At 39.2% G+C, this 72,089-nt stretch overlaps 3 protein-coding genes and 1 long non-coding RNA gene across 4 annotated transcripts in view; all 4 read right to left on the minus strand.

Annotated features, from left to right (window-relative positions):
* Positions 1-1,559: 1,559 nt before the first annotated feature.
* On the minus strand, positions 1,560-2,436 carry LOC115923333. The gene is made up of 2 exons (XR_004063862.1): positions 1,936-2,436; positions 1,560-1,768 (listed from the first exon to the last, which is right to left on the minus strand). It is a non-coding gene; the product is annotated as an uncharacterized LOC115923333 (long non-coding RNA).
* A 2,908-nt stretch (positions 2,437-5,344) lies between these two features.
* On the minus strand, positions 5,345-8,419 carry LOC115923108. Its single transcript, XM_030983337.1, has 2 exons — positions 8,176-8,419; positions 5,345-6,318 (listed from the first exon to the last, which is right to left on the minus strand). The coding sequence occupies exon 2, from the start codon at positions 6,297-6,299 to the stop codon at positions 5,817-5,819; it is 483 nt and encodes a 160-aa protein (XP_030839197.1). The 5' UTR covers positions 6,300-6,318; positions 8,176-8,419; the 3' UTR covers positions 5,345-5,816.
* A 33,213-nt stretch (positions 8,420-41,632) lies between these two features.
* On the minus strand, positions 41,633-51,119 carry LOC100887933 (pancreatic lipase-related protein 2). The gene is made up of 5 exons (XM_030983338.1): positions 50,853-51,119; positions 46,445-46,734; positions 45,458-45,689; positions 42,964-43,106; positions 41,633-42,370 (listed from the first exon to the last, which is right to left on the minus strand). Exons 1-5 carry the CDS (start codon positions 50,905-50,907, stop codon positions 42,071-42,073), a joined length of 1,020 nt encoding a protein of 339 aa, XP_030839198.1. The 5' UTR covers positions 50,908-51,119; the 3' UTR covers positions 41,633-42,070.
* Positions 51,120-67,509: 16,390 nt separating this feature from the next.
* Positions 67,510-72,089, minus strand: part of LOC575404 (pancreatic triacylglycerol lipase) — a 6,392-nt gene continuing 1,812 nt past the window's right edge. Inside the window, exons 3-5 of the mRNA XM_775807.5 lie at positions 70,823-71,054; positions 68,668-68,810; positions 67,510-68,009 (exon numbers count right to left, since the gene is read on the minus strand). Coding sequence (XP_780900.1) covers positions 67,710-68,009; positions 68,668-68,810; positions 70,823-71,054 — 675 coding nt within the window. The 3' untranslated portion in view covers positions 67,510-67,709. The remainder of the gene's footprint in view (positions 68,010-68,667; positions 68,811-70,822; positions 71,055-72,089) is intronic.

Genomic DNA, 72,089 nt, shown 5'->3' on the forward strand with positions numbered 1-72,089 from the left:
ATTACATTTGTGGGTAAAGTCATTATTACATTTGTGGGTGATTATTACATTTGTGGGTATTATTACATTTGTGGGTAAAGTTATTACATTTGTGGGCGTTATTACATTTGTGGGTGTAACAGGGCCATTTATGGGTGATTTATTACATTTGTGGTGTATTACATTTGTGTGATATTATTACATTTGTGGGTGTGTTATTACATTTGTGGGTAAAGTGTTATTACATTTGTGGGCGTTATTACATTTGTGGGTGTAACACCCCCCCCCCCCGGCCGTACTAAGACCTCAAATAGCCCGGCATTTTTAGGGTTAACTAATCCTACTAGTGCAATTTGTTTACGCCCTGCCATGTGCAATATCTCTTTGTTGGTTTTCATTCGTTTCCAGGATATTTTCATCATTCATCTGTAGATCCACATTTCAAAAGATGTTATTCTATTTTCCATGGCCTTGTTTATCGTCCATATTTCTGCTCCATACAATAGAACAGACCATACATAACAGTTTACTAGTCTCAACCTAAGCGCAAATTTCACCTTTCTATTTGTGAATAATCCTTTCATTGCCAGAAATGTATTCCTAGCAATTTCTATTCTTCTTTTTATTTCTGCTTCGCATCTGTCATCATCTGTGATATTTTGTCCTAAGTAGATGTAATTACTGACTTGCTCAATGATATGTCCATCAAGTTTCAAACATATTCTAGGCTTATTCTCTGTTTTACTAAAAATTATTGACTTAGTTTTCTTGACATTCATGCTTAGACCAAGCTCTTCACTTTTGACTTTTACAATATCCAATACATGTTTTAAATCTGCTTCATTCTCTGCGCAAAGTATAGTGTCATCAGCATAACGAAAATTATTAATATTTACACCCCCAATACTAACACCTTTCATATCTGAAATTTCCCTGAATACCAACCCTGTGCATGTTTCCTTTGCTCTTCATAAATACCAACAAAATGATAGTACACACTCAGGTGGTGTGTTTTCCCTTTGCGGGCTGAAAATATAATTTTGTGTGAATCCCATCACAAACAAGAGGTACTGAAAAATCCCCTGAAAAGATTAGAACTGGCAATTGCCTTTTTGATATGTGGAATTATATCGACCGTTAGGAATTTTCGCAACAGTTTTGAAAATTATGAAAGAAAAATAATCTGGTTTTAGACCCTTGTACCGTATGGTCGTACGTTTCGTGCTGCGCAAATATTCAATCAGCTTAATTTTGGCCATTAAAAGAAGTTGGTTAATGAGGTGTACAGAAAATGCTCATGTATCCTTCATATATACAGCTCATTTTATGTATGTTATTACCAAAGAAAAACAGAAGTCAGTCAGTCACTCAATAGTGTCTGAAAGTCAAGTCTAGAAACTAAAACGGGTTTCCTCGCATTATTTGAATACTAGGACACTGCTAACGTATACATTTCACATATAGGACGCACGTGACATATTCATAATTCCTGCAAAGTTCTACATAATTTGTTTTTGGCCACAAAAGGGACACATTATCTTTAAGAGCAACAAAATGACTTTTCTATCTTGTACTAAATCTCTCAATTTTTTTTCTTCGACTCAAGTCTTTATTCATTTTGTCTCAAAGCATAAAACAGTATAAGCAAATGAACAAAACTGATGGATCAATACATTTGACAAAGAAAGGTACAATGAAAAACAAGATTCTAGTATTTAGATAAATTGGATATACATCTATTTGCGCATAGATTGTTAACTTAATGTCATTTTCAGGGTATATTTCTCATCTTCTGAACAAAACGTACATAAATCAGAATGGGATATACCAACAGCCTTTGAATACTTATTGACACTTATTGTGAGTTATTTTAAACTGAAAATACCTTATTTTTGTCGAAAAAATAACATTTACAAGGAATGATGTAAATTTGATTCCAATTTAATAACAACTGACTTTGAAAGAATACCTTTCCATTTCTTTTGGGAAATTGGAACACACAATTTATGAAATAGTTTACCTACTTTAGTAACTTTGCTCATGCTGCAATAATTCCTTCTTTGTGTTTTTCTTAGATGGGTCTTAGCAAATATGCTTCCATTTCAAAGATATGACCGCTATAATTTAATAAAATTATAGAAAATTACAACGAAGATTGAATTTATCGACAAACTCAAAATATGTGAGAAAAATTACCATCCGCCTGCAGTAATGATGAATGATGACTAGTTTTTTTTTCGCGATTATTTTTTCTTCTTCAGGGAATAGGGGCAAAAATTGTCCCCTCGCCCGCTAAAAACCAATAAATAATTTTTAGATTTTACACAGATAAAGCAGATATTGTGATAAAATCTAGTCTGTTTAAAACAGAATGGAGTATTGCGTAAATGCGACCATGGACGATGTAGAAATCAACTAATAACGACCCGCCACCCCCAAACGTGTTATATGCCTGTACAATTACACTGTCGCTCATAAAGGTGGAATATTTTAGTTTTACTCCAATTTATGGAATTAATTTAAAAATTATTTAAAAATAATAGATCTAGATAATAGTATACATTCTCAGATTTTATTGAATAATAATTTGCCAATGTGTGTTTTGCGGGACTGCTAAAGCATGTGTATGCTACTATGCTTATTAACTAGGGGACTTACGCCCTCAAGTCATACATGACAGTAATGAGGATTAATGCCCCACAAAAGGGCACTAATATAGCACATCGACACGGTTTTGATCCTGGGGCCTCACAGTTACGAGGCCATTGTTTTGTCACTGAACCATGACTGTACGCAGCGGGGGCTAGGGTAGGGGGCGGTTTCCATAAATAAAAAAACACACGGAAAATGCAATAAATTTTCAATAATTTATTGCATTCTACCCCGGTCCCCAACATTAAAAAAATCCTCTGGATGGCCATGCATTATGGCTCAAGGCATGGGCACACAGAAAAAAAAATTATGTTGGGGACCGGGGTAACATGCAATAAATTATTGAAAATTTATTGCATTATCTGTGTTTGTTTTATTTATGGAAACTGCCCCCTACCCTAGCCCCCGCTGCGTACAGTCACGGTTCAGTGATAAAGCAATGGCCTCGTAACTGTGAGGCCCCAGGATCAAAACCGTGTCGATGTGCTATATTAGTGCCCTTTTGTGGAGCATTAATCCTCATTACTGTCATTTATGACTTAAGGGCATAGGTCCCCTAGTTGATAAGCATAGTAGCATACACATGCTTTAGCAGTCACGCAAAACACAAATTGGCAAATTATTATTCAATAAAATCTGAGAATGTATACTATTATCTAGATCTATTATTTTTAAATCATTTTCAAAATATTTCCATGAATTGGGATTTTAAAAAAATATTCCACCTTTATGAGCGACAGTGTATGTTGGGGTCGTTTGCACCTCCCAAACCACTAAGGTTTTAAGGGCCTATATTATATAGTCATTCCATAAATGACAAGCTGATATTAAGATATTGTTGTTCTCATACAGGCTGGTCAACCTGTACCTGAACAGGATACCGCAATGTACATCCATTACAAGGAAAGGTTCGAGATGTAGCAGAGATTCCCGATTCGCGGGCGACGCCCCAAAGTGCACCCAGCATCGTAAGTTTATAATTTGTTTATTATATCTTTCTCCACTTGTGGAATTGAAAGACTTTATAATAATAATAATAATAATAATAACATGGATATTTATATAGCGCCGGTATCCGCCAGGCTCTGACGCTCATGGCGCTGTACATACATGTATTACTATCACAAAAATATAACATTCTTAACTAAAATAAAGTAAACTAAAACAACACAAATTATTACGCTACACTGACATGATTAAATAGCACTGTTTAGAAAGAGATGGGTTTTTATCCGCATGATACATTTTTTCTTCTTTGGGTTTCCTCACATTAAAAATATCCTGCAATCATGGATACAAGAAGAATAAAATATTGGATGGCTTTAGAGTCAATACAAGGAAATATTGGACGAAATATTTCTGAATATTGAGTTCGATATTTCATGTATTGGCCCAAATAAGCCATTCAATAGTATGACTATTATTTCAAAATAAAAAATATAACAATTTGGAGCCATTTTTCATTACGGCTTCGCATGGTCTATTATGCAAAGTTAACACACCTTGAAAGCCGCTGAAATATAGTGTTTGATCCATCTTGGCCTGCTGCTTACTCCATACCATGTTCATTTTTTTATCAAAATTTAAATGAAATTAGTGTTAGGCTATTGGCGACATTAAATTCAATATTATGGGAAATATCTCCATGTATCTTTTACATGAGATAGCTGGAGAAAATTTCATTCCATGATTTGTCAACGTCAAAATATAAGGAACAGGGTTCTGTTTATGTGCGTATCATAAGTGTATATCTATGCTGTCCCTGTATTAACCCTTACTGTACTGGGGCCTAGGAGCCCCCCCCCCCCCCCATGGAATTTTAAATTGTCGTTTCTACGCAACTACGCACCGAGGTCCTACTCATTATGTGGAAACCATTTTCGTCGAAATCAGATATACTTGTAAGGTGTCACATTATTAGTATGCGCATGTCATCAAAGAGTGCTATAATTGCATATTCATGTACAAGCAAAAATGTGAACACATGTTTAGATTTCTTCAAACAAGTGTGAGATATAAATTGATATCAACTTGCTTTGATATGTTCCCGAGCAAATACATTAGAAATAAAACAATAGATATAATAAGAAATATAAAACATTAAAATACATAAGAAAATAAAATGATGAAATAATTATGCGTATTCATAATTTATGCAAATTAACCTTTGCATTTCCAAATATAAAAATGACGAAATGTCATGAATTTGAAATGAAGGAAACGTTTATTCAATGCATTTCAAGATTCTTCGAAAGTCTTGAGACAAATATGTACATTTTTTTCTGTAAAATGTATGACATTAGCATTTGCATAATCAATTAGGGTTTAATGACAACAACTTGCATATTAGGAAAAACGAATTATACCATCTTGTTTCTTACGTGAATATCTTCAAACATGCAAATTTTCGTGTTCATCGGACATTCGACGGCCGAGATCATAGAAAGGGAGGGAGCCCTAGCCCCCCCCCCTCCCCAGTCAGATGTTTAAAAAAGCCCAGTGCAGTAAGGGTTAAAAGGGTAACCCAATTTTATCAAAAAATAAACGCAAATAATGTTTTCATTTAATGCATACATTATTGAAAAGATAATTTTTCTCTTCTAGCGTACGGCATCAAAATAATGATTACTAAATCATGCATGGCTGTATTAAGACAGTAGGAGCTCAGGCAGAAAAAAACATTAATTATCAAAAACAAGTCGAGAGCTGCTACATTTGGTTCATAATGATTTTGAAAAAGACAGAGAATGAGTTATGATCATTAATGATTAAAAGAATACATCAAATAAAAGTTCATTCTTGGCTTTCATAATGATGACACCGTAACGCATGACTTTGCAGAAACAAGTTGCTATTGGTAAGGCATATCATTAACATGAATTCAACTACCATATTTAATTCCTTAAACGAAATTTCGACGCCCCGCGTGATTTAATATTGAACAAAAAATAACTGATAATGATTAATAATCCCAATTCATTTCGTTTCTTCGCACTCTTTTCCATCGCGGTCTTCAATGTCCGGATCGTTTTTAGATTACGTATGCGGGAAAATATATCTAAAAAGTTGTAAGGGATCCGGGCCTTGTTTGACTGAATTCACATAAATCCTGTGCTTTCATTTATTCGGACTGGACTTTTTTTCCAGATAACATGACCCTGTTTTTAGAAGAAGAGGAAGCTGAATTAGCGGCGCTTGAGGCGCTGGCGGCGCTGGATGCTGATCAGGCCGTAGAAGAGGTGCTTGAGGCTGAGGCAGAGGAGGTGCTGGAGGTTGAGGCCGTAGAGGAGGTGCTGGGGGCTGAGGAGTTCGAGGAGATCGAGTTCGAGGAGATCGAGGTTCACCGGATGGATGGAGAAGAAGAAGGAGAGTGGGGGCACCCCAACGATGACTGGAGACTTCATTGGACGGCTAGCGAGGCGACTGAGGATGAGGAGGAGGAGGAGGTGAATGTGGAGGTGTTTGAGATGATCGAGGTTATGCAGAGGGATGAGGAAGGAGAATGGGGACAGCAAGACGATGACTGGAGACTTCATTGGACGGCTAGCGAGGCGACTGAGGAGGAGGAGGAGGAGGAGGTGAATGTGGAGGTGTTTGAGATGGTCGAGGTTATGCAGAGGGATGAGGAAGGAGAATGGGGACAGCAAGACGATGACTGGAGACTTCATTGGACGGCTAGCGAGGCGACTGAGGATGAGGAGGAGGAGGAGAGGGTAGAGTAAGGGTAGAGGGAGGGGTGGCGGTGGGGGAACAGGGGTAGAGTATAGGGTAGAGGGAGGGGTGGGGGTGGGGGAACAGAGGTAGAGTAAGGGTAGAGGGAGGAGTGGCGGTGGGGGAACAGGGGTAGAGTATGGTGTAGAGGGAGGTGGTGGTGGGGGAACAGGGGTAGAGTATGGGGTAGAGGGAGGGGTGGCGGTGGGGGAACAGGGGTAGTTATACATTTATTTTACCCATGTGAGCAATATGTTTTGTTTTATTTTTTCTTTACTTTTGTTATTTTGTATTCATGTTATCCACAGTATTATTGCTGGCATTGCAATCATGCTTCATTATTACTATTATTACTTTTGTTCCTATGATTTATTCATGAGAGACAATAGACACACTAATGACAAAGTTTTATCCCACTCAGTTGAGCTTTAAAAGTAAACCACAGTGTTTGACTGATCGCGACGCCGTGGTGTAGTGGTTCAGTCGCTCAACTTCAATGAGAAATTTGAATCCTAGCCTGGCTCTACAGTCCTTTGACAAGATGTTCAAATCTCTGGTATAGTCATGTCAAGTCATGGTGTAGTGGTTCAATCAATGAATTACCCAGTCTGGCATGAATACCGTTTGGCAAATTATTTAATCTGCATATTGCCATTCTTCATCCGGTGTAGGTTGACATTGTCTTGTTCTGCTAGAGTGCTAAATAATTATGGTTTACTCAATTTAATAATAGTTTTATAGAACACATGCTCAGGCATAATATTGTTTCTACGTCCAACTAATTTAGAACACTGTGGTTTACTTTTAAAATGGGGGTAACTACTATATCTAGATATTCAGGAGCACAAAGTGTGAAAACCCGATGTTTACAGATCTTCCCCTAAAATACTACAACAAGTCGCTCTCTCTCCAGTTTATTACGGAATTTATGGCTAAAACAATAATATACCGTGGCAGCGCCTGAAGAAGTATTTGGGACATCCAGATACCCAAAAGCATTAAACGATTTTAAAATTTAAAAAAGAAAATATATTATACTTTCATTTTCCTCCAACATGGAGGAAATTTTCTCCATCGGATGCTCTTAGCTATTTTGCCCCAAACCCTCAGAAAAACTTTTCCACAAAATGCTGAAACGTATTTTAACAGAATAACCTGAAAGCCCTAACCTTTTTATTATTTAGAAATTAGCAAAATAATGTAGTTTTCGAGGACTCGAGGAGAAGACATCTTACGACAAAATATTCTAAATAGAAAAAGAAAGAAAAAATAGCATAAGAAAAGAAATTACAGATAGCATTGGCCCTTTCGGGCAGTTCATTTTAAAAAGGAAATCTACAGCCTGCCCCCAGTGCAAAATGTACGTCAGTTTTTAATCAACAAAAATAGTTTTGCCTTGCCCCTTCCCCCAAATCCTTGAAGACCATAATAAAAATCACATTTTCATGGTCGCAGCTACCATTGTATGGCCGTAAGCGCTATTTAATTTTTTTCCAAAATTTAAAATTTATCAGAATTTTCCGGGAGCACCGGTAAGTTTTGATATTCAATTTTTCTCGAATGCAGAAGTTTTCTTGAGGCTAATTTTTTAGTGCTTATAATACATCCACAGGAGCATCCAAAATATCAAAATTGTAAAGAATCACTATCCAGCAAATTTTCAAAATTTCCCAAAACTTTGTGCGAATTGTGCGAAATAATGCAACACTCCTCTTCCGCCTCCTAATGGACTCCCGCATCGTGGAGGTTCCCCTGTGATAACGGGACACCAGGCGTCTCACCCTGGATGTTAAGATCACGTAATCTCACACTGACTTCACCTTTTCCACTCACCTTCATCCATTGGTCAGCGGGTTTAACTTCTTTCTTTTCTTGCTCCCAACCTCCAGGGGCGTCTCCGGCCATTTCATGTGAAGATGGTGCAGAAGGGAATCTGTGTTTGGAGCCATCAACTGTTCTCCTGGATCATGCTTGTCACTTATCTGTGATGACCCAAACATCAGGTTTCGACACTGGATGGATGAGAAGCAGATTTCATTGGATCATGGTGGTAAGAAAGTCATGTGTAGCATTTGCTTCTCATTTTAAGGGTGTTTTAGGGATGGGCCAAATACAGAATACCCCATTTTAGGGGGGGGGGATATTTCGAACCGATTTGCATTTCTTTGGCAGTGTTTGCATCATGCAAACCTTCGTTGGCTGTTCAAAATAAACAAGATAAAAACGAAGGAAAAATGAGAGGAAGGGGGTATTCTATATGTAGGTAGATAAGAATTTTGAATAAGTACTCTCCTTAATTTTTAAAATTCCTGTTACTGTCCTTTTCCGTATATATTCCATTCCTTTGGGATTTTAGGATTCCAGTCATGAAGCCGATATTAGGGGTTTATTAGGTTACTAGCTTTATATGCCTCTTGTCCAACTGCATTGCACGTTTGACACACATACAAGTTAATGTAAAGATATTTCTTCGAGGAAAAGGTACATGAGTAACGCCTGACCGGCTGACTGAGTTTAGCTTTGTATCAAGAGTAGACTATCCCTTTCAGAGGCCTATTGGTATATGCCTTGCTGGAGATAGTGACTTACGAATAATGAGGCTTCGGTTATTATATAGGAATTGTCTTTCGTATATTTACTTTTGATTTTAAGATCCATGATCTTTGACATATTGATATTCTTCGTAATTTCAGGTTTTCTGTTTTTTCTGTAAGTAGTCAAGGTGCTCGATCGTTTATGTAGTTAATTTCTGTCTGGGAGATGTTCGCCTACCGGCACCCCGGCCCAATCAAGTGGTCTGTCATCCATTATTATTCATAGGGCTACCATTATAGGTTTCCCTGGAATACATAACCCCGAAAATTTCATATAATTATTGAATATTTGTGGACACAGTTTATATTGTTATATTGATAGATAAGTTAGTATTTCGCATGATGTTTAGATGTCCTTTTTCTCAGGTGTTTGTTATTGGGTCTTGAACTGTAGGTCTATGGCACGCCCGATCAGGGACTCTTTTTAATATTGACTTTTGCATTTTTGTATTTTTTACAATATGTAAGGCTTTGCAAAAGAATTTAAGGTAGGCAATGCTTGTCTGTGAGATGGTGGGCTGTAAATGACGAACCTACCGGGCCATACCCCTTAAATAAATTGTAGGTGATCAGCAAGCCTAGCCAGTTGCTATTTTTTAAATGTTTTCTATGGTTTCCCTGACACTAACGCGTGGTAACTACATTTTCTTGTAATACATAGTTGAAGCTTGTACCTTCCTTTGTTTCTAATTGATGGTAAGGATCTGGTGTGATGTGAATAATAATTAGCCTACTGTTAAAGGTACGCCCTATCATTTGCCATTTTTTGTTTATACGTTGAGCGTGGTTCAGTCATGTACTCGATTCCCTTTTATTCTTTTTTTCTGTAAGGCTCATTAGAACTTAGTGTAGTTAGACACTGGCTGGGGACTGGGAGACGGTGTTCTATGAAAACTGAGCCTACCGGGCCACGCCCTTTAGACTGTAGGTGAACGGCACGCCCAGTCAGTAGCTCTCTTTTTCTTCTCTTATATGCAGAGCTTAGTTCTGTAAGAAACTTCCTTTTTTCCCCTTCTTTTTCTGTAAGGCTAATTAGGGTAGTTAATTACTGGCTGGGAGACGTTATCCAGTGAATAACGAGCCTATCGGGCCCGTCCCATTAACTGTAGGTGAAAGGCAGACCCAGTCAGTTGCTTTGTTATACTTTTATTTATGTAGACCTTTTTTCTGTCAGAAACTTAATCATTTTTTGATGTTGTAAGGCTAACTAAAATATAGGATAGTTTTACTGGCTGGGATACGGTATCCTGTGAATAATGAGCCTACCGGGCCCCGCCCCTTAAACTGTACGTGAACGGTACGCCAGGCCAGTAGCTTTTTTCTTTTCTTCTCTTATTTATTCAGAGCTTTGTTCTGTAAGAGACTTAACTTTTCTTCTTTTTCTGTGAGGCGAATTAGAAGTTAGTGTAGATAACTCTTAGCTGGGAGACGGTGACCCTTGAATAATATTAATAAGCCTACCGGGCCCCGTCCCTTCAACTGTAGGTGAACGGCGCGCCCAGACTGACTGTTCACAAAATAATCGAAAGGCTCACCAGAATTTAGTTTAGTTAGTTTTTAGTCTGGCCAATTTTGAGCAAGATCAGGCATTTTCCCCTTCTTTTGTTTCCTTCTTTTTTGTTTCCTTCTTTTTTCTCGCGGAAGGGCTAGTTCGTAGTTTAAGGTGCTTGCTATGTGTCATCATGCCATTCTCTTAATGCTCGTGATGGCTCACTGTATTTGCTTTTTTGTATATTTTTATTTATGTAGAGTTTCGTTCTGTCAGGAACTTAATTTGCTTTTTTATTGCTGTAAGGCTAACTAGAATATAGGGTAGTTAATCATTTGATAGGAGGCGGTGTCCTGTGAAGAATGAGCCTTCAGGGCCCGTCCCCTAAACTGTATAGGTGAACAGCGCACCCAGTCACTTGCTATTTTGGTGAAGAGGTTAGTTTTGTCAGGTGCTGACTGTTTACAAAATAATCGAAAGGCTCACCAGAATTTAGTTTAGTTAGTTTTTAGTCTGGCCAATTTTGAGTACTTCTTGTCTCGCAATTGTTACTGTAATGCCGTAGACAGTACAGCCAGCGACGTGCAGGGTGATGGATAGTTGCTGGTGCCTTGAGAGTTATGGGAGATCAGGTTGGATGATACATGGGCTAGCTGTAACTAGTAAATAGGGTATAACCTGTCTTACTAGAGCACCTGTGAATGATGTTCTAGCCGGTCTCGTACCTTAAATTGCTGGAGAACGGTGCAGCAAGATCAGGCATTTTTTTCCTTCTTTTGTTTCCTTCTTTTTTGTTTCCTTCTTTTTTCTCACGGTAGGGCTAGTTCGTAGTTTAAGGTGCTTGCTATGTGTCATCATGCCATTCTCTGCATGCTCGTGACGGCTCAACGGCTCGCCGAATCAGTTGCTTTGTTTCATTTATTCATGTGGAGTTTTTATCTGTCAGAAACTTTTTTATTTTTTGTTCTTGTAAGGCTACTTAGAATATAGGGTAGTTAATTACTGGCTGAGAGGCGGTGACCTGTGAAAAATGAGCCTACGTGGCCCCGCTCCTTAAACTGTAGGTGAATAGCACGCCCAGGCAGTAGCTTTATATCTTTTCCTCTCTCATGTATGTAGAGCCTTGTTCTGTAAGAAACTTTACTTTTCTTCTTTTTCTGTAGGGCTATTTAAAGTTTAGAGTAGTTAACTCTTAGTTGGGAGACGGTGACCTGTGAATAATGAGCCTACCGGGCCCCGCCCCTTACACTGTATTTGCTTTTTTGTATATTATTATTTATGTAGAGTTTCGTTCTGTCAGGAACTTAATTTGCTTTTTTTATTGCTGTAAGGCTTACTAGAATATAGGGTAGTTAATCATTTGATAGGAGGCGGTGTCCTGTGAAGAATGAGCCTTCAGGGCCCGTCCCCTAAACTGTATGTGAACAGCGCACCCAGTCACTTGCTATTTTGGTGAAGAGGTTAGTTTCATCAGGTGCTGACTGTTCACAAAATAATCGAAAGGCTCACCAGAATTTAGTTTAGTTAGTTTTTAGTCTGGCCAATTTTGAGTACTTGTTGTCTCGCAATTGTTTCTGTAATGCCGTAGACAGTACAGCCAGCGACGTGCAGGGTGATGGATAGTTGTGGGTGCCTTGAGAGTTATGGGAGATCAGGTTGGATGATACATGGGCTAGCTGTAACTAGTAAATAGGGTATAACCTGTCTTACTAGAGCACCTGTGAATGATGTTCTAGCCGGTCTCGTACCTTAAATTGCTGGAGAACGGTGCAGCAAGATCAGGCATTTTTTCCTTCTTTTGTTTCCTTCTTTTTTGTTTCCTTCTTTTTTCTCACGGTAGGGCTAGTTCGTAGTTTAAGGTGCTTGCTATGTGTCATCATGCCATTCTCTTCATGCTCGTGACGGCTCAACGGCTCACCCAATCAGTTGCTTTGTTTCATTTATTCATGTGGAGTTTTTTTCTGTCAGAAACTTTTTTATTTTTTGTTCTTGTAAGGCTGCTTAGAATATAGGGTAGTTAATTACTGGCTGAGAGGCGGTGACCTGTGAAAAATGAGCCTACGTGGCCCCGCTCCTTAAACTGTAGGTGAATAGCACGCCCAGGCAGTAGCTTTATTTCTTTTCCTCTCTCATGTATGTAGAGCCTTGTTCTGTTAGAAACTTTAGTTTTCTTCTTTTTCTGTAAAGCTAATTAAAGTTTAGAGTAGTTAACTCTTAGTTGGGAGACGGTGACCTGTGAACTATGAGCCTACCGGGCCCCGCCCCTGAAACTGTAGATGCTTTTTTGTATATTTTTTTTAATGTAGAGTTTTTTTCTGTCAGGAACTTAATTATGTTTTTATTGCTGTAAGGCTAACTAGAATATAGGGTAGTTAATCATTTGATGGGAGGCGGTGTCCTGTGAGGAATGAGCCTACCGGGCCCCGCCCCCTAAACTATAGGTGAACAGCGCACCCAGTCACTTGCTATTTTGGTGAAGAGGTTAGTTTTGTCAGGTACTTACTGTTCACAAAATAATCGAAAGGCTCACCAGAATTTAGTTTAGTTAGTTTTTAGTCTGGCCAATTTTGAGTACTTCTTGTCTCGCAATTGTTACTGTAATGCCGTAGACAGTACAGCCAGCGACGTGCAGGGTGATGGATAGTTGTGGGTGCCTTGAGAGTTATGGAAGATCAGGTTGGATGATACATGGGCTAGCTGTAACTAGTAAATAGGGTATAACCTGTCTTACTAGAGCACCTGTGAATGATGTTCTAGCCGGTCTCGTACCTTAAATTGCTGGAGAACGGTGCAGCAAGATCAGGCATTTTTTCCTTCTTTTGTTTTCTTTTTTTTCTCACGGTAGGGCTAGTTCGTAGTTTAAGGTGCTTGCTATGTGTCATCATGCCATTCTCTTCATGCTCGTGATGGCTCAACGGCTCACCCAATCAGTTGCTTTGTTTCATTTATTCATGTGGAGTTTTTTTCTGTCAGAAATTTTTTTATTTTTTGTTCTTGTAAGCCTGCTTAGAATATAGGGTAGTTAATTACTGGCTGAGAGGCGGTGACCTGTGAAAAATGAGCCTACGTGGCCCCGCTCCTTAAACTGTAGGTGAATAGCACGCCCAGGCAGTAGCTTTATTTCTTTTCCTCTCTCATGTACTGTATGTAGAGCCTTGTTCTGTAAGAAACTTTATTTTTCTTCTCTTTCTGAAGGGCTATTTAAAGTTTAGAGTAGTTAACTCTTAGTTGGGAGACGGTGACCTGTGAATAATGAGCCTACCGGGCCCCGCCCCTTACACTGTATTTGCTTTTTTGTATATTTTTATTTATGTAGAGTTTCGTTCTGTCAGGAACTTAATTTGCTTTTTTATTGCTGTAAGGCTAACTAGAATATAGGGTAGTTAATCATTTGATAGGAGGCGGTGTCCTGTGAAGAATGAGCCTTCAGGGCCCCGTCCCCTAAACTGTATAGGTGAACAGCGCACCCAGTCATTTGCTATTTTGGTGAAGAGGTTAGTTTCATCAGGTACTGACTGTTCACAAAATAATCGAAAGGCTCACCAGAATTTAGTTTAGTTGTTTTTTTAGTCTGGCCAATTTGAGTACTTCTTGTCTCGCAATTGTTACTGTAATGCCGTAGACAGTACAGCCAGCGACGTGCAGGGTGATGGATAGTTGTGGGTGCCTTGAGAGTTATGGAAGATCAGGTTGGATGATACATGGGCTAGCTGTAACTAGTAAATAGGGTATAACCTGTCTTACTAGAGCACCTGTGAATGATGTTCTAGCCGGTCTCGTACCTTAAATTGCTGGAGAACGGTGCAGCAAGATCAGGCATTTCTTCCTTCTTTTGTTTCCTTCTTTTTTGTTTCCTTCTTTTTTCTCACGGTAGGGCTAGTTCGTAGTTTAAGGTGCTTGCTATGTGTCATCATGCCATTCTCTTCATGCTCGTGATGGCTCAACGGCTCGCCCAATCAGTTGCTTTGTTTCATTTATTCATGTGGAGTTTTTTTCTGTCAGAAACTTTTTTATTTTTTGTTCTTGTAAGCCTGCTTAGAATATAGGGTAGTTAATTACTGGCTGAGAGGCGGTGACCTGTGAAAAATGAGCCTACGTGGCCCCGCTCCTTAAACTGTAGGTGAATAGCACGCCCAGGCAGTAGTTTTATTTCTTTTCCTCTCTCATGTATGTAGAGCCTTGTTCTGTAAGAAACTTTATTTTTCTTCTCTTTCTGAAGGGCTATTTAAAGTTTAGAGTAGTTAACTCTTAGTTGGGAGACGGTGACCTGTGAATAATGAGCCTACCGGGCCCCGCCCCTTACACTGTATTTGCTTTTTTGTATATTTTTTATTTATGTAGAGTTTCGTTCTGTCAGGAACTTAATTTGCTTTTTTATTGCTGTAAGGCTAACTAGAATATAGGGTAGTTAATCATTTGATAGGAGGCGGTGTCCTGTGAAGAATGAGCCTTCAGGGCCCGTCCCCTAAACTGTATAGGTGAACAGCGCACCCAGTCACTTGCTATTTTGGTGAAGAGGTTAGTTTTGTCAGGTGCTGACTGTTCACAAAATAATCGAAAGGCTCACCAGAATTTAGTTTAGTTAGTTTTTAGTCTGGCCAATTTTGAGTACTTCTTGTCTCGCAATTGTTACTGTAATGCCGTAGACAGTACAGCCAGCGACGTGCAGGGTGATGGATAGTTGTGGGTGCCTTGAGAGTTATGGATATCAGGTTGGATGATACATGGGCTAGCTGTAACTAGTAAATAGGGTATAACCTGTCTTACTAGAGCACCTGTGAATGATGTTCTAGCCGGTCTCGTACCTTAAATTGCTGGAGAACGGTGCAGCAAGATCAGGCATTTTCCTTCTTTTGTTTCCTTCTTATTTGTTTTCTTTTTTTTTCTCACGGTAGGGCTAGTTCGTAGTTTAAGGTGCTTGCTATGTGTCATCATGCCATTCTCTTCATGCTCGTGATGGCTCAACGGCTCGCCCAATCAGTTGCTTTGTTTCATTTATTCATGTGGAGTTTTTTTCTGTCCGAAACTTTTTTATTTTTTGTTCTTGTAAGCCTGCTTAGAAAATAGGGTAGTTAATTACTGGCTGAGAGGCGGTGACCTGTGAAAAATGAGCCTACGTGGCCCCGCTCCTTAAACTGTAGGTGAATAGCACGCCCAGGCAGTAGCTTTATTTCTTTTCCTCTCTCATGTACTGTATGTAGAGCCTTGTTCTGTAAGAAACTTTATTTTTCTTCTCTTTCTGAAGGGCTATTTAAAGTTTAGAGTAGTTAACTCTTAGTTGGGAGACGGTGACCTGTGAATAGTGAGCCTACCGGGCCCCGCCCCTTACACTGTATTTGCTTTTTTGTATATTTTTATTTATGTAGAGTTTCGTTCTGTCAGGAACTTAATTTGCTTTTTTATTGCTGTAAGGCTAACTAGAATATAGGGTAGTTAATCATTTGATAGGAGGCGGTGTCCTGTGAAGAATGAGCCTACCGGGCCCCGTCCCCTAAACTGTATAGGTGAACAGCGCACCCAGTCACTTGCTATTTTGGTGAAGAGGTTAGTTTCATCAGGTACTGACTGTTCACAAAATAATCGAAAGGCTCACCAGAATTTAGTTTAGTTGGTTTTTAGTCTGGCCAATTTTGAGTACTTCTTGTCTCGCAATTGTTACTGTAATGCCGTAGACAGTACAGCCAGCGACGTGCAGGGTGATGGATAGTTGTGGGTGCCTTGAGAGTTATGGAAGATCAGGTTGGATGATACATGGGCTAGCTGTAACTAGTAAATAGGGTATAACCTGTCTTACTAGAGCACCTGTGAATGATGTTCTAGCCGGTCTCGTACCTTAAATTGCTGGAGAACGGTGCAGCAAGATCAGGCATTTCTTCCTTCTTTTGTTTCCTTCTTTTTTGTTTCCTTCTTTTTTCTCACGGTAGGGCTAGTTCGTAGTTTAAGGTGCTTGCTATGTGTCATCATGCCATTCTCTTCATGCTCGTGATGGCTCAACGGCTCGCCCAATCAGTTGCTTTGTTTCATTTATTCATGTGGAGTTTTTTTCTGTCAGAAACTTTTTTATTTTTTGTTCTTGTAAGCCTGCTTAGAATATAGGGTAATTAATTACTGGCTGAGAGGCGGTGACCTGTGAAAAATGAGCCTACGTGGCCCCGCTCCTTAAACTGTAGGTGAATAGCACGCCCAGGCAGTAGTTTTATTTCTTTTCCTCTCTCATGTATGTAGAGCCTTGTTCTGTAAGAAACTTTATTTTTCTTCTCTTTCTGAAGGGCTATTTAAAGTTTAGAGTAGTTAACTCTTAGTTGGGAGACGGTGACCTGTGAATAATGAGCCTACCGGGCCCCGCCCCTTACACTGTATTTGCTTTTTTGTATATTTTTATTTATGTAGAGTTTCGTTCTGTCAGGAACTTAATTTGCTTTTTTTATTGCTGTAAGGCTAACTAGAATATAGGGTAGTTAATCATTTGATAGGAGGCGGTGTCCTGTGAAGAATGAGCCTTCAGGGCCCGTCCCCTAAACTGTATAGGTGAACAGCGCACCCAGTCACTTGCTATTTTGGTGAAGAGGTTAGTTTTGTCAGGTGCTGACTGTTCACAAAATAATCGAAAGGCTCACCAGAATTTAGTTTAGTTAGTTTTTAGTCTGGCCAATTTTGAGTACTTCTTGTCTAGCAATTGTTACTGTAATGCCGTAGACAGTACAGCCCGCGACGTGCAGGGTGATGGATAGTTGTGGGTGCCTTGAGAGTTATTGGATATCAGGTTGGATGATACATGGGCTAGCTGTAACTAGTAAATAGGGTATAACCTGACTTACTAGAGCACCTGTGAATGATGTTCTAGCCGGTCTCGTACCTTAAATTGCTGGAGAACGGTGCAGCAAGATCAGGCATTTTCCCTTCTTTTGTTTCCTTCTTTTTTGTTTTCCTTTTTTTTTCTCACGGTAGGGCTAGTTCGTAGTTTAAGGTGCTTGCTATGTGTCATCATGCCATTCTCTTCATGCTCGTGATGGCTCAACGGCTCGCCCAATCAGTTGCTTTGTTTCATTTATTCATGTGGAGTTTTTTTCTGTCCGAAACTTTTTTATTTTTTGTTCTTGTAAGCCTGCTTAGAAAATAGGGTAGTTAATTACTGGCTGAGAGGCGGTGACCTGTGAAAAATGAGCCTACGTGGCCCCGCTCCTTAAACTGTAGGTGAATAGCACGCCCAGGCAGTAGCTTTATTTCTTTCCTCTCTCATGTACTGTATGTAGAGCCTTGTTCTGTAAGAAACTTTATTTTTCTTCTCTTTCTGAAGGGCTATTTAAAGTTTAGAGTAGTTAACTCTTAGTTGGGAGACGGTGACCTGTGAATAGTGAGCCTACCGGGCCCCGCCCCTTACACTGTATTTGCTTTTTTGTATATTTTTATTTATGTAGAGTTTCGTTCTGTCAGGAACTTAATTTGCTTTTTTATTGCTGTAAGGCTAACTAGAATATAGGGTAGTTAATCATTTGATAGGAGGCGGTGTCCTGTGAAGAATGAGCCTACCGGGCCCCGTCCCCTAAACTGTATAGGTGAACAGCGCACCCAGTCACTTGCTATTTTGGTGAAGAGGTTAGTTTCATCAGGTACTGACTGTTCACAAAATAATCGAAAGGCTCACCAGAATTTAGTTTAGTTGGTTTTTAGTCTGGCCAATTTTGAGTACTTCTTGTCTCGCAATTGTTACTGTAATGCCGTAGACAGTACAGCCAGCGACGTGCAGGGTGATGGATAGTTGTGGGTGCCTTGAGAGTTATGGAAGATCAGGTTGGATGATACATGGGCTAGCTGTAACTAGTAAATAGGGTATAACCTGTCTTACTAGAGCACCTGTGAATGATGTTCTAGCCGGTCTCGTACCTTAAATTGCTGGAGAACGGTGCAGCAAGATCAGGCATTTCTTCCTTCTTTTGTTTCCTTCTTTTTTGTTTCCTTCTTTTTTCTCACGGTAGGGCTAGTTCGTAGTTTAAGGTGCTTGCTATGTGTCATCATGCCATTCTCTTCATGCTCGTGACGGCTCAACGGCTCGCCCAATCAGTTGCTTTGTTTCATTTATTCATGTGGAGTTTTTTTCTGTCAGAAACTTTTTTATTTTTTGTTCTTGTAAGCCTGCTTAGAACATAGGGTAGTTAATTATTGGCTGAGAGGCGGTGACCTGTGAAAAATGAGCCTACCTGGCCCCGCTCCTTAAACTGTAGGTGAATAGCACGCCCAGGCAGTAGTTTTATTTCTTTTCCTCTCTCATGTACTGTATGTAGAGCCTTGTTCTGTAAGAAACTTTATTTTTTTTCTCTTTCTGAAGGGCTATTTAAAGTTTAGAGTAGTTAACTCTTAGTTGGGAGACGGTGACCTGTGAATAGTGAGCCTACCGGGCCCCGCCCCTTACACTGTATTTGCTTTTTTGTATATTTTTATTTATGTAGAGTTTCGTTCTGTCAGGAACTTAATTTGCTTTTTTATTGCTGTAAGGCTAACTAGAATATAGGGTAGTTAATCATTTGATAGGAGGCGGTGTCCTGTGAAGAATGAGCCTTCCGGGCCCCGTCCCCTAAACTGTATAGGTGAACAGCGCACCCAGTCACTTGCTATTTTGGTGAAGAGGTTAGTTTCATCAGGTACTGACTGTTCACAAAATAATCGAAAGGCTCACCAGAATTTAGTTTAGTTGGTTTTTAGTCTGGCCAATTTTGAGTACTTCTTGTCTCGCAATTGTTACTGTAATGCCGTAGACAGTACAGCCAGCGACGTGCAGGGTGATGGATAGTTGTGGGTGCCTTGAGAGTTATGGAAGATCAGGTTGGATGATACATGGGCTAGCTGTAACTAGTAAATAGGGTATAACCTGTCTTACTAGAGCACCTGTGAATGATGTTCTAGCCGGTCTCGTACCTTAAATTGCTGGAGAACGGTGCAGCAAGATCAGGCATTTCTTCCTTCTTTTGTTTCCTTCTTTTTTGTTTCCTTCTTTTTTCTCACGGTAGGGCTAGTTCGTAGTTTAAGGTGCTTGCTATGTGTCATCATGCCATTCTCTTCATGCTCGTGACGGCTCAACGGCTCGCCCAATCAGTTGCTTTGTTTCATTTATTCATGTGGAGTTTTTTTCTGTCAGAAACTTTTTTATTTTTTGTTCTTGTAAGCCTGCTTAGAACATAGGGTAGTTAATTATTGGCTGAGAGGCGGTGACCTGTGAAAAATGAGCCTACCTGGCCCCGCTCCTTAAACTGTAGGTGAATAGCACGCCCAGGCAGTAGTTTTATTTCTTTTCCTCTCTCATGTACTGTATGTAGAGCCTTGTTCTGTAAGAAACTTTATTTTTCTTCTCTTTCTGAAGGGCTATTTAAAGTTTAGAGTAGTTAACTCTTAGTTGTGAGACGGTGACCTGTGAATAATGAGCCTACCGGGCCCCGCCCCTTACACTGTATTTGCTTTTTTGTATATTTTTATTTATGTAGAGTTTCGTTCTGTCAGGAACTTAATTTGCTTTTTTATTGCTGTAAGGCTTACTAGAATATAGGGTAGTTAATCATTTGATAGGAGGCGGTGTCCTGTGAAGAATGAGCCTTCAGGGCCCGTCCCCTAAACTGTATAGGTGAACAGCGCACCCAGTCACTTGCTATTTTGGTGAAGAGGTTAGTTTCATCAGGTACTGACTGTTCACAAAATAATCGAAAGGCTCACCAGAATTTAGTTTAGTTGGTTTTTAGTCTGGCCAATCTTGAGTACTTCTTGTCTCGCAATTGTTACTGTAATGCCGTAGACAGTACAGCCAGCGACGTGCAGGGTGATGGATAGTTGTGGGTGCCTTGAGAGTTATGGGAGATCAGGTTGGATGATACATGGGCTAGCTGTAACTAGTAAATAGGGTATAACCTGTCTTACTAGAGCACCTGTGAATGATGTTCTAGCCGGTCTCGTACCTTAAATTGCTGGAGAACGGTGCAGCAAGATCAGGCATTTTTTCCTTCTTTTGTTTCCTTCTTTTTTGTTTCCTTCTTTTTTCTCACGGTAGGGCTAGTTCGTAGTTTAAGGTGCTTGCTATGTGTCATCATGCCATTCTCTTCATGCTCGTGACGGCTCAACGACTCGCCCAATCAGTTGCTTTGTTTCATTTATTCATGTGGAGTTTTTTTATGTCAGAAACTTTTTTAGTTTTTTGTTCTTGTAAGCCTGCTTAGAATATAGGGTAGTTAATTACTGGCTGAGAGGCGGTGACCTGTGAAAAATGAGCCTACCTGGCCCCGCTCCTTAAACTGTAGGTGAATAGCACGCCCAGGCAGTAGCTTTATTTCTTTTCCTCTCTCATGTATGTAGAGCCTTGTTCTGTAAGAAACTTTATTTTTCTTCTCTTTCTGAAGGGCTATTTAAAGTTTAGAGTAGTTAACTCTTAGTTGGGAGACGGTGACCTGTGAATAATGAGCCTACCGGGCCCCGCCCCTTACACTGTATTTGCTTTTTTGTATATTTTTATTTATGTAGAGTTTCGTTCTGTCAGGAACTTAATTTGCTTTTTTATTGCTGTAAGGCTTACTAGAATATAGGGTAGTTAATCATTTGATAGGAGGCGGTGTCCTGTGAAGAATGAGCCTTCAGGGCCCGTCCCCTAAACTGTATAGGTGAACAGCGCACCCAGTCACTTGCTATTTTGGTGAAGAGGTTAGTTTCATCAGGTACTGACTGTTCACAAAATAATCGAAAGGCTCACCAGAATTTAGTTTAGTTGGTTTTTAGTCTGGCCAATCTTGAGTACTTCTTGTCTCGCAATTGTTACTGTAATGCCGTAGACAGTACAGCCAGCGACGTGCAGGGTGATGGATAGTTGTGGGTGCCTTGAGAGTTATGGGAGATCAGGTTGGATGATACATGGGCTAGCTGTAACTAGTAAATAGGGTATAACCTGTCTTACTAGAGCACCTGTGAATGATGTTCTAGCCGGTCTCGTACCTTAAATTGCTGGAGAACGGTGCAGCAAGATCAGGCATTTTTTCCTTCTTTTGTTTCCTTCTTTTTTGTTTCCTTCTTTTTTCTCACGGTAGGGCTAGTTCGTAGTTTAAGGTGCTTGCTATGTGTCATCATGCCATTCTCTTCATGCTCGTGACGGCTCAACGACTCGCCCAATCAGTTGCTTTGTTTCATTTATTCATGTGGAGTTTTTTTATGTCAGAAACTTTTTTAGTTTTTGTTCTTGTAAGCCTGCTTAGAATATAGGGTAGTTAATTACTGGCTGAGAGGCGGTGACCTGTGAAAAATGAGCCTACCTGGCCCCGCTCCTTAAACTGTAGGTGAATAGCACGCCCAGGCAGTAGCTTTATTTCTTTTCCTCTCTCATGTATGTAGAGCCTTGTTCTGTAAGAAACTTTATTTTTCTTCTCTTTCTGAAGGGCTATTTAAAGTTTAGAGTAGTTAACTCTTAGTTGGGAGACGGTGACCTGTGAATAATGAGCCTACCGGGCCCCGCCCCTTACACTGTATTTGCTTTTTTGTATATTTTTATTTATGTAGAGTTTCGTTCTGTCAGGAACTTAATTTGCCTTTTTATTGCTGTAAGGCTAACTAGAATATAGGGTAGTTAATCATTTGATAGGAGGCGGTGTCCTGTGAAGAATGAGCCTTCAGGGCCCGTCCCCTAAACTGTATAGGTGAACAGCGCACCCAGTCACTTGCTATTTTGGTGAAGAGGTTAGTTTTGTCAGGTGCTGACTGTTCACAAAATAATCGAAAGGCTCACCAGAATTTAGTTTAGTTAGTTTTTAGTCTGGCCAATTTTGAGTACTTCTTGTCTAGCAATTGTTACTGTAATGCCGTAGACAGTACAGCCAGCGACGTGCAGGGTGATGGATAGTTGTGGGTGCCTTGAGAGTTATTGGATATCAGGTTGGATGATACATGGGCTAGCTGTAACAAGTAAATAGGGTATAACCTGTCTTACTAGAGCACCTGTGAATGATGTTCTAGCCGGTCTCGTACCTTAAATTGCTGGAGAACGGTGCAGCAAGATCAGGCATTTTTCCTTCTTTTGTCTCCTTCTTTTTTCTCACGGTAGGGCTAGTTCGTAGTTTAAGGTGCTTGCTATGTGTCATCATGCCATTATCTTCATGCTCGTGACGGCTCAACGGCTCGCCCAATCAGTTGCTTTGTTTCATTTATTCATGTGGAGTTTTTATCTGTCAGAAACTTTTTTAGTTTTTTGTTCTTGTAAGACTACTTAGAATATAGGGTAGTTAATTACTGGCTGAGAGGCGATGATGACCTGTGAATAATAAGCCTACCTGGCCCCGCTCCTTAAACTGTAGGTGAATAGCACGCCCAGGCAGTAGCTTTATTTCTTTTCCTCTCTCATGTACTGTATGTAGAGCCTTGTTCTGTAAGAAACTTTATTTTTCTTCTTTTTCTGTAGAGCTTATTAAAGTTTAGAGTAGTTAACTCTTAGTTGGGAGACGGTGACCTGTGAACAATGAGCCTACCGGGCCCCACCCCTGAAACTGTAGTTGCTTTTTATTTTTTTTATGTAGAGTTTTTTTCTGTCATAAACTTAGTTATATTTTTATTGCTGTAAGGCTAACTAGAATATAGGGTAGTTAATCATTTGATGGGAGGCGGTGTCCTGTGAGGAATGAGCCTACCGGGCCCCGCCCCCTAAACTATAAGTGAACAGCGCACCCAGTCACTTGCTATTTTTGGTGAAGAGGTTAGTTTTGTCAGGTAATGACTGTTCACAAAATAATCGAAAGGCTCACCAGAATTTAGTTTAGTTAGTTTTTAGTCTGGCCAATTTTGAGTACTTCTTGTCTCGCAATTGTTACTGTAATGCCGTAGACAGTACAGCCAGCGACGTGCAGGGTGATGGATAGTTGTGGGTGCCTTGAGAGTTATGGAAGATCAGGTTGGATGATACATGGGCTAGCTGTAACTAGTAAATAGGGTATAACCTGTCTTACTAGAGCACCTGTGAATGATGTTCTAGCCGGTCTCGTACCTTAAATTGCTGGAGAACGGTACAGCAAGATCTTTTCCTTCTTTTTTTCCCCGGTAGGGCTAGTTTGTAGTTTAAGGTGCTTGCTATGTGTCATCATGTCATTCTCTTCATGCTCGTGACAGCTCAACGGCTCGCCCAATCAGTTGCTTTGTTTCATTTATTCATGTGGAGTTTTGTTCTGTCAGAAACTATTATTTTTTGGCCCCACCAAATCAAGGGGGACCAAGTCTCATGCACAGGTTTTCCTACAAACAGACACCAGAAATACCATGTCTGTATTGTTTGATCGTGTATATTTTCAATGGGTATCCCTATTGTATACCATGTTCGTCTTTTGCATGATTTCCGGATTTTATTCTATGTAATCGGTCATGAGGTTCGATAGTGTAGATACAGTAGTTCCTGGCTGGGGGATGGTGAGCTGTGAATGATGAGCATACTCAGCTCTACCCTTAAACTATAGGTGAACAGCACGCTCAATTATACACTGGTTTGTTTGTTTGTTTTTATTTTTGTTTTCTTTCTGTAGACCTTTGCATAGTTTTTCGTATATTCAATGACACTACAATGTCTTTATGTATTATTTTGTTCGTGTGAACATAGTTTACCTTTTATCATTTATATTTTGGGATGTAAGCCTTTTGAATGATTCACTTCATCTCTGGAAATAGTCATAGTGCTCCATGGATTGCGTATACACCACATATATTATTGGCCCCTTCCATCCTGTTTGTAGAGGCATGCATTTCACAATGCTTGTGTCCCATTTTCTTTGTCCCCTTTAGTATTACTCAAGTTTCATACTTTACGATGGCTTGGTACTGTAGGTTTCCAAACGTTTTGAAGTAATGTCATTCTTTCTATTGGGGGCGGGAAGGGGTGAGAGATGGGAATAGGGGAAGGGGAAGGAGGGGAGAGAGTGGTGAGGGTATTTCCGGGGGGAGGGCTATTGTACGGATCAGAAAAGTGAGCCCGTTTTATTTTTATGTTATAGGGTAGAATTTTTACAGCAGTAAATTCGGGAGTAAAACGGGAAAGGGTTGCAAATGCTTTTACACATGACTTTCTTATCTCGTTGGTTCATTGAAATTTGTACCATCCATGCCGTGCCTAACCTTTTGTTTGAGTCTGATCAGTTAAGGTGACAAGCATGATTCTTGAGTGCCGCTGGTGACTTCAAAAGCAGGTTCCCCTCTCTACCACCGGATCATGGAATGGCAGAGACACCCCTAGAGCCGGAGAACAAGCAGAGAACGATGTCAAATCCCCGCTGATGATGGTCATGTTTGTGAGCGTATGATCTATTGAAATAAAGATTTGTGAGGCAAGTGCTTGCTTAGTATGTGCACTGTTTACAGTGCTGATATTCGACAGGCATAGCTTCACATGTCCTTGTTTCAGTCGTAGTCAATGTAGTCACTGTGATGGTCTTAGCTCTAATAACCTAGGTGGAGGATGGCTGGTCCGATCATAGGGGAATGATTAGGGGTTTGGGCTTGATTGAAGGAGGGGCCCAAGCCATCTGAATAAAATCTTCACATGCTGGGGGCAGGCTGGGGCATGTCATTCATCATTCAGGCAAAGATTCAACCTGGGAATTAATTTCAGTAGATTTCGATTTAAAAAAAAATAATAATTTTGTGAAAATGAGAATATAATTATAGACTATGTGTTTTTCAAGCAGTCATTTTCATTGTTTATATATATGTTGAACAAGTCAAATTGTATATAAATTCATTTCAGGATCATAAAGAAAAAGATCTTGATAGTTTTGAAATAAATTATCAACATTCTGTTATATACAAGAAAAACTAATTATTTTGACTTATACGCTTTACGTGCGTTACATACCCCCTTTTTACACTTTGATTTGTTTTCAAAATTAAAAAAGTACATTGATAGGACCAAGAATTATTTTTGAACATTTTTTTATCTCTTATAAAACCTTTGATTTGTTATACAAGATGCTAGAATTCTTCATCGATTAATAATGGACGCAATATCAAAATTTCCGCAGATTCATGAATTCACTTAGCTCTGTCTAATAAGATACAGAACTGTGAAGCGTATTGCACCTTACGGCGTCATAAAAGAACCGCCGCGGGTATCTGATCGAGGCTTTAGTGCAGGGCGTTAAATTTGCTCCTTCTGGCTAGAGAGAGCGGGAAGAGTCCTTGATAGAATACTCCTGAAACTCCTGAAACTCCTGAAACTCCTGATTCCTAATCTAGGGGCAGTTTACAGGCCTGGGAATGAAATGACACATATTGTCTTGTTTTCACACTTTGGTATCCAGTAGTTACCCCTCCTCCTCAATCTCTATTAAAGATTAAAGGTCAAACATCTCTGTACATGGTTGATTAGTCAGATATAATATACATTTGGGACTTTGCACTGGAAAACGTAATGATAATGGAGGCTTGTTTTCTTTGCAGGTCTTTCTGAAAGGCATTTTTCTTTCATGTTTGTTTCATATCAAGTCATAGGGTTGCTTACTTCAAATACAAATGGTGATACGTGCTTGTTGCAATTAAGGCAAAAATTTAATTTCAGGAAGTTGGCTTTCTAACCAAAATGTTATTCTATGTCTTTGGTCATATATCTAATTTTCAGTTTCCCATTTGTAAATGTTAAACTGCCACCCCCCCCCAAAAAAAAAACAGACATCAAAACGGTAGAAACTTTTTCGTAGTATACATTATCATTGGAATGATACAGGTGGATGTACTCGTAATGGTAAAAAATGAGCAATACGCATATTTCTTATTCTAAAATACTTTTTCTTTTTTCTGCGACCTTTGATAAAAGTGTTTTGCACTTTATTATAGGTAACTACTGTTGCAATTTAATAAAAATCCATTAAAACGTCAAACATTATGTTAGCTTCTGGCTCCAGTAGCAGAAGTTATTTATACATTTTTAAATATGTCTTAAATATAGTAGGTTCTGGGGGCTGGCCACTTTGGCCATTAATGTTCAAGTTTGCACAACACACCTTATGCGACGAGAAATGCCATGGCTAAAATAGCACTAATCTTGTGTTTTGAGATGGGATATATCATGTCCATGGCTTCTCGGTTAATCTATTCCTGTGCTTTAGTCTTTCTTTGGGATGCAATATTATTGTGCACCAGTAACTGAAGTAGGCAACCCGATGACGATCTTTTAACATCAGATTTCTCTACCCCTCCCCCTCACTTTCTTAATCGGAGCTTCGCTGGTTCTTTCTCCCCCGGCTAAACCCTCTTGGATGTTGACCTCTGGTCATCCCCTTATTCGCACTGCATATCACTCTCATACATCCATGGGTTAGCAGGCTAAACATTTTTCTCTTCTTGTTCCCAACCTCCAGGGGCGTCTCCTGCCATTTCATGGGAAGATGGTGTAGAAGGGAATCTGTGTTTGGAACCATCAACTGTTCTCCTGGATCATGCTTGTCACCTGAACTGTGATGACTCAAACATCAGGTTTCGACACTGGATGGATGAGAAGCAGATTTCATGGAATCAAGGTAGTAAGAAAGTCACGTTTAAAAGCATTTGCCATTAATTTTAAGGTTTTTTAAAGGGTTGGTCCAAAATATGTAGAATACATCCTTTCTGTCATGATTGGTCTAACATGACAATTTTCGGCATGGCTGTACATTGTCAAATTTCCCAAATGGTATTCTACATACATTAGTTAGGATTTTGGGGCTTTGTGGACTGATGTAAGGTGGGAGGGGAGGTATTCATACTTTAAAGGGATGGCTTGTTTGCGTAAGTTACTTATAGTATGTCAGTTAGATTCTTCATGCAGGAGGGGGCGCGGGTCGGTTTCACCCTTCAATATCCTAGTGGTTTTAATGATTAGATATTTATATTTGTATGCTTTGAGAGAATGTCCTAGATTCATTCCCTTTGTGCATGGTGTGTATATATTTAGGGTATTCCCGTTGGCTTTTTAAAAGGAGAGAAGGCGGGCCTGCCGTGTCCTTAACTTCGCGAGTCTTATTGATGTAATATCCTTTCTGTTTGCTGGCTTCTTTATGGATATGGTCTAGATTTATTTTCTCCCCTTTTGTTGTTGTATTCTAGATGAAACGCATTGATGGGCCACGCCTGTTAATTTTTTGTTGTTGTATATGTCTGGCCAATTTTGAGCACACCTTGTGTCATAATTGATACTGCAATACCGTGAACAGTACAGCCAGCGACGTGCTTAATAATCAGAGTTGATTATAAATGGTCATTGAGGCAATTATGACTTAAGATCATTATAGTGTCAGCGGCATGTCTTCGAGCTGGAAGACTTTGACTAGCAGTGCCGCAAGGCTTGTGTTTTCACTTCGGACTCACACACAACCTCTTGGACTCAATATGCATTGGTTGCCTGTGCGACATATAATAGCTTTCAAAATCTACGGCTCAGTAAACAAGTCTATTAATGTCCGGAGTGAATAAATGACTGCCTGGTTCGTTGTCCTCAGGTCCATCATTAGAGACTTTTAGATTTGCGTGGACTGATACGTGTGACGTCCATTAAAGACAGTGCATTAAAAGGACGTTGATCGTAGCAATCCACCTTTGTCTTCGTGCAAATCTAAAAGTCCCTATTTACATGCTTACTAATCGTCTCTCTAAGAAAAGTGTGGGAGAATTTCTTACCCACTGATGACATTCTACATAGAGCCGATCGAGTGAGGGACTAGGGACAGACAACCAAACCAATTTGGCCTCTTTCCTCGTTATGACACGCCACATAGAGCCGATCGAGTGAGGAACTAGGAACGGACAAGCAAACCCGTTTAGACCTTTTCCTTGTGATGACATCCTACATAGAGCCAACTGCGTGAGGGACTAGGGACAGACAACTAAACCAGTTTAGACTCTCTCTTTGTGATGACACGCCACCGTCATAGAGCCGACTGAGTTAGGAACTAGGAATGGACAACACAACAAATTTTACCTCTTTCCTTGTGATGACATCCTACATAGAGCCAACCGAGTGAAGAACTAGGAACGGACAACCAAACCCGTTTAGACCTTTTCCTTGTGATGACATCCTACATAGTGCCGACTGAGTGAGGGACTAGGGACAGACAACCAAACCAATTTCACCTCTTTCCTTGTGATGACATCCAACATAGAGCCGACCAAGTGAGGGATTAGGAACGGACAACCCAACCCGTATAGACTTTTTCCTTGTGATGCACGCCACATAGAGCCGACTGAGTGAGGGACTAGGGACAGACAACCACACCAATTTGGCCTCTTTCCTTGTGATGACATTCTACATAGAGCCGATCGATTGAGGGACTAGGGACAGACAACCAAACCAATTTGGCCTCTTTCCTCGTTATGACACGCCACATAGAGCCGACTGATTGGGGAACTAGGAACGGACAACCAAACCAATTTGGCCTCTTTCCTTGTGATGACATCCAACATAGAGCCGACTGAGTGAGGGATTAGGAACGGACAACCAAACCCGTTTAGACGTTTTCCTTGTGATGCACGCCACATAGAGCCGACTGAGTGAGGGACTAGGGACAGACAACCAAACCAATTTGGCCTCTTTCCTCGTTATGACACGCCACATAGAGCCGACTGAGTGGGGGACTATAGGGACAGATGACCAAACCAATTTCACCTCTTTCCTTGTGATGACATCCAACATAGAGCCGACCGATCGAGTGAGGGATTAGGAACGGACAACCAAACCCGTTTAGACTTTTTCCTTGTGATGCACGCCACATAGAGCCGACTGAGTGAGGGACTAGGAACAGACAACCACACCTCTTGGCCGATCGAGTGAGGAACTAGGGACAGACAACTAAACCAGTTTAGACTCTCTCTTTGTGATGACACGCCACATAGAGCCGACTGAGTGAGGAATTAGGAACGGACAACCAAACCAATTTGACCTCTTTACTTGTGATGACACGCCACATAGAGCCGACTGAGTGAGGGACTAGGGACAGACAACCAAATCAATTTGAACTCTTTTCTTGTGATGCACGCCACATAGAGCCGACTGAGTGAGGAATTAGGAACGGACAACCAAACCAATAAGAGCCAATCGAGTGAGGAACTAGGAACGGACAACAAAACCCGTTTAAACCTTTTCCTTTTGATGACACGCCATATAGAGCCGACTGAATGAGGGAATACGGCCCAACAACCAAACCAGTTTGGCCTCTTTCCTTGTAATGACACGCCACATAGAGCCGACTGAGTGAGGAACTGGGAACGGACAACCAAATCAATTTGACCTCTTTCCTTGTGATGCACGCCACCACATAGAGCCGACTGAGTAAGGGACTAGGGACAGACAACCAAATCAATTTGAACTCTTTCCTTGTGATGACATCCTACATATAGAGCCGACTGAGTGAGGGACTAGGAACAGACTACCAAACCAGTTTAGACCCTCTCTTTGTGATGATACCCTGCATATAAGAGCCGATGGTGGGACAAATCCTCAGGGAAAACATCAGAACTGGCATATGAAATGTATGGACACTCTTTTAAGCAGCCTCACTGAATTGTTCATAATGAATGTAAATGGACCGTTGTAAAGTTCAGCATAGTCACATCTCTGAAAATACGACAGCCTCGAAGCGTGGAAGTACTGCCGACAGAGAATGCTAGAGTCTGAGGGATGAAAAACAGTATGATCGTCAAAGCCCGATAGATGGCACCTAGAGTATACATCTCAAGTTGATAGTACATGCAGCTTGGCAGGAGACCCTGGTATTGACGCCCTACCGGAATGAGTTCTAAGAAAGACTGCTTAATACGGAATACAGATAATACATACATTGCATGACATAGTGATCAGGGACATCCTGCAATGATTTAGCACTCAACATCCTGGCCGGAGAGAATGAAAAACCTCAGCACTCTGCCAAAGATTGTGTAATGTGGTTGAATGCATGAACTACCAGACTATTGTCTTTATTCACCATACAAGGAAGTATTTGCTACATAATTCAATGGGGGGGGGGGGGGGGGGGCTAGGCTTCTTACTTGAACCTGAGCTTCCTACAAAGATTAAGCTAGATTCGGAGAGGCTGTGGAGCCCGTGATGATTTTGCAAGCATCCGGCACACTAAACGATGAGATTAGTGAGACAATGTCATTTTGATCCAGCTCATACATGGTGGAAGCAAGCATATCTTTGCATTGGCAGAGGAGTCAGTGGCTGATTTTACCCGGGAGTGAAGTGATTCAAGTGATACTGTACACTGCCCCATCCCATCTTATCCCTATGCAGGCTTGATGAGACATGACTACATAGACGATGGGGAATCCCATGCCATTTGATTCAGCTCATGAAGATCTTTATGATTGAAGCACACTTAAATTATAGAGGAGACGGTTACTGGTTAGGACAATGCCTAGGACAATGACGAGGGAGGCAATGGTGTATACCATCTCCATCTCATTTCAACCTCTCTCTATACTGCATCAATTGAGAAGAGCAACTGATGGTTTGTTAACAGAAGTCCTGGCTGGAGTCTGAACAACCTAAGATATGCAGAAAACAGCACCCTTCATGCCACACGCATGGAAAAAGTTGAAGAACTGTTGGAAACAGTAAATAGAGAAAGCCAAGCTCTTGGGTCGCGTTTCAATGTCGCCCAAACCAATCTGATTCACCAAATGAGTCACATTACAACTTATGCCCGATTTTCGCCAACTTTGTTTCAAAAAGACTGCAAAGAACGCGCGGAAAATTATTCCTGCCTTGTGGATGTGGAAAAATTCGCGAAATTTTCAGTTGGAGGGGGAGGGTGAGAGAGAGGAAAGGGGGTGAGAGGGAAGTGGGAGGGGAAAGGTGAAAGAAGGGGAGAGTAGATTGGGGAGGGAGGGGATCTGGGAGACAGAGAGGGAGAGGAGAGGGGGATCGGGTGGGCGACTGAGACGGAGAGAAGAGGGGAGGGAGGGGATCGGGGGATTGGGGACGGAGAGGGAGAGGAGAGGGGTGGGGATGAGGGACTTAGACGGAGAGAGGAGGAAAGGGAGGGAGTCGGGGGATGGGGACAGAGAGGAAGATGAGTTTTTTTTCTCTCTTCATTTTTGGGTGGGGGTGGGTACTGTGTATTTTTTTTTATAATATAGTTTAGTTTAGTTTAGAGCCACATACTTTAGGGAACCAAATATTGGGCAAAAAGGGGGCAAATGCGTTTTTACGTGACTCTTTTACTATGTTGGTTCCTTGAAATCTGCATCATCCATGCAGTGCCTAACCTTTTGGTTGAGTCTGATCAGTTTTAGGTGACAAGCATGATACAGGAGAGCTTTTGGTGGCTTCAAATGCAGATTACCTTCTGCATCATCGGCTCATGAATGGTATTGAGACAACCCTAGAGGAGCAGAGCAGAAAAAGAGGGAGATGTGGCGCACTGTTAACCTGAAAGATGTGTGAGTTTTGAGGCCCAGCGCATACTACATGATCTCACCACGACCTGGTCTCGGGAGAAAAGGCAAAGGGTTTGGTCTTAATTCTTGTTCATGCTAATCTTCCTCATCAAGGTTCTTCACTTTTCAAGAGCAGTTGGAACCTTGATGAGGAAGATTTGACATTGTTAGATATTGCACACCGGGACCCTTTGCATATTCTTCCAAAATCAGGCCGTTGTTGGATCATGTATTGTGGGCTGGGGTAGTGTGAATGGAAGGCTGGAGGTACACAGGATGAGGGAAAGTCATCGGGGAAGGATACCCAATAATCCTTGCAAAGTCTCAAACATGTATTTTTTTAAAAATTGTGTTTTCCTCTTAGCAGCAACATGATTAGGCAAGGGGAAACCCTCCTTCCGGAGATTTTCTGTTTGACCGTACTTTAATAGGGATTCAAGGTAATGCACAGTGTCATTGGTTTTAAAAACTTAGGGTCAAGTAGTGAACAGTTATCTGAAGTGAGCAGCTTGAGATCAAAGGCTAGGCAAATACGACCATCTCATTCAATAGTTAATTGATGTCTCATTGAAAGTATGGTCTGTGCTACTCAAAGCCGGGAAGCTGCATTTTCATTTCTAGACATTGTAGGTAGTCATGTCATGTAGATCGAGTGCGGATCCACCGCATCTCCCTTAAGATTGAGCTAGTATAGGTGGTGAGGTATTCAACAAGCCTCGATGATAGTCCCTCACTTAGCTTACTCCTCGGCCCCAGCCAGGAGCGGAGGGAGGGAGGGGTGTAATTGTATTTGCCCGTCAAATTGGTGGCTGATACTGACACTGTGCATTACCTTTAGCTGAGTGGGATGAAACTTTTATCATTAATAGTGTTTTATGACGATGATGATGATGGTTTTATTTTAATTAAGATTATTATAATTACTATTAGTTATCATTAGTATTTACATTATTATTGTTGTTGCTTTTATTATTATTATTTTCCATTATCCTTTAAATAATTATTATCATTGTTAAGACCATAATTAATATTTTAATATAATTATTATTATTGTTAAAATTATTTTAATTAATATTTTAATATAATTATTCCGTTATCCTTTAAATAATTATTATTATTGTTAAGAGTATTATAATTAATATTTTAATATAATTATTCCATTATCCTTTAAATAATTATTGTTAAGATTATTATAATTAATATTAGTTATTATTAGTAGTAGTATTATTATCATCATCATCATCGTCATAAACATTGATATTATTATTGATATTAACTACGTTGGGTTGCATTCTCATTTGAACCAAACAGCTTTAAGATCAAATCATGTTCTCCGATATCTCTGGGACAGGCTTCTCCTTCAGAATGGCAGAAGAACAAACTCTGCATTTGATCACAACTAGATAAATCTTTGTTGATGCGTCTGGTTGTGACCAAACGCAGAGCTGTTTACTTCCTCTTTCCTGAAGATGCCTGTGCTAGTGACATCGAACTCCATGATTTGGTAAGAGGGGTCTGTTGGGTTGAGATGAGAAGAACTCTAACATCTATAGGGTATTAAGCCCTTGTCATGATAGTGTCTATTGTCTCTCATAGCTTTATTTTTTTACCATAATAAATCATATGTATCTACCTATTATTGCTTAGTATTATAGTACTCTAATTATAATTATTCTTTATTGATTAATTTATATGTTAGTATAATTTACATGTTAGTATAATTTATATGATAGTATAATTTAGTTTATCCCACATACTTAATTAAATTTAATTATCGTTATTATTATATTAGTTTCATTATTGTTATTTGTATTATTATTTATAATGAGTAAAGGATTATTTCGTGACATTGTTACCACTCCCGTCAGATTGCGTGTGTGTAGAGCAGTCATGGAGTGATTTATCTCCTAGCAATTGGTGACGTAGGATACATGGGAGGCGCTCGGTTTGGGAAACTTTCAGCTTCTTTCATTCGTCAGTTATCTTGCACTTGTTCGGTTTGTTGGAGAGAGATAGCAGTGCGAGTGAGTGTGTGGTGGTGCTATGTCTGACATAACACCGCCACACACCCACACGCACTCCTCTTTCTCCTCAACTAGCCGAATTTGTGCATTTTAACCGACGGATGGTAGAGGCTGATCGTGACTCGGATCGGGCGTTCCTGCGTCATCTTTTGTTTGGGGATACAATCACACCATGGCTTGTCTATACACATGCAATGAGATGGGAATGGTAACAATGTGACAAAGCTCATCCTTTTTCTCATTCTATTGCTCACATGGGTACTATTATGATGTTATATTATTGTAAATATGTTATTTTTCTTATTGTTGTTCATGTAACGAAAAAAAAGAAAAAAACCACGAGAAGCAAACAGTAGCTGAACAACAAATAAACCGTGTCTTGAGTCTTTATTTACCTGTTGATGTTCACGTGCTGGTGTCGAGAACGAATGAGAGATTGAGAGAGGGTGATACCGATTCCGATGTAAAACAATGGGAGTGAAAGCAGGGGTGTCGCTAGACATTTTTTCAGTGTGTTTGTGTGTGTGTGTGGGGGGGGGGGTTGGGCCACCAATTACCAACAAAACTAGCCACCGATCACCGACAAATACGGTCTACAAATGTAATCCCATAAACCCGGGGCCGAAAGCTCAGTAAATAATTTTTCCTATGCACTATCTACAATACGTGCGTATGCGCACATTATCATTTTCCTCGACGACATAAATATACGATTTATTTCGTCAACTTAGTCAGCATATTAGCCAGGCACGAAATATTTAAAAATATATATATATATATATATTCTTTTATTTTTTTAATGAAAAAATAAAAAAAATAATTAATTAACAAAAAATGGGGGGAAATAATTTTAAGACAAAAATTAAAAATAACTTTTAAAAAAATCCGCCCGCCTTCCCCTACTCCAGAAAAGTTTGACGGAGATTCCGAACATGATAATGATTTTTCTTAGAAATCATCAATAATTCTGGAATCTAGCTTTATAAATGACCGACTCAGAACGCTTGAGAAAAGGCCCAGTTTCGGAGCTGTATCGCCCAATAGCACATGACGTCACTGCAGGAGCCTCTTCGGTGAAAAGGAGGGTGATTTAGGCATTACAAATTTTCCCTCCCCTTTTATTCATTTTTCCTGAGAGCAGCGCAATTTTATCGACAATTTCCTGACAGGTGTGGGATGTCGCACCCCCCATCCACCCCCCCCCCCCCCTGTAGCGACGTCCCTGAGTAAAATGGAAATAAGTTGAAATGCTGATTTAAAAGATTTAAAAGACTGAAATGGGAGAGAAAATGGAGAGTGAGATAAAAAGGAACAGAGAAAAGGATTGGAGGAGGAGGAATGGTGTAAAAGGTATGCAGCGAGGGGAATGAACTGCGAGGGGGGGGGGGGGAGGGGGGGCACTCGTTTTCCCGAAGGTTCGTTTTCCCGAAGGTTCATAATTCCGAAACACAAATTTCCCATACCTATAGGGGTTCATAATTCCGAACATGAAATAGGGTTCGTAATTCCGAAAATGGAAATGGAAAAAGATACCTGCATGTAAACAACAAACGAAACGTAAAAGGAATTCAGGAGGCCTAGACAGCCCATCCACCCTCTCCAAATAAGAAAGGAAGGAAGAGAGGAAAGTTAGAAAGAGCATGGACTTAATACGGATGGACATTCAACGTGATTCTTTCTTTGATACAATCATAGTCGCCGCCTTCTGATTATGTGCATCTTAATGAGAACATTCAGCTATTTTAACAATAACGACTGCGTAAGCATTTTCGGTCATTGACAAAGGAGCAGTTTCCCTCTCTTGGGTTTTGTTTGGATGGTGTGCTCTGTAAAAGTGTGTCTTAAATAAAAGCGTCCTCAATGGAGAGCAGCAAAGTTGAAAAGCAGACGATTTTGGTGATATGAAATGTATTATTACTGATTCGCAAACTTTCGCACACACCTATGACCTTATAAAACAATTAGAAGGCCATGATCTGTATCAGCCCTGTGCGTTGTAACTCTGGAATATTATGAGGAAATAGGGGGAAACGGGATTTTAAATCACAACCAAAATATCCAAAAATAACCTCTATCTGGTAATATCAACATGTTTTTCAAAAAAAAAATACATGTACAGTACACGGAACAACAATTTCCGATTATAAGCCAGAACTGCACGTCTATTTTCCATGATTAAGGCGAGTAATTATCTTCTACGCATGTAGATTAACATGTGTAAAATCACTATCTTGATTCTGTCCCGGCTTTTTGCCGGCGACCATGATGAGACCAAAGGGAAGAAACATGTACGGAATGTTATTGAGACGACATTGACGGAGACAATCACAATGAATTCGTTAAGAAAACGATGAATGTCCATCCGTAATAGGTTCATGGAAAGAGGGAATAAGATTGAAATCGGTGACAGAGAGTGAAAGATAGAAGGGGGTATCATGATTGATTAATAAGGTGATATAGGTGATTTTTTTTTTTTGGGGGGGGGGGGAGGCGGGGGGGGGGCACGTCCCCCTTGGATCCGCCACTGTCAGTATATCACTTTACTGGTTCACTCTTTAATATATGGTGTTTCTTTAAGTGGGCTCTCTATCGTAGGCGTCATAATCATTTCGATAATGGCATCGTAATCAGTCCAACCACTTTCCTAGAATTTAATTAGAATTCTCCACTTGCTTGAATACATTTTGATTGATGAGAATGCATTGCAATTTATTATGAACTACATCTTTCATGCTGCCACGCTTTATATGCTTCGATGCATGTACATTACATCATCATAATTATAATATCAAATACGGAGAGTGGTTGCTGTATAACATGATTTTCCTCATGCTCCAGCAAACCCTCGCTATTAGGCTAATGAATGTTTATGACATGATCACTGTGAATCATAGGGATTACATGCTGTACCCCCCCCCCCACGGTAAACTAACAAAAGCTTACCATAATGCTAAAACTCCAATACAGTTATTAAATTTTTTTTTAAATGCATTGACCCCGCAAGATCAACCATGTAAAATGACAATTAACATGGCCATCTATAAAAAAAAAAAAACATGCATTGTAAAATGTAAACAATGCCATTTGTATGATGAATTTCTATTTATTTATCCTTTATCCTTACGTTTACAAATTTTGCACGATCATTGTATCAACAAGTTCTGAATTTATTATTTAAAAAATTCACAACTCGTTAGTGTAATTATTATTTTTTTTTTAACATCTGATATAAAAATACAGAAATTCGTCCTCCACTGGCGAGTTACATACATATACAAGCAACACAAACAATATATAAATACACTCGGGGATACAAAGAAAATACAACAATAATGATAATAATAAAAATGAAACTAACATGGAACTTTGAAAACGGACATTAAAAATTGAATCTCGACAAAGCACAGAATGCATGAAATAAAAGTGCTCTGAACATTCACCCCTTCTCTCCTAGAAATGGAGTATGAGGGAAAAAACACAGAAAAGAACAAATGAGAGAGAGAGAGAGAGAGAGAGAGAGAGAGAGAGAGAGAGAGGGGGAGGAGTCGCATGGAGTAGAACAGAAATGAAGAGTGAGGGAGAAAGAGAAGGTGACAGAAAACGAGGAGCTCTGAGAGGAATGTCGGTGATCTTGTACTTAAGACGGTTTCACGAAACTATGCCTTAACCATAAAGAAAATGAAACAATTAAGGTCAGTTATGAAAATGTCAGCCAGTACAAAAAATATTTCTGATTAAGATCCTTTATTGTCATATGAACTGAAATATCGAACAGATGGCAAGATGATTCTTGTCGGAGAAGAAACCCGGCCGACTACGAATCGTGGTGACGTATACGCGTCCATGATTTCAGAATTCTGACTCATAATGAAATTAGATAAACTATATTGTGCCCTCTCATTCTTCTCAACCCTCATGCAGCTCATCCTTTTGCATTATTTTCTGTACCCCGATCTCTTACTTCTTATTTGCAGGCGCGTAGCCAGAGTTTGATGTTTGGGGGGGGGGCACATACATGTAATCGATCGAGGTAAAAAAAAAGGGGTCTCCAAAATTTTAACCGATCCTGGAAATTTTAGGGGGGGGGGCACGTGCCCCCCCCCCGTGCCCCCGTGGCTACACGCCTGCTTATTTGGCATTGTCTATTATACTTTTTGTATTGTGACCGTATTCTCCAATAATTTATTGGCCTTAAAGTACTCTCTCTTGTCCAGTTCTCGTCTCCCCTTTATTTCCTATTTTAGTTCCTTTTTGTAGTTACGATTTTGTTAATTTAATTTATCATTATTCCTAACTATCATTTGAGGGGACTACAATAATTGTACAAGCAATGCTTTATTTTAGTGGACCCCTCTGTTTCCTTATAGTAAACGAATAATTGATTTGTAATGTTTTGTTGGAGATAGGCATACAACTATATTTTGAATACATTGGACATTATTAACCTTCTAATTTTTTATTCGCTCACTTTTTCTTCTCTCTCTCTCTCTCTCTCTCTCATCCTCTATTCCTCCCCTTTCTCTCTCTCTTTCTCTCTCTATCTCTTTCTTTTCCTCTCTCTAATCCTCCTTTACCCTGTACCAGTGTTTATTAAATAAGACAGGACAAATGAAATATTATCATTTTTATTTCATCGTTTTATTAAACATCAACCTGCGTGTTTCTTCAACTAAATCAACCCTATATAGAGACCTAAGATAGTATGCCAATTTTTAAAAAAAGCAACAATCGACAATACTTAGCAATGAAATTGTACATGACTGTGCCCTCTGGAATTAATTCACTAAGACGGTGAAAGCGAAGGAATCGAGCGTTAGAAAATGTATATTTCTGTGGCTCGTTTATTATCTACATTATGCCAAAAACTTGCAACGTATCCGAGATTTGGGACGCGAAATTTTAAGCCTGCTTTACGGTTTTAGAGTTTTCATTACATTGTTATTACAATTTGTTCAATGGCCTCAAAATCTATTTACTGATTATTTTTCTTGTACTCTGCGTGCATGTATAGCCCAGGTGGTCTGAGACCAAAGCGATAAATCTACCTGGTTCAAATAACTGCAATAGGCCCACTTCGGAATCCAGTAAGAATCATAATTTGTTTTCACAATTTCGAGACGATAAAAGTCAGGTCGGGTGTACGTGACATCCGGACGTGACAAATTGAAAATGAATGCATAAATGATTCCTCGAAACGTCTGAACAAAAGAAAATTGAAGTTTCGCAGCGATGGTGCTTCATCAGGTAAATACCCGGACAACGGAATCATTTATTTATTTTCAACTAGCATTTCCGAAGCATTCCGAAGCAGACTACTATATTATACAGGCATGCATTTGATACCAGCTGATTCCAGTTGGAAACCAGTAGATGCATGATTACCAGTTGCTTTACCATTTGAAAACCAATACATGATTACCACTTGAATTACCAGTTGAAACCTGTAGATGATTACCAGATGATTTACCAGTTGAAAACCAGTACATGATTGCCAGTTGATTTACCGGTTGAAACCAGTAGAATACCAGTTGAAAAACCAGTTCAATGTATCTAATGCATATTCATGATTAATTTGCATGTTAGCTCGCTAGTACTTAATTAATCTTATACTCAAATGTAATGCGCCTCAAATGATTATGTGATGGGGTCTAGCAAGAGTCTAAGTAAATATGGTTTAGTTGGTTGCCAGATGCTAAGCAATATTGATTATTGATTATCAACTGATTGCTGGTCGCTACTGGTAATCAACTGGTTATTGATCAACTGTTTGTTTCCAATATGGAAATTGGTAAAATGGATCCAACTGGTACCAGTTGACAACTGGTATTCCAACTGGAATCAATTGGTTACCAGTTGATTCCAGTATTCCAATATCCATATTGAATCCAGTTAACTAATTGGAATCAACTGGTACCAGCTACCAGTTAATTCCAGTAAACCAATTTCCATATTGAAACCAGTTCACTTAACTGGAATCAACTGGTACCAGTTGACAACTGGTCCAACTGGAATCAATTGGTTACCAGTTGATTCCAGTATTCCAATATCCATATTGAATCCAGTTCACAAATTGGAATCAACTGGTACCAGTACCAGTTGGTTCAACTGGTATCTAACTGTTTTTTCGACCTGGGCATGCATTTCGGACTCTTTGTAACCTATAATATCAGAGAATCAGGCATTCCAAACAGCAACCCATTACAATAATCAAGCTTACTTGTGATGAGAGCATATCGAACCAATTTCATACTTTCTTGATCAAAATATCTGCGGATACGTCTGAGATTGTATAGAAGATAGTATGTTGATTTGCATATATTTCTAACATGACTGTGTTTCCATGTTCAAATTAGTATCAAAGTATACTCCTAAATTCCTCGCTGTAACAAAGGGTTTCACATTGGAGGATCCAACTCTTATTTTGAAATTTGTTGTGAAGTTCCGATAACCCAAAATGCACGCTCACTATCGTTTAGCTTAAGATTATTATTAAGCATCCATATATGAATGACATTTTTACACTTTTCCAACATTCATTCTTTTATTCATCAATTCATCCATCCATTAATTTATTCATCAGTCATTCATCAATTTATTCATTTATTCATCAGTCATTCATCAATTTATTCATTTATTCATTTTATCCATTCACCAATGCCTTTGTTTTTGATTTTCCTAAATTTCGTGTTTCTATTTTGATCCTTATTACCCTGAAAATATGTTTAAATTATAATTTGAAACAACTTTCAATTACATCTTAATCATTCAAATTTACGTATCCAAAGTTTTGTATGTTTATTTTTTAATGTCAGTTAGGTTGAATGGTTTTACTTACACACAGGTTTTGTTCTCCTGTTGAGGCTCTAACTCTGACTCGAAGGAAAACATAAAGAAAATGATAATGGTGATAAAAAGAAGAAGAAAATGATCAATTATTACAAAAGATACACTGACTACACTTGACATATTTAAAATTGTATTTTCACATTAACCTATTGACAACTAAATGTATTCATTACTCTAGGCTTAATACAGGAGGTTCCAGTGTAAGCAGTTAAATAACAGTTTAACAAAAAAACACACAAAACATTGTGTTATAATAATGATAATAAGTTGATTTGATTTTGGTTCGGTTGATTGATTTCTCAATTTTTCATACAATAATAACCAGTAACAATCTGAACATTTTGTACATAGTGGTGAATCACCGTCATTGAATATTATTTGTTCAACAAAATGTTGGGAACGATTGACATAGCAAAATGCAGAAGAGCTGCAGCGTAAGCGTACACTTGAAGTGCATGCAGCTCTTTAACTTATGATAACAGCAACAGCAAAATATGATAATATAAACAGGCAAAAAACAATAGGAATTCACGGCATATTAAAATGAAGACAAAAAATAATGATAATAAAAATAATAATAAGAAGAAGAAATAATAATAGCAATAATGATAACAATGGTAATAATCATAACAACAATATTCAAAGTACTTTACAATAATGTTATTATCAGAAGAGGTGAGCTTTTGTGATATTTTTGGAAGGCATTTAAAAAGTGCTGGTTGCGAATCTGGGTAGATTATTCCATAGTTTTGATGCAGGAGCTGTGAATGCTCTGTCACCAAGGGTTGGTAGCATGATGCCCTTGAGAGGAGCGAAGGGAGCACGGGAAAACTGCCTGGTATTTACATGTATGCAGGGGGCGTTTCACAAAACTTGTCGTCGGAGACAAATGACATTTTTTGTTATAACCTACTGAAATCCTTGCTTCTGATTGGCTATTAGCAGATTTGTCACTGATTTTTGTTATTTGTCTTTGAAAAAAGGCTTTGTGAAACGGGTCCCAGGAGTTCAGATAATAATGACGGAGCGAGACCGTGGATACATTCGAAGGTGAAACGAAGTAGAAATTACTTTGATATGTACATAATATATCTGTTATCATTTAATAGTAGGCATCTACAGGGTCCGTCTTACAAAGAGTTGCGATTGATCCAAATCAATCGTAAGTCCTCCGATCAATCGCAAGTTTGCAATCTCCTATCTCTTGTGTACATAGCTGCGATTGATATCAATCGCAAATAATTTGCGAGTGATATCAACTCTTTATAATACAGGGCCCAGATCTTCATCACAACGTTTAAACAAAGTGTACATAAGAGTTTTGATGTTTCTTTCGTACTTCCATTTTGTGGTAATTTTCCTGAAATCGCCTATCACCCTTGACAGAAGGGATAATATTTATTTGTTTTGAGATAAAACACGCCTTCGTCATGTATGGGACTTGCAGTGTAACCCATATCGGGACAAGCCATGTTCCGACAGTCCCGGGTTTGTATTCCCTTCTTGTAGTTGTCCCATTTAGGTGCCCAAGTGGTGGGCCTGAAGCGGCATGGGGTACTTTTGGAGATGCTCTCGGTGTAGTATGCAATGGCTTTCATATGGTCGCAGATGATGCTGAAGTAGCAATTGGGCATGTCCGTCCCTCCGTTGGGGTAGAAATCTTGGTGGCCAAGCTGTGAAAAGATTTAGGACAAAGAAGCGACTGAGTGTTCAGAGAATATAGGGAAATACTGGCAAACTTAGGAGACCACAACCCGCCCTTGTTTCTACCCTTGAAATTCCCAGGGAACACACTAAAGATTCCTTTCAATTTGAGACCTGAATAATGACTCAAAAAAATAAGTCGGTCTGTTGGTAAGTCAATAAAAATCCTGAAAATCCTTCTTTTTTCCCCGGAAAATAATGTGCCCCCTGGCCCCCCGCCAAGGTTTTGGTTTTTTTTTTTTTTGGGGGGGGGGGGGGGAAGGCGTAAAACGTGGAAAAGTAGGAAAGAGGGGAAAAGAAAGAAAAAGAGAAAGAGAGAGACAGAGAGAGAGAGAGAGACAGACAGACAGAGACAGAGGTAGAGATATAGATAAAGAGAGTTGATGGGTGGGAGGCGGGGGAAGGCAAAAATGAGGGGGGGGGGTAGAGATAGTACCCCTGTACTACCAAATTAGATTAGAAATGAGTAGGCCTACGTTTAACGTCATGTAGCCCTTTTCTGATTTCCCCTTCTTTAATCACAAAAAAGAGGAACATCTTTTACAATAGTTTCCATAGTTACCTCATCCATGAGCCCAAGCCCTCCCATTGCGATCAGTTCACCGTCAGTGTGTATGACGTCAACAAAAGTTGCATCGGATTTGTCTAGACGACAGAAGTTCCTCACCCGTTTCCCGCCAAACCCTGGGCCTGCAGGGTCCAAACCTGGTATAAAGATATATATATATATATATATATATATATATATATAGAGAGAGAGAGAGAGAGAGAGAGAGAGAGAGAGAGAGAGAGAGAGAGAGAGAGAGAAAAGAGAGAGAGAGAAGAAAAGAGAGAGAAAAAGAGAGAGAGAGAGAGAAAAAGAGAGAGGGGAGAGAGAGAAAGAGGAGAGACACAGAGAGAGAGAGAGAGAGAGAGAGAGAGAGAGAGAGAGAGAGAAGGCGGGGGAGAGATTGGGTCAGTTAATATCAAATTAATGAAGGCCCCATTTCCCATTTTCTTTCAATAGGGGCCTACGTGTATGAGGCCGAAGCATCTGTTTGTCATATTGATATACAAAGTGGAGAGCGCCGCCGACATCGGAGGATGCTATACTACTAGCAATACTCTCTTTAAAAAAAGAGTGAATTTTCACTCTATTTTCACTTTCTTGGGAGTGACGTCTGTGATCACTTGTTTAGGAGTGCAAATCGATTGATTTTAGAGTGCTCTCTAAGAAGAACAGAGTGAATGTTCACTCTATTTTCACTACATTTTCACTCTCCAGAGGAGTGACGTCCGTGATCACTCGATTTTTTTAGAGAGTACCGCTTCAACAAAGGCGAAGTTCACTAGTACTCTATTGCATCAGGAAACAGATTTGCATAATTACGTAACAAGAAAATGGAATGTAAAAATAGCTTTAAGTAATTCAAGCTATATGCCCCCCCCCCGCAATTAATATCATATTTCTAATTTAGGGCATTTACTCAGCACTGCCGAAAATTAAATTACAAAAATTCCCCCCTTCCCTTTCTTGGGCCCGCAAACTCGGTGGGAAGTACGCCTTGTGCCAGACAAGAACCTCAAGTGCACAGCTGCTGTTTTAGTGAGAACAGTGCATGAACACAATTTTAAGGAATTTTTTTACATTGCCAATAGACCTACTGTTTGATCAATATTTGATCTGCCATATATTCAAAATAGTTTGAATATTGTACTAAACAATTAGAATACAAGTAATGCTCTTGGGGAAATATTATAATATAGAAGTAATCGAATCCAAGACACCTTTCGCCAGTGTGTACATCTTATGGGCGAACGAAGCGTGTAAGGACCGGAATAGGCTTGAGAAAAAATAATGCTCAGTTACTTAAGGGTCCAATGTTACATAGGCCTAATTGGGTGACTATTTCGGGACAGGTTCTTAGACTATGTTAGTACTTTCCTGATAAACTCACCTTTTCCCCCAATGATCTATGTGATATACTCCCTGTACTGTACTTTTTGTCCTCTTTTCATTGTAAGCGCTATGGTACTTATTGTTTTTAGCGCTCCTAAATATATTATTATTATTATTATTATTATTATAAAGAAAATGGTATCAGAATGATGAACGGACCGGAAAATGTTGAGAGTCAGGTATGCAAACCGTTTTCCGAAAAATCAACTCAAGGGCATTATCAATGCACTATTGACTCCTACAGAAATGTTGAGATTACGTAATAACGCGTCATTGTCATGATCACACATTTTAATTGGTGACTCACAAGGCTCTTGAAACTTGTTTTCATGATGGTGCATCTTATTTTTTTACCAGAATGTCGGTAAGCCCACTATCATTGTTATTATCTTTTTAGGGGGGCGCCACTCTTTGCTGGATTTAATGTACAAACATTATACATATAACAATTGTATTGTACATAACTACTCTTACTTCTTTATTACATATTAATAGGCTCACAGATAATATAGACATTTTTTCTTCAGGCCTATATAACACTTATATTCTCTTTATACTTGTATTTTACATCATTTATATACACTTTCATTTTGATACTAGGCCCCTTGCATACTGTAAGCTTTATATCCTGCGTCTTTATTAGATGCATTATGTGATTTTTCTCAACCCTGTTGAAGATACCAGATTCCTAACTGTTTAATTCCTCATTACTCTAATATAATGCTGCTTGTATCATAATGATTTATAATTGTCTTGGTACATCTGAATTATATCCTTATTTGTAGGAATATGCGATATGTAATAAATGTGTCATTTTAGTCTTAGTTTTTGGAGGGAGGGAGGAGTTAAGATTTTTTTTTAAACAATGTGCAATATTATGTGTGTGACAATGTTATGTTTATATTTAAGTTGATTTGGGAGCAACATGTGAGGGCTCACATACCTCCGGGTATTAGTGTTGAATTTCACTTTTGTGAGTCCTGGCCCACACGCTGCTCCCTCCCCTTTCCTCTTGTATTTTGTATGTATTGCATGATCTGTCAAAATGTAATTGTATTGTGCTTTTATGATTGGCCTAATAAATAATAACAATAATTAAAACAAAAAAATCATGTACCTGATATTCTTCCGATCATTTCGTGGGTGGATGACCCTGCGTAGCCCCCAATGTGGGCGCCCAAGCTGTGCCCAATGATATGGACGTCGATATAAAGAGCCCCGCCGTGTACATTGAGGGCTTCGATTAACCTGGCGACCTGGCGACCGACCACGCGAGAGTTGGCCCTCGACGTGGGGTATTGTCTTCGAGCACCCAAAGACCAGTCGACCATGATCACGTTGACGTCTTCCTTTGTGTTTTTATAAAGGTAAAAGTGGCGAAAAGTGTCAAAATACCGAAATATCAGCCCTTATTAACATTCAGGTCTGTATTGCTTTAAAAAGAACACATGACGCAACCATGGAAACTTTACACGATCGCAAATAATTTATTTTTAAAATCTACAAGAGGCAAATTCAATAGCCTGATTGTGATGCTTCAACTGTTAAATGTTAAAAATAAAGATTATGACACATCTTCTTGTCATCCGAACTTTATTTCTGTTGGTTGTAAAAGAAGGTATTGAAATAACCGATAAAGTTAATTAGTTTATATAGTTTTCGATCGTGAATTTCTACAAATAAATTCAAAGTAATGGGAAATCATGAATTAAGGAGAGACTGGCAGTTAAAGAGGGAGTGGGAAAGGATGGTACCAAGAAAGAAATTATATTAGAGGTGAAAGAGAAGAGGAAGAGGGACGAAGATCGAGAGTGGGAAAAAGAGGAGTGAGAGCGAGAGAGAGCGAGAGAGAGAGCGAGAGAGAGAGCGAGAGAGAGCGAGAGAGAGCGACAGAGAGCGACAGAGAGAGACAGAGAGAGCGAGAGAGAGGGGGGGGGGGGAGGGGTGAGGGAGAAATAGCGAGATAGAAAGAGAGAGTGGGGGGGGGGGGGGATATATATATATCATGATGGAGGGGAAGCAATGTATTACTTCTGCACATGACAGTATTACAATTTCTCATAACAACTTCTGTTAAAATAATATTCTCTTGTCTTCCACGTACCCTCAAAAGCAAAGCGTCCCTCATACCAGTCCACCTGTATCCCTCCATACTTCCCTTCCAGCCGTGTATCAGAATCTTCGTACCCCTCCTCGCATCGAACTTCGACGTCGTAATCGTTGACGGAATTTTCCTGTCCATCGACTCTCCAACTCCGACGTCGCCGGCGGTCGAGCGGGTGAAGAGAGTGAACGTCGTGCCGATCTTGGCCGGCGATTCCGGGTGTCGATGATGGCAAGTAAAAAAGACTCGACTAAAGCAACCCACATCGTCGTAGCAAACTTTACAGAGCGCTAGAAAGAGGGACAGCAGGATAATATTTCTTTTATAAGTATTACACCTGTAAATAAAGATTACTCAAGGGTGACAAGAAATGTGGCCTGTATAAAAGCAGGTGATCTATATGCACATGCAGATGTAGCTTTTGTGCATTTCAGAGGGGAACACTTTTCAGAACGGCCTGTTTAGACAGGTGGTCTTTCTTTACAGGTGGTCACAAATTGGGTTCCATTGTAATCCGTAAGGGAAAATACCTGCTTCATGGTAAGACATTGGGGAAAACAAAATACGTGAAGATTGTTGCATTCATGAGCTCCAAAAAAGTCTAAGCATAAATTTCAATGCTTCAATCAGTTATTCAATCTGTAAGAATACCTCAAAACCATTAATGACCCATTAACCCAGAATCGGACTGTCTCGAACTGACCAACAGGCTGACGCCACTTGCCCGAATATCATTGTAGGGTGGCCTATACGGCTAAGGTATGGCGAAGGCACGGCGGGTCTCTAACTTGCAGAGCATAACAAACTCACACATCTGCACTCCATGCTTGCATGTGGGGAACTGCCTGGGAATTGCATGCTTTGCAACCCGAGGGTTTATTTACATATATCTACATGGATTTGCATGTACATTGTATAACAACAGTAACTAATACATATGCAAATATCAGAGCTGGTAAATAAAAGGAGGTACGTGAATATTCATAGATTTCCGTGCGTATCAATGAGCTGCTATGAATATTCAATAAAGCTTAACCAATCATACTGTAAAGAACAATAAACCAAAGAATGAACATAAAAGGATAAACGTGAAAGGAGTAATAAAAGAGACTAAAGTTGGGGAGAGTGAACATAGCACGAAAGCATGTAGAGGGAATGGTGACGGTGATTGAATGCGATGGAATGAGCAAAATAGAGTTTGATGATAGAAGAATGTACATAGACAATATGGCAAGATAGGATGCTTTCATATATATTCTACAGTACAATGTCCTGTTCAAAATATAGCTCTACATCATCTTTTCTTTCGCGAAAGAGTAAGAGTTTTGATCATTTATAACAGTACGAAAATTTGTACTCACAATCAAATGGAATCTGCAATCATCTAATAACTCTTCTATTTAAATTATATAGGAATAACAGTAAGGTTAGACATAGTGCTAAATGAATAATGAGATATAATTGGGTTTCGTTGGCCGAGGGGGAGCCACATCTGTATTTCCCGCAGGCCCTGCAATTAGCACTGTCCCAGCCATTGCCAGATATCCGTTTACACCTATGTGGAGAGTGGCTAATATGGATTAACGTCTTGCCTAAGGCTTAAGTGCGGGGCTGGGATTCGAGCCCCCAACCTTTGGATTTAGAGTCAAGTGAAACGAACCACTATAATCACGACACCTCCACTAAATAATACGGCATCGTAAAGAGAATGGGTCAAAAGGGAACCCCACGAAAGTATAGAGCATGCATGCAGCTGACCTTTCCGGGAGGGCCTCTCGAGAATATGCATCAGCAGTTATGCAATGGTCTGTACTTTCATTTCCTTAAACCCTTTCTAGGTCTTATTGTTACCGAGGTAAGGTGTTTTTTATTGTGGTCGGAGGGTCAAGAGGTTTATGTTTCCCACACTTTTTCGATCAGAAGGGTCGGAAGGAGAGGTGCGGGCAACGGTAGTCGCCGCAACCATGATTCTCAAAATTCAGTTTGTGTAAATTCAGTTTTTCACTTTTTTTTAGGGGGGGGGGGGGGGGAGGGAATACTAACAAACGTATTTACAATGGTTTTTGATGCGCAAAGTACAGCTTTATGAATCAAATGGAAAATACAAACTCTCGAAAATGTTGCCCTGTTTTACCATGTTTGGCAGCAATTACATTTTTTTAATTCATATTTCAATTTGATTAAAGAAAGAAGTGATTGAAAATTAGGTCCGTGTTTCTTAATGTTACACAAGTATATATAAAATCTGGTACACAAACTAATTAATATAAATACAACGATGGTGATCATTGGTACATCCGAACAGTATTTAGAAAGATGACAACTGCACCCCGGCCGCTCTTGAGTTTAAACTCTGATATTTTTCTAAACTTATCCAAAGAGGGGTAATAACTGCAGACTCGATCAATAAATAGTCAATGAAATATGGTAATTGATCGCATAGGCGAATTCCATGTTGACTTTATAACGATCATCTTTTTTCTTACATATTTCTTGTATATGCCTATATTCCACTCACTACACACATTCTTTTTAAGAGTCCTATTCCATTCTGCTAATACAATTACATACTTATGACCCCTTAGCGCTGCTAACATGCCTCCCACTTTTGGCCTCCCTTTTAAAATCATTTTCTAGAAAAAGCTCCAAGTCATTCACTATTTTCAAGGCGGATGATATCCACTTCTGTTTCATGATATGGGACTGGAATAATTCCTCTGTACCACTTTACAAATGAAATCGGATTTGTAGGCTGAACGAGAGGCTAGTACAATAATACAGCGATGAATGATCGGAATTGACCTCGGTATTCTTGAAGTTCAAGTTTAGGTTCTAATATCAACAATACCCTACTGTACATGCTCCGGAACTTTTCTGTATACCGGGAACCCAAAACAAACTATTGCCTACTTTCACCTGTCACTACACCAAACAAAACGTAATTTATACAACATGTATTGGTTTCATAAAGGAATAGACAAAATCGGGTCGGGGAAGGTGTGGGCGGAGGCTGAGGTGGGTGAGGTTGTGGGGGGGGGGGTGTACGAAATGCAAATAATGTAATGCACAAATGATTCCAGTTGCATCATTCCTTTACCTGTCTTTTCTGAACATTCTACCTCTTTTTATATTAGACTATTTACGTCATAACTTCAAGAAGAACTCTCAGTAGGCTACTGCTTTCGGCAGGAACTGTTGAACGTACGATGAGCCTCATTAATCGTGTAGAACACTCTCATTTAAAAAGATCTTTCCATTTCAACCCGATTTCAACGAGGCAATGTTGTCGATCATCATTTGTATTTTACTCTGACAAATAAACCATGAATGCTATCGAACCTCCCGTCCTGTCTTCACTTTGTTACTGTAGTATATTAACTTCTTCATAATCATGATCATGTTCATATGTTTCAGTATTAGTTTTAGTATTATCATTATCAATATGATCATTATTATCATTATCATTATTATTATTATTTCTATAATTGTTAATGTTATCAATATTATCATTAATATTCGTCATTATTATTATTATCCTTTTAAAGTAGTAGTAGTAGTTTAAGTAGTAGTAGTAGTACTGTGCAGTTATGGTAGTTTTAGTAGAAAATGTAGAAAGTAGTTCCGCTTCAGAGGTTGCCTCTAAAATATGTAATATGATTAAATCGCAGTGGCAGAATGTCACGGAGACAGTATGAATTCGAAATCGGATACAGAGGCGTCGTGAGATTGATAATGTCATTAAATGATTTAATGGAGCACTAAGTACTTCTGGCTGTTTTTTCAGCGAAGTAAGTTTGTTCATAAAGAAAAATGTTGCTAGTTTTGTGCATTCTCGTAGTCATGGAAATAGAATACAAACTATGAAACGAGGGCAATATTTTATCGTCTTTGTACATTCGTAAATATAGTCTTATCTCTTGGATCTGGAACCCGTTTCACAAAGCCTTTTTTCCAATGACAAATGACAAAAATCAGTGACAAATCTGCTGATAACCAATCAAAAGCAAGGATTTCACAAGTCATTTGTCATTGATAACAAATTTTGTGAAACAGGGCCCTGGAATAACACCTGGCTTCTCCCACCATTAGGGTTAAAATAGATTCTTCCCCATGCCCCTTTTCTCTAATCCAAATCCTCCAAGTCATTGCTATTAATGTTGTCATCAATCCATGGCAGGTTTGAATTCGGATCACACCCCGATGATTAAGAGAGGCCTGGAAAAAAGCCGGATTATATAATAACGCTCGTGACCTCTCGTACTCATGTATTTATGCAGGCGTATATGAACATGTATCTGGAAAATGCGCGATATTATATACACTCTTATTGTCATTATGAATACATTATTATTATCATTATTATTGAAACACAATCCATGAAAAAAAGAATAGATTCAGAGATTCTTACCAAGTTCAAAGCTTAACGCCAAAACCACCACAAGCAGCCACGGTACACCTCTCATGTTTGCAGCAACTTCTGACAGCAAAAATACACCCCTCTCTATGTTCTCAAGTCAGATTTTGATTTGAGTGATGTCAGACTGACAGGCTTCGGATCATTATATTATAATTACCCGGGCGAGCTGTCAATGAAGTGTATTTTCTCCGTCACCACGATCATGAGTGGAAACGCTAGCTACTGTATGTTTGAGTCATTCAGCTGAGCCGAGTCGAATTACTCCCGCTTAAATCGAACCATAACAAAATCATTGTATTGACTAGCCTTTAGTGCATGCAGGCAGAGTTATTGATGACAAAATAGGTCGTATAGGTCTATAATTACAACCTCCATGCATGCCAATGTTAAATATGATGTCTGTGTGTCTGCACATCACAGTGTTACCATCATATAGAAGACTTGGCAACGTTGGCAAACTTCGGAATATCTTGTAATCTCATATCATACTTCATTAAAAAAATGTATTCAAAATATAGAGCAATCATAATATCAATAATGATAATAATAATAATTGTTAATGATTTAAAATTAAAATAAAATATTAATGATGATAATAATAATACCAGTAATAATGGTAATAACAATTATGATAATAATGATAATAATAATAATAAGATATGTCTTGTTACCCAGGGTAGCCTCGTCAGTATTCACACTGGTCTCCCCGAGGGCCCTGCAAGCATAATTACCATGCATGGCTTTAGCCGAGCTACCTTGAAAACTGGCGCTCAAGCATTCATAGGAATTCTCCCTTCCGGGTAGGCTACATTTACCTCACCTGGGTGGAGTGCGGCAGAGTCTCTAAAAACACAAAACAGGTCATAACATTCTAAAATATTGGATAAACATAAACGTGAAGATAGTATCCGCAAACCTGGCACTTTTTTGTACCCATGTTAGGTAATATTTTGCCGAATTCTGATCAATTTTGAGTACAAATTAAAATAAAATATCCCAAAGTGGGAATATAATTGCCAACAGTTGGTTGGACACTCCATTATCATCACGGCGTTTAATTCATACCCATCAATATTTTACAGTGTAACACAATACATTTTTCTCATCCTCGTTATATGAATCAATACATCATACTACACTGTATTCGTACTAATTACTCGATCACTAAAATTGTACAGCGCTCATTTAGTTCAGATCGAAATGTCAGCACCAACTGGCGAGAGTTAATGAGGTCATTGGCATTTCGGATATGTGTGTGTGTGTGGGGGGGGGGGGGGGTGGTAGAAGAGGGGTTAAAGGGGAAGTCTGCCCTGATGTTAAGTTGGTTTTAATAAAAGCAGGGGAGAAGTGTGGTGAAACTTTTATTATCTTGCTTGTTGACGGAGGAAAACAAATATTTGCATTACTCATATTTGGGTATAATGTATTTTCTATAGAAATTTAAGAATTGTTTTGTACTTCGAGCAAATGGGAGCGGTCCACGAAAGATACGTTACGGAGTTGCGAATTCGTGTATCATCGATTATAACTTTAAAACAAAGTATACATTTCATTTAATTTACCGGATTTTCCGCCGCACTTTCACTGATATGTTTATAATATAATTGATTGTACTTGGTTCGTGTATACTTCTCATCATAATTATCTGTCATGACAATTCACACTAGTGAATTCAACACGAGTAAATTACCTGCTCCAATTACCCAAAAACACGTCCTTTATCACGGCGCTCTAGAATTTCAAGGAATTAAGGTCTGCCAGGTACGCATTTATTTAATTCACCTGGGTCGAGCATGTTAATATAGATTAATGTTTTACCAAAGTAAACTTGGGGCAGTGACAAGGAGTCGAACCCAGTACCTTGTGATCTGTCGTCCAGTGACCCATCCACTAGACTACAACAGCACAGCCAAACAAAAACAACTTGGTATGAAGATGGATTTCCCCTTTAAAAGCGGACTGCTCATAGTCGACTTGTGACGGGGTAATCCCAAAGTTCCGACCGGGTGTAACGAGATATCATACATTATCATTACATACACAGATCCGAGACATGCTATACCACAGTAGCACTGCAGAGAATAAATATTATCATGATCTTTGTAGTCTACAGGGCGAACGCTTCGAATAATATGCAAAATTGTTAAACCTTTACACCCCCTCCTCTATCTCTCTCTCTCTCTCTCTCTCTCTCTCTCTCTCCCTCTCCCTACGATTTCGTACGATGTAACGCAACTACGATGTATATAGTATCCATATTGATTCATTTTCTCTTCATGAAAATACCCATATATATACCCTTATTTGGATGCACTGGTCATATTTATATACTACGTTTACTCAGGACGGTGTATTTTGATATTTATCAATCTGCAATTCCATATTATAATATTTATTTTTTGGCCAAATTGGGAAGAAAAGATTTATTTTGAGAGGGTTGACGGGCGACTTCCTCCATGATATTCCTCGGCCAATTACTACTACTACAACTACTACTACTACTACTACTACTACTACTTATACTACTACTACTACTACTACTACTAGTAGTACTACTACTTCTACTACTACTACTACTACTACTACTACTACTACTACTACTACTACTACTTATACTACTACTGCTACTACTACTACTACTACTACTACTACTACTACTACTACTACTACAGTAGTTATAGCAGTGAGACCGGGGACGGCCATAGGTTTTGTACACGAATTTTGTTGTACTTATACTATTTCTAATTGACTCGTGTACATAAGCTTTGACATTTTTTCGAGAAAAAACGGATTTACAACACGCGTGTCTATGGGGTTTTGACGAGGTCTTGACTTTTTAAATTTAGATAGGGATTTTTCATTTTGGACTTGTAAATAAGCAAAAAGTGACTTATAACACGTGTTTCTATGAGAATGTTGACATTTTGAATTCTACTTAGGGATTTTTCAATATGGACTTAGATTTTGTTTTCAAGCAATAAGTGACTTACAACACGTGTCACTACGTGAATTTTGACATTTGAATTTTACTTAAAAATCTTTAGGAATTTTTGACGTTTTGAATATTGGATAGGTATTTTCTTTTTGGAACTGACTTTTAACATTGTGTATATGGAATTTTGACTCTTTGACTTTCTTGCTATACTTTGTGTTTGACTTTCTGAGGAACGTTTACAACGCCGTTGTAGGTTGGATCAATATCTATTGTTCGATCAACCATGGAGTTACTCATAACTCCAAGGAACGTGTATTTACCCATACTGTGATCCTCGCTTGGCAGCACGGGGAAGCTTATTGTATGGCAATTAACTTTGTATAGGTCTAGTGTCTTTTGTATTTGAATTACCTCTTTTCAGCAATAGTACCGTTGTTTCTTATTGATCGTTCATTGACTTTATGAACCTCTCAAGAGACTTTCGACAAATGGAAACTTGTTTTAATCCGACCTGTTCATACCGCCGAGTTTTTTTGGACTTTCACACAACACTTTGATATTTACATGGCTGTGTTTGAACTCTCTCAAAACACCATTATGGACATACTTTGTATGCTGTACGACTATTGTGACGTAGAATACACACATCAATGAAATAAAACATGCCATGTAGTACAGAAATTTAACTTTATTTTACTTTATTTCTTTCGGTTTCAATGTGGACAACTTCATGCAATACAAAGATAACAATTACAATTTAGTTATGTTACAAGGGAACAGAGATTAAATATACAAAACATTTTTAACTAGAGAAATAGAACCCAAGTCACATTATTGTATTATTTCATCTTAAATATATGAAAACTGTTAACGTAATTGTACAGCAAATATATCGTGTATAGGTATAAATATCTATAAAAAAAAACATAAAACACAATATAAAGTGTATTTTTCTCAGAAAGGTCGATTGATGTACAACATGTTGAAATCATAATACATTTGTCATCTATTATTAGGGTTGTCTACGAAGTGTTCTTTGTCAGGGTGATGTCAAGCCCAGGGGCGTCGCCAAAGGGGGGGGGGGGGTTGTGGGGGTGCGACACCCCTCCACCTGTCAGGATATTGTGGGTAAAATTACGCTGCCGTCGGGAAAAAAGAGAAAAGGGGGAGGGAAAAAAGAGAGGGAAAGGGAAAGAAAAGAAAAAAGAAAAGGAAAAGAAGAGGAAAGAAAGGAAAAGAAAGAAATGGAAGAAAAGGAAAACAAAAAGAAAAAAGGGAAAAGGGAAACAAAAGAAATGGGGGTGAAGAGAGGAGAGAGGCGGGAGGTAAGAGCCCGAGAAAGGAGGTGGGTTGTGGGTGGAGTCGTCTCGTCAAGGAAGCAAGACAGACATGGCTAAATATGTTGCTGTGTCGGGTCAGCTGTGTTGGTATTCTTGCTCGATCCTCGTGTACTATATCAATGCAGAAGTTTGAAGTCGGTGAGATGTATATTGTCGATCGGCCGACAAGTTCTTTTCCCTACGAACTGTGACTTTTTATCCGCTGTGACGACTTCGAGAGTGACTACAACTACAATACTTGTATTTTCTCGAAGTTTCACTTTCCTATAGTATCAGCTAAAGAAATCAGCGGGTGGGGAAAATTTCATTTAGACGAGTCGAGAACGGTACAACGAATCGTTTTTTTCCTCTAATAATTTGAGGAAACGTCTAAGCTTCCGCGATTCGCGCAAAGGGGGGGGGGGGGGGGGGGACTGAATTCAGATAAGGATTAAGAGTCGAAAACGGTGCAACGAATCGTCTTCTTTCTATAATAATTAAATCAAACGTCTAAGCTTTTCGCGCTGGAAGGGGGAAACTGAATTCAGACAAGGATTAACAGTCGAAAACGGTACAACGAATCGTCTGCATGCTTTCTCTAATAATTTAAGGAAACGTCAAAGCTTTCGCGCTAAAGGAGGAAACTGAATTCAGACAATTAGGGCTTATTAAGAGTCGAAAACGGTATAACAAATCGTCTTCTTTCTCTAATAATTGAATGAAACGTCAAAACTTCCGCGCTTTGTGCGGGATGGGGGAAAACTGAATTCAGATACGGGTTCAGAGTCGAGAACAGTACACCGAATCGTCTGCTTTTTCTCATAATTTATGAAACGTCTAAAGATTCCGCACTTCGCGCAGGAGGGGGAGAAACTGAATTCAGACAAGGATTAAGAGTCGAGCACGGTTCAACGAATCGTCTACTTTCTAATAATTCAATGAAACGCCAAAACTTCCGCGCTTCGCGCGGAAGGGGCAGAACTGAATTCAGATATGGATTAAGAGTCGAGAACAAAACACCGAATCGTCTGCTTTTTCCCATAATTTAATAAAACGTCAAAGCTTCCGCGCTTTGCGCGGGAGGGGGAGAAACTGAATTCAGATAAGGATTAACATCGAGAACGGTACAGCAAATCGTCTACATTTTATAATAATTTAATGAAACGTCAAAGCTTTCGCGCTTCGCGCGAGAGGGGGTGGGGGGGGGGAACTTCATTCAGACAAGGATTAACAGTCGAGATCGGTACAATAAATCGTCTTCTTTTCCTAATAATTTAAGGAAACGTCAAAGCTTCCACGCTTCGTGCGGGAGGGCCTAAAAACGACACCCCCTAATGAGCGCGCTTCGCGCGCTTTTTAAATGATTCGCTTGTTCACTACCACCCCTCCCTAAAATAAGAACCTAGCTCCGCACCTGCATTAAAATCAATAGCTTTGATGTTGACTAAGTTATAATAATATTTATGTCGTCGAGGAAAATGATCATTAATTTTGCGTATACGCAATTACTATAGATAGTCCATAGGAAAAACAATTTTGCCTTCGGCCCCGGGTTTATAGGGTTAAATTTGTAGATATTGGGAGATATAATTTTGTCGGTAATTGGTGGCTAGTTTTGTCGGTAATCGTTGGCCTCCACACCTTTTACTGAAAAAGGTATAGCGACGCCCCTGGTCAAGCCTTAGTTGTCGCTTACATCTGAACCCTCCGTCTCTTCTTCACTATCATCGTCAACCCTCGAATTGTGGACCGTGTCTAGCTAAGACTCTTTGCACGGCTTTCCGAAGACTCATGCCATCTTCTACTTATTCCGTGAGATCAGACATAATTTCATGATTGATGTCAGCTCTTCCAAGGTACACATTTTGCTGCAAGAAGTTGGAGTAAAGATCGAAAAAGCTGCGTTTGACAGCCAATAGAAATTTCACGTGAGCCTTTTCTTTAGCCTCTTCTTCATCCATTCCATCGAAGATATATTTCTGATATTTTTCGTCCCTGAGGTCCTCGGTGTTTATCATGGCCTGTTCTAACCATTTTTGATAAGCGAGGTTGTCCTCAAGTTCTTTCATGTCAGGTGTTTCTGGCTTTGACGATTCATCCTCTCCTTCACTTTATGAATCACTTGTTTCAGCATCATCGCTAGATTCTACAACTCTTTGCTTTTTAGAGGGTGGTTCGGAGAAATCATCTTCACTAGCTTCTTCACCAGCGTTGGAATCTTCGGTCTCGTATCCATGATCTTTCATATCAGGATGCAGATTCTGTTCGTGCCTCTTCATGTCAAACTTTAACTATAGGTCCTATCGCATAGTGCACAAGCGTAACGCTTCGACATATCGAAAGTATTCATGTTGACTCGTTGATGTTTAACTCGGAACTGATAGAAAGGAAATTGAATCTACTTTATATTTGTATAGTTTGTCATGTTTTCGTAACAACGTAGTATAACGCAGTAATCCGTAGTTTACGCCGTAACGCCGCAATTTAACACCGCAACACCGTATCGTTATATTCGCAACGCCGTTGGCGGATCATACAGCTTTATGGTATTTTAATCACCCACTTTTCTAGACCACCCACTCTCTTGTTGAGGTCTACCACTCTATCATAACTCCGTAACTTTGTATCTTTATATCCGCAACGCCGCTGACGGATCATTGAGAATTTGCTGGTCCATCTCAGCTTTATGATCAATCCCCAGCTGTTCTAAAACATCCTCTCTATTGCTCATATGACACAAGTTATTTTTTTTTGCATCTCACCTGTATACCCCTTAATTCTTCTCCTCCGTATAGGAAAAAGAAAACTTCGAGAATAATCATGTAACAGAGATTTTACGGTATTACATGTGAGTAGCCATGTTTTTATTCCTGTTGTTATAAAGCAAATGTGCCTTACTTCTTCTTCATTTTCCATTCTTTCCTTCAGCATGATCAGGTAGTTTAACCGTGCATTAAACCTATCAAATTTACTTTGTTGAATGGAACAAATTAATTTGTACCTTAGAGATCCCCAATATTGCCTACAGTGTACGTCCTTATTTGTACCACAAGTTTATTGTCTATAGTTTGTGTTATCACCACAAGTTTAGTAGGGGGGGGGGCGGTAAGGTCACTTTTTGTGTCACCCTTTTTACATTTATTTAAAAAAATTGAGGTGAGGTTTTCCTCGAAAACACACACATTAAACAAAATTGAGCGGGCGTTACCCCCCCCCCCCCCCCCCCTGCGTACGCGCCTGCCACCTTTGATCCATCAGTAACTTCCATGTGTCAGTGCACCAATTATTGTACATCAACTGTATTTTTTCGACACTGTGTTATCAATGATCTAAACTCTTTTTGGCGCCACCAGTACACCAAAGAATTCAGATAACAGCTCGCGTAGTATGCTACACCTATCATGATAATACTGCTGCAAATTGAAACATGATATATGTACAGGAGAATCCCTAGAAGATAGAAAGATCTAGGGACCAGTGTTGTTAAATACACTAGTGATATGGTGAGAAAAACTGTCTTGTTTTCGCGTTTTCTCTCCTCGGAAAAAGCGACACCTGGAGGACCTGTAGAAATTGCTCTGTAGATGAAGACATAGAAGAGGCCTGTGAAAAGGATAGCTCCGAACTCAAATCCATGAATTATCCAAAATGAATTTTGATCAAGGCCTCTCCGATAGAAGGGCCCAATTAGGATTAATGGGAGTAGCCAGGTTAGGAGGCAGGCGCCGATGATGCGGGGTGTGGTGATGATGTGGCGGGCACCGAAGGGGTCTACGCATATGTTGATGAACTGGTAGATGGCGACGAGGAGGATGTTTATCAAAGAGGTGAAGTCGATCGGTAGACGCACCGTCCCCACGAACTTGTAGAAGAGGCTGGTCTCCTGTTATTGAAAAGTTCAGGTAAGATTTATCCATTTTAAAACCTTCTGCAGTGCACGCAGTACAGATAACAATAAATCATATGCAGTGTGTCTCAGCAAAATGCAACAAGAATATAATCGTCAGCAACTTAAAAAGTATTGCAACGTCTATTAGGATTGTTTTACTGACACATCATGAAAAATGATTTTGAAATATGAACATTTAATTTAAAAGTTAAATCATTTTACGGATGACTAAAAGAGACAACTGACAATGAGTGATGTTGCTAGTCAAATGTGGCCTTTCTCCACTTTATTCACACACACGCACATACATTAATGACTAAGGTCCATTTCCTTACCGCTGCCGCTGAACCCGCTGCAAAGAGATACACGCTTAGGGTAACGACGGAGAAATCACAAAGAATGATATTGAAAGGTATGATGTTGTGCTGCTTCCGTAGCTTCTTGTGGATAAGGATGATAATGAGAGTCAAGGAGGGTGGAACTATTGCGATGGCATTCAAGACCACTATGGACAGAACTGAACTTTGAAAGTCGCAAACAGACTCTAAATCCTCGAAGCCTGAAGAATTGGATGAGAGACTCGTGTTATAGGATGTCGAATTCATGTTCTCTCGTAAAAATGCCAAGTTTTTAACCTTCAAAATCTCCTTCAGGTAGTCAGTTCATTCAAAGTGGGAATTAATTGACTAGATTTCAGACATTATACATCCTCGAAGCCTGAAGAATTGGCCGAGGGACTTGCGTTATTGGGTGTAGAATTCATGTCCTCCAACGGGATTAGATATGAAGTCTGAAGTATCTGCCAGACGGAAAATCCTCAGAGCATGACGAATCTGTTTAGTCCAGGTGTTCATGTATTCAGCTTGGGAAAAATTCTTGTAGAACTCCTGCACCCGAAAAATTAACTGCTGATTTAGAATGTATACTCTTGGTTGATATTAGTGTGCCATATCATATCCTACATCAAGGCATTAATCTTCATGATCTTGTAGTTGTACACATGGTTCATGTCGATACCACACTATTATCCTCAAACGTGTAAAGATAAGAGACTCGCGTTATTGGACGTACAGTTCATGCTCTCTAACGACAACTCGGGCCATGTCACATCATCTACCTGTCAGTAAATCCAATAAAAACAGATTGCTAAAATTACGTTTTTTAATTTCAGATGTCTCTAGCTCAAGTTGTTTTGTAAATGCTTGCAGAACGTTTCATAGTCACGATGATAAAGAATTATACCAAAGAAATATCCCTTGCAATGTAAACATCAAAGTGCCTCTCACGGGAACAGTCACAACTTAAACATATATCTAGAAAGTCATTTTTGTTAATATCACTTTCCCTTTCTTTGTAAGCAGAGTAAACCAGTCTTAATTGACTCTGTTCATTAAGAGCATTTAACATAAAGGTTCCGTGATTAACCCAAGGCATTTTGTATTCGCTTTATCCCGACCGAGGCACGAAATCTTTTCTGCTCGGATAATTCTTATTCGTCAAAGAACAATACGTGCGTTGGTGATTTAAGGTTTTCGATAAAAGGGACAGATGATTATTATGATACCCAACAACAAATTTATGTGAGCAACTTGCAGTGTTTCGAAGAATTGTGATAATTATTCTCTTATATTTCCTTTATTTCTCTTTAGCGAGGGAATGTTCACATCGGGGGCTGTTACCAATTTGTTAGACCGTAAAACATACGAAGATCAGTTCTCGCTCCCTCTCTCTTCATATATCCCCACCTCCTCCCCTCCTCCTTCTCTCTCTCTCTCTCTCTGTCTGTCTATGTGTGCCAGATAGGTGATGTAAGAAATAAATGGCGTCAGCCCATATTTTACATTATACGATGATCACGTGTACGCGTTCAAAGAATCATTTGAAGGTTAAAAACTTGACATGTTTACGAGAGAACATGAATTCGACATTCTATAGCACGAGTCTCTCGTCATTTGAGCTAGAGACATCTGAAATTAAAAATCGTAATTTTAGCAATCTGTTTTTATTGGATTTACTGACAGGAAGATGATGTGACATGGCCCGAGTTGTCGTTAGAGAGCATGAAGTGTACGTCCAATAACGCGAGTCTCTTATCTTTACACGTTTGAGGATAATAGTGTGATATCGACATAAACCATGTGCACAACTACAAGATCATGAAGATTAATGCCTTGATGTAGGATAGGATATGGCGCACTAATATCAACCAAGAGTATAAATTCTAAATCTGCTGCTAATTTTTCAAGTGCAGGAGTTCTACAAGAATTTTCCCAAGCTGAATACATGAACACCTGGACTAAACAGATTCGTCATGCTCTGAGGATTTTCCGTCTGGCAGATACTTCAGACTTCATATCTAATCCCGTTGGAGGACATGAATTCTACCCAATAACGCAAGTCCCTCGGCCAATTCTTCAGGTTTCGAGGATGTATAGTGTCTGAAATCTAGTCAATTAATTCCCACTTTGAATGAACTGACTACCTGAAGGAGATTTTGAAGGTTAAAAACTTGGCATTTTTACGAGAGAACATGAATTCGACATCCTATAACACGAGTCTCTCATCCAATTCTTCAGGCTTCGAGGATTTAGAGTCTGTTTGCGACTTTCAAAGTTCAGTTCTGTCCATAGTGGTCTTGAATGCCATCGCAATAGTTCCACCCTCCTTGACTCTCATTATCATCCTTATCCACAAGAAGCTACGGAAGCAGCACAACATAATACCTTTCAATATCATTCTTTGTGATTTCTCCATCGTTACCCTAAGCGTGTATCTCTATGCAGCGGGTTCAGCGGCATCGGTAAGGAAATGGACCTTAGTCATTAATGTGCACTGCGTGTTTGTGACTAAAGTGGAGAAAGGCCACATTTGACTAGCAACATCACTCATTGTCAGTTGTCTCTTTTAATTAAATTTATACTTTATAATTAAATGTTCATATTTTAAAATCATTTTTCATGATGGCTATCCAGGATGTGTCAGCAAAACAATCCTAATAGACGTTGCAATACTTTTTAATTTGCTGACGATTATATTCTTGTTGCATTTTGCTGAGTCACACTGCATATGAAATATTCTTATCTGTACTGTGTGCACTGCAGAAGGTTCTAACATCGATAAATCTTACCTCAATTTTGTAATAACAGGAGACCAGCCTTTTCTACAAGTTCGTGCGGACGCTACTCTTACCGTTCGACTTCACATCTTTGATAAACATCCTCCTCGTCGCCATCTACCAGTTCATCAACATATGCGTAGACCCCTTCGGTGCCCGCCACATCATCACCACACCCCGTATCATCGGCGCCTGCATCCTAACCTGGCTACTCCCATTAACCCTAATTGGGCCGTTCACTTGGAGAGGCACTGATCAAAATTCAGTTTTGATAATTCTTGGAATTGAGTTTGGAGCTCTTCCATTCACAGGCCTCTTCTATGTCTTCATCTACAGAGCAATTTCTACAGGTCCGCCAGGTGTCGCTTTTTCCGAGGAGAGAAAACGCGAAAACAAGACAGTTTTTCTCACCATTTCACTAGTGTATTTAACAACACTGGTCCCTAGATCTTTCAATCTTCTAGGGATAATACTCCATTACAAAATATATCATGGTTCAATTTGCAGCATGTTTATCATGACAGGTGTAGCAAACTACATGAGCTGTGTTCTAAATAGTTTGGTGTACTGGTGGCGTCTAAAAGAGTTTAGATCATTGATAACACAGTGTCGACAAAATACAGTTGATTTACAATAATTGGTGCACTGACACATGGAAGTTACTGATGGATCAAAAGTGACAGGCGCATACGCAGGGGGGGGGGGGGGGAGAGAGGGGGGAGGGGGGTTACCCCCCTCTCAATTTTTGTTAATGTTTGTGTTTTCGAGGAAAACCTCCCCTCAATTTTGTTTAATAAATGTGTTAAAGGGTGACAAAAAAGTGACCTTATCCCCCCCCCCTTCCCCCCCCCCCCCCTCCTACTGAACGAAATATCGATCGGCATAATTTTCCAATTTCCGGAACAATTTTTTTGTTATATGCGCTCTTAGGCGCGATTTTTAAATTTAAACTTGTGGTGATAACACAAACTATAGACAATGAACTTGTGGTACAAATGAGGACATAAGGCAATATTTGGGAATCTCTAATGTACAAATAAATTTGTTCCATTCAACAAAGTAAACTTGATAGGTTAAATGCACGGTTAAACTACCTGATCATGCTGAAGGAAAGAAAGTTTCAAGTTTTATATATCTTTCTTTCATAACACACTTTACAAATATGACATGAATATGACAAGTTTACAGAATATGGCGTTACAAAAGAAAGATGAGGTGACCTTGGTTGAAAGCAAGGCTTGTGGATTTAAGGTCCCTCATGAGTAGTAGAATGAAAAATGCTCGGGAAAATGAAGAAGAAGTAAGGCACATTAGCTTTATAGCAACAGGAATAAAAACATTTCTACTCACATGTAATACCGTAAAATCTCTGTTACATGATTATTCTCGAAGTTTTCTTTTTCCTTCACGGAGGAGAAGAATTAAGGGGTATACAGGTGAGATGCAAAAAAAATGAAATAAATTGTGTCATATGAGCAATAGAGTGGATGTTCTAGAACACCTGGTGATTGATCATAAAGCTGAGATGGACCAGCAAATTCTGAATGATCCGTCAGCGATACAAAGTTACGGAGTTAATAATAGAGTGGTAGACTTCAACAAGAGAGTGGGTGCTCTAGAAAAGTGGGTGATTAAAAAACATAAAGCTGTATGATCCGTCAACGGCGTTGCGAATATAACGATACGGCGTTACGGTGTTAAATTGCGGCGTTTCGGCGTTAAATTGCGGCGTTATGGCGTAAGCTGCGGATTACGGCGTTATACTACGTTGTTACGAAAAAATGACAAACTATACAATTATAAAAAAGATTTGATTTCCTTTCTATCAGTTCCGAGTTAAACGTCAACGAATCGACACAAATACTTTCGATATGTCCAAGCGTAGCGCTTGTTCACTATGCGATAGGACCTATAGTTAAAGTTTGACATGAAGAGGCACGAACAGAATCTGCATCCTGATATGAAAGATCATGGATACGAGACCGAAGATTCCAACGCTGGTGAAGAAGCTAGTGAAGATGATTTCTCCGAACCACCCTCTAAAACGCAAAGAGTTGTAGAATCTAGCGATGATGCTGAAACAACTGAGGCTTGACATCCCCCTGACAAAGAACACTTCGTAGACAACCCTAATAATAGATGACAAGTGTAGTCTATTTCAACATGTTGTGCATCAATCGACCTTTCTGAAAAGAAAAACACACTTTCTATTGTGTTTTATGTTTTTAAGATATTCATACCTATACACGATATATTTGCTGTACAATTACGTTAACAGTTTTTACCTTATTTAAGATGAAATAATACAATAATGTGACTTAGGTTCTATTTCTCTAGTTAAAAATGTTTTGTATATTTAATCTCTTTTCCCTTGAAACATAACTAAATTGTAATTGTTATCTTTGTATGGCATGAAGTTGTCCACATTGAAACGGAAACTAATACAGTAAAATAAAGTTAAATTTCTAAACTACATGGCTTGTTTTATTTCATTGATGTGTGTATTCTACGTCACAATAGTCGTACAGCATACACAATATGTCCATAATGATGTTTTCAGAGTTCAAACACAGCCATGTAAATATCAAAGTGTTGTGTGAAAGTCCAAATAACTCGGCGGTATGAACAGGTCGGATTAAAACAAGCTTCCATTTGTCGAAAGTCTGTTGAGAGGTTCATAAAGTTCATGAAGTCAAAGCACGATCAATAAGAAACAGCCATGCGGTACTATTGCTGAAAGAGGTAATTCAAATACAAAAGACACTAGACCTATACCGAGTGAGTAAACAAAAAAGTTTACACCTAGAAAATTGCTAATTATTTTTAAAATCATCTATGAACAGTAGATTATTATACATCTTATGAAAGAGTGTTTTATCCCAAATCTCTTAGTACCATTTTTGTGCGGTATGTGTTCACGCTTGGATAAACAGGTGGCATTGTTTGCGAGAGTGCATAAACCGACTTGCGCCAAAGTGATGCCTTCAGTATGTATTATGTTGGGATTAGCGGAGTTTGAGAATGGATTGAATGTATCAAATGAAATGCATTGCATATGTTTTTTGCGAAGGGCAAAGTCACACACACACACACACACACACACGCACAAATGTTCGTTGATATTTGATATTCGATATTTGATAGTGTGGCATGATTAATTTTGTTAGGGGTGTTATTTGGATCTGCAAAGACCGAATTAATACCCAAATTCCAATTGTTTTATTCAAACATCACATAGGCAACTTTGGCGCAATTCGATTTTTGCACTCTCGCAAACAATGTCTCCTGAGACTCCTGTTCATCCAAGCGTGAACAGATACCACACAAAAATGGTAACAAATGATGTGGGATAAAACACTCTTTCATAAGACATATAACAGTTTAATGTTCATCGATGATTATGTTTAAATAATTAGCAATTTTCTAGGTGAAAACTTTTTTTTGACTCACACTGTACAAAGTCATCACCCTTTACACATAGGCTACAATAAGCTTCCCCGTGTTGCCATGCGAGGATCACAGTATGGGTAAATACACGTTCCTTTATTTAGTAGAACCATGGAGTTATTAGTAGCTCCATGGTTGATACTTGATACTTGATGAGGTAATCCCTAAAGCAGCTTTTCCAAGCTATATTGGGATGGGATGTGTAGTGACAGCAGGTGAAGGTGCAGACAACAAAAGGGTGTACAATTGCAAAACAGTGACGTGCAAGTAAAAAATCATGCTGCTATTAGGCCAAGAGCATTAGGTCAAAATAGGCTTAAACCTGGAAATTTTTGGTAACAAGCTGATTTTTTCAGGATAGCTCCAGGAATATGTCTAGAATAACATACTAAAAGTCCTCGTGTATCCTCCTTGAGCGTTTTCCGCAATCCAAGATGGCGTCCAAAATGGCCGCCATTTCCTGAATTTCTTATAGCTTCGCAACTAGATAACCCAAATACAAAATTTAAATGTCTAAATATATGTTTTTCAGCATAAGGAACTCAATAAAGTACTTATTGATAAATTTAAAAGAAAAAAATTAGCTTTAAAACCACTTGGGCCCTTCCCGAAATACAAAATGGCGCCCAAAATTGTTGCCATTTCCTCATTTTTCCTGTAACTTTGCAACTAGATAACCCTAAAACGAAATTTAAATGTCTAAACATATGTTTTTCAGCATAAGGAACTCAAAAAATACTTATTAATACATTTTGAAGCACATAAGTAGCAGTCAAACCACTTAAGCCCTTCCCCAAATCCAAAATGGCCACCATTTCCAATTTTATCTCATTGTATTATAAAAGATACGTTATGAGTATAATAAAATGTCTTCACTAGAATAGCACCTTTGAAATACATATCAGTACAAACAAACTTTTCATTACAAAAATACTTCCTATGCATAAAGTACACACACCCACACACACACACACACACACACACACAGACGCACACACACACACACACACACAAGGAACACACCACAGACACACACACGTACACACACGCATGAGCAAAATATTATACAAGGCAGTTAGGGTATTATAACCCACAGATCCAAAGCAAATGAAAGTATGTTAAAGAAAGCGAGGGCAGCAAAGCTGACATGACCTGGATTATCACATCCCGTAGATCAAATAATATAATTTCAGCCTACATTATATTTGATTCATTGGAGAAAAAATGTAGGCTATACAGACTAAAGATGTGCTCCAAAGTATCTTTTTAATTAAATTTACAAGCATAATTATGATTCGCAACATTGGTATTGGTATTGGAAGTTATTTTCCATATCACAATATTAAAAAACAATACAAATAAAAAGTATGCACATAGTAAAATAAATGGTATAGTGAATGGCTGGATAACCCATTCAGCTTTGTTAATATAACAAACCTGTTCTTCCCTGGGGTCCAAGAAATTAAGATAATTAATTTTACAACGAAGAGAATAACAATACAACTTAAAATAATATAAGTTAAATACATACAAAAACCTAAAACATATTAGAGAAGCATTAACACCCCCATCCCAAGCATATTTCATTACAGGGCCCTGATTTACAAAGAGTTGAGATTGATCCAAATCAATCGTAAGCCCTCCTCTCGATCGCTAGTTTGAAGTCTCCCATCTCCTATGTACATAGTTGCGATTGATATCAACTCGTTGTAAGACAGGTCCCAGATCAGAGCAAAACTAATTATTTAAATTTAGAATTTTGCAAAAAGTATTTAAGCTGATGGATAGCTTAATAGCTAACGGTAGGTCATTGTTCTCACGTGAGGCTTTATACAACAAATATTTTTCGGCAGCATTCACTCTTTGGTTTGGGAAGTTTAATATTCCTTGTCATCGTAGAGAATATGGATAATTACCAGGTAGGATAGCCTAATTACTGTATTTGGAGGACTCCTCTAAATAAGGAGGAGACAAATTGTTCAGGGATTTATATACCATCATATTTAAATGCAAATTCCGTTGTATAATCGAAAGTGGTGTCAGTAATCATTGTTGTTTTTGCACCAGTGACAAATTTTCGCAAGAGCTTTCACTCCCATATGTAGGCTACTCAAGAAGAAAAAAAAAGGACCATAAGCCAGGCCTAGCTAAGACTGTACGGCGAGTCCTCCTTCGTTTCAAGATAATAAACGCCTTCTCCTTTGCTCTTATCAGCCCAGTACCCCATATTGGGACACGGCACTGTATGGTTGCACTGCAAGAAGTCGCCTTCTTTCATGCGCTCCCAATCGGTCGCCTTTCTCATTGAGGCGAATTTTGTAGTGGGGGAGTTTGAGACTGATTCGAAGAAGAGATCTAAGGAACGCATGTGATCGCAAACAGGATCTATGACGCAACCCGGTTGAGAATAGCCACCATTTGGGTAGAAATCCTGATGGCCGAGCTGAGATGATGAGAGAGAAAACAGTTTTGTATTTAATCATTGATGGGTCAAATATCACCTGTAGAGCCAGGGGGGCTTTGTATTAAACCAAGTGTTAAAGGGCGCCCTCCTGGTTCTCAGCAGGCGAAGAAATTATAATTATAATTAAAACGAATTAATGAGTAATGTCAGAGTACACAAGCAAATAACAATGAATTTGTTGCTTCTCCTTGAAATGAAAAGAATACTTGTATGAATGAGATCCATCCAGTCATAATAATAATAGTTTGTCACGTTAAACCGTAGGCCTAATTATTTTTTGCGATAATTAACCCTTTTTATTTTTCTTCTCTGTATGGTTAAAAACCTTGTGAAAAGAGGATAATCAAGAGAGCCTAGTAATTAGTTGAAAAAGGTAAAAATCTAATGAAATAATCTAGAAATTTGATATTGAATATGATCGCAAAGTCTTTCAAGCAATCAACTAAAGCAAATTTCAGTGCCCTACCTTATTGCTTATAAAAGTTCTGATTATGTAATTAGACCTATGTTATTATCATTTTTGCATTGTGCAATATAATTATGAGATTGCCTTAGGTTGATTATTAAATCTTTGTTTATTCTTTTGTTGCTTATGTTCGTGGAAATGTGTTTGGAAATGTTCTCTCTCGATCTGTACCTCGTCCATCAAACCGAAGCCCCCTGCGATGATAATCTCCCCATCAGTGTGTATGACGTCAACAAACATGGCGTCTGTTCGGTCAAGTCTGCACTCGGCACCAGTCAGAGAAAATCTAAATTCAGGACCAGCTGGGTCTAAACCTATTGATATTTCAAAGAAAATATGTAAACAAAAATGAACTATAAGGCTTATCGAAATATGTTTATAACTGTGCTCAAACTACAGGACTATTGCCCTTATCAGTCATACCAGCAAAATCTTACTCGTGATAATTATTAACAGAATGAAACAAAAGTTAGAACAAGAGCAAACAGAAGACCAGGCTGCCTACAGAAAAAGCAGAGGGACCAGGGACATGCTAGTATGTTTGCAATTTTTACTTGAGAAGGTGATTGCCATGGATCAACAAGCTTTTATTATGTTCATAGACTATTCAAAAGCGTTTGATTCTGTAAGCCACAGCAAACTTTTCTCCATCTTCTTAGATATGGGTTTCCCAAAACACCTCGTCACTTTAATCCAATCTCTCTATGTAAACCAAAGAGCTATAGAATCCGTTGGGATGGTGAACATACTGAAGAGTTTGAGATAGGAAAAGGTGCAAGACAGGGCTGCATCTTATCACCATACCTCTTCGTTACATACACAGAAAGTTGGATGAGGGAAGCAGATGTTGCGCACTATGGCATTAAATTTGGTGGCAAAAACATCTCAAATCTCAGATATGCTGACGACACAGCACTTATCGAATCTTCCAAAGATGGAATTGAAAGTCTCACACATGCAGTAAACGATGCCGGCAAGAAACTAAACCTACATCTAAATGTTAAAAAGACCAAACTCCTAGTTGCTAGTAAAACCTCAGATATCGATCGCAGCATCCAGATCGACGGGGAAACAGTCAAAGATGTGGAAAGCTTCAAATATCTTGGATCTACAAAGAACAGCGATGCCAGCTGTACCAATGATATAAAGATCAGAATAGCTATAGCGAAGAAGAGAATGGTTGACCTGCATGTACTTTGGAATGACAGGAACATCTCAACCGGCCTGAAAATAAAACTGGTCAAAACCCTGGTTTGGAGTGCTTTACTTTATGGTGCTGAAAGCTGGACACTGCTGAAAGCTGATGAAAATCGCATCATGGCAGCAGAAATGTGGTTCTGGAGGAAAATGCTAAAAATCAGCTAAAAGTAAAAAAGAACCAACCTCAGTGTCCTACAAGAATTAAACACAGAAAGAGATGTGCGTGGCAGTGGGAGCCCCTTAACAGCACAAATAATATAAAGCCAAGTAGGAGGAAAAAGAAAGAGAGGCAGACAGAGAAAGCAGTGGTTTGATAACATCAAAGAATGGACAGGTCTCACATACTCAGAAGCCAAAAGATTAGCACAGGATAGAAACAAATGGAGAAAGACAACAAGAAGATGTGCAAATGTGGTCACCAATCGCCAGCAACTGATGGCGGCAGCCAGGTAGCCAGGTATATGTATATATTATGACCTATAAATATATATATATATATATACATGCACACAAATTAAAAAAATGCAGATAAAAAAAACTACAACGACGTCAAAATTATACAGCGCGATTTGTTACACGCACAAAGAAACATGAATCAATAACTCCGTTGTCCAGTTTAAAGTTAACCTACCCATGTTTACATCAACTAGCTCCTTTTTATCTTACTGAATTGCTAACTCCACATCAACCAGATAGAATGCTACGTTCCAGTTCCAAGTCTCTGCTTTGTGCTCCACAAACCATGACAAAGTCATACAGGGAAAGGTCTTTTTCATATGCAGCTTCTTTTTTGTGGAACAAGTTGCCTGAACAACTGAAATTCTCTGAAGACATATCTCTTCACCACTTCATAAATAATCAAAATCATAAACCCAGTGCATTGTTCCTTCTTTTCTTTTTTCTATCTTTTTTGTCTTTCTTAAAGTGCATAGAGTGATAGAAACATGCAATTTTGCCTATTACGCTTAATAAAAAGTGTTTAATTATCATTATTATTAATATTATTATCATTATTAACCCTTAGCCTATATACTAGCCTCTCTCTGTGCTTACATTATGAGTGACACTTTTTTGGTTTCGTTTCTTCTTTTTTTCCCCGGCAGGAATTCAAATAAATTTCATTTACCTGTGATCCTTCCCACCCTGCCAGCCAGAGCCTCGCCAGCGTACCCGGCCGTGTGGGCGCCCAGGCTATGTCCGATCATATGCACGCTGTCGAGAGTTACTCCAGTCTCATTGGTAAGCCGTTCGATCAGCCGTGCGACTTGGACGCCGACCACGCGTGTATCAGCCCGTGCTTGGTCATAGTCTAGGTTTTCTGCCGCCTTGCTCCAGTCAACCATGATAACATTGACGTTCTGGAAGACAAGGGAAACAAATCGTATGAACAACGACAATAACACCGAAATAAAATGGGGTAGTGATGACGCCTGTGACGGTATCGACAATGTGCTCACTTTTTTTCTTCTTCTTCTTACAAGGGACAACATCGTATGAACAACGTTACGACAATGACAACAGAAGAAAAGAAAAAAATGATGTAGTCACGGTGACGACAATGTGCTCACTTTTTGCTTCTTTTTTCTTTCCTTCTTCTTATCTTGGAATAATCATCTTGATACAAGTTCCCTAAAACGAAACGGATTGATGAATTTAATTTTTTAAATAATTTTTAAAAATTGAATTAATGTTAGAATAATAAGGATTTGTTATTTGTATTATCAGCCATGTAACTTTGCAGAAAAAATATTATATGACGGCGCCGTATACCAAAATATCGATTTCAACCGTGGCCTTAATCACCACTATCGGATGATCACTCCCCCCCCCCCCCCCCCCTCCCCAAATTCATCAGCCCGGTCGGTGACCATACATTTGCCCCTGCGACAGTTTTCCTGGGGTATATTTTCGTCAAAAGCCGACTCAAAAGTACATGTATTAGGGTTCGGTTTAGGGTTGCAATTTGGTTTTATGTTAGGAGTAGGGTAAGGGTTTGGGCTATATGTAGTGTTGGTTCGACGGATAACGTTATAGATTCGGTTAGGTAAAGCTACGATCACAAAGGTTCGTACGAACGATTATTTCGTACGAATCTCCCTGTTTTTCCATTGTCTTCTCGAATTTCCATTGTCTGAAAATCGTTCGTACGGCGTTCGTAGCAGTTCGTAAAGGCATTTGTGACCGAGGCTTAATGCTACAGTCACAAAGGTTCGTACGAATCTCCCTGTTTTTCCATTGTCTTCCCGAATTTCCATTGTCTGAAAATCGTTCGTACGGCGTTCGTAGCAGTTCGTAATGGCATTTGTGACTGAGACTTTAGGAAATATACCATTTTCATATGCCTCTGTTCGAATTATGTCATCAACTGTTACGAATAATTGTATTTCAATAGT

The sequence above is a fragment of the Strongylocentrotus purpuratus genome, unplaced genomic scaffold, assembly GCF_000002235.5.
Source record: "Strongylocentrotus purpuratus isolate Spur 01 unplaced genomic scaffold, Spur_5.0 spur5_scaffold_13, whole genome shotgun sequence".
Classification (NCBI taxonomy): Eukaryota; Metazoa; Echinodermata; class Echinoidea; order Camarodonta; family Strongylocentrotidae; genus Strongylocentrotus; species Strongylocentrotus purpuratus.

Bases quoted from the DNA above. Each gene is read 5' to 3' on its own strand.
- LOC115923108 (XM_030983337.1), bottom strand. From the start codon at position 6,299: ATGAAGTCTCCAGTCATCGTCTTGCTGTCCCCATTCTCCTTCCTCATC.
- LOC100887933 (XM_030983338.1), bottom strand. From the start codon at position 50,907: ATGAGAGGTGTACCGTGGCTGCTTGTGGTGGTTTTGGCGTTAAGCTTT. The intron at 46,735-50,852 runs GTAAGAATCTCT...CCCTCTTTCTAG, and splicing joins GGCGTTAAGCTTTGAACTTG to CGCTCTGTAAAGTTTGCTAC. The intron at 43,107-45,457 runs GTACATGATTTT...TCTTTATACCAG, and splicing joins AATGATCGGAAGAATATCAG to GTTTGGACCCTGCAGGCCCA.